This window comes from Glycine soja, chromosome 6 (genome assembly GCF_004193775.1).
Source record: "Glycine soja cultivar W05 chromosome 6, ASM419377v2, whole genome shotgun sequence".
NCBI classification, from domain to species: domain Eukaryota; kingdom Viridiplantae; phylum Streptophyta; class Magnoliopsida; order Fabales; family Fabaceae; genus Glycine; species Glycine soja.
The window spans coordinates 30,706,443-30,778,531 of NC_041007.1; the positions used below are offsets into that span (position 1 = coordinate 30,706,443).

General features: G+C 38.3%; 2 protein-coding genes and 1 non-coding gene across 3 annotated transcripts in view; 2 read left to right on the forward strand and 1 right to left on the reverse strand.

The window, feature by feature from the left end:
• The window catches only part of LOC114416772, a 2,608-nt gene extending 1,569 nt beyond the window's left edge, over nt 1-1,039 (forward strand). Inside the window, exons 2-4 of the mRNA XM_028381775.1 lie at nt 1-176; nt 246-763; nt 865-1,039. The exon at nt 1-176 is cut by the window's left edge and continues 416 nt beyond it. Of these exons, the coding sequence (XP_028237576.1) occupies nt 1-176; nt 246-763; nt 865-963 (793 nt within the window). The 3' untranslated portion in view covers nt 964-1,039. The remainder of the gene's footprint in view (nt 177-245; nt 764-864) is intronic.
• Nucleotides 1,040-36,208: 35,169 nt separating this feature from the next.
• Nucleotides 36,209-36,315, reverse strand: LOC114417558. The gene has a single exon (XR_003667820.1). It is a non-coding gene; the product is annotated as a small nucleolar RNA R71 (small nucleolar RNA).
• A 26,501-nt stretch (nt 36,316-62,816) lies between these two features.
• LOC114414125 (heme-binding protein 2-like) lies at nt 62,817-63,977 on the forward strand. Its single transcript, XM_028378470.1, has 2 exons — nt 62,817-63,052; nt 63,558-63,977. Exons 1-2 carry the CDS (start codon nt 62,817-62,819, stop codon nt 63,934-63,936), a joined length of 615 nt encoding a protein of 204 aa, XP_028234271.1. The 3' UTR covers nt 63,937-63,977.
• The last annotated feature ends 8,112 nt before the right edge of the window (nt 63,978-72,089 follow it).

The window sequence follows — 72,089 nt, forward strand, 5'->3', positions numbered from 1 at the left end:
ATTATGTCCAGTGCAGTATAAAAGACTAGAAAAAGAATTCCATTTTGCTAATCAATGGACTCCCATTTGGTGTGGTGATAACATGGGCCTGAGATATGAGGTCCACATGTGGGGGAATAAGGTTGAGGTCAATTTAGGTGAATGGACATGCACTTGTGGAGTATGGCAACTAACAGGTTGTGTTTTTTATAGTTTTTTTTTCATTCCTAACCTACATGTGTGCTGATTTTACAACTTTGATGTAGGGATGCCATGCCGACATGCCATTGCAACAATAACTCACAAAGGAGGGAAGCCTGAGGACATGTGTCATGAGTGGCTGTCAATAGAAGCTTATAATAAGACATACCAGCATTTTATTGAACCAGTCCAAGGACCACAATATTGGGCCCAGACACAGTATACACACCCTGTTCCACCACATAAAAAGGTCCAAAGAGGAAGGCCAAAGAAAAATAGAAGGAGATCTGTAGATGAGGACAATGTCACAGGACATAAGCTAAAGAGGAAATTGGCTGAGTTTACATGTGGAAGGTGTGGCCAAACCAATCATAACATTAGAAGCTGTAAAAATATTGGAGTTCCTGTTAGGCCAAAGAAATATGTTGCACCATCAACTTCAAATGAGGATGACCACCTATTATCTCAAGATGAACAAGCTTTGAATGAGGCTGAAGAAGCTGCTGCTCATGTTCAACAAGATCCGGTGGAGATTAATTTATCTCAGCCTCATTTGTCACAAGATAGTGACATGGAGTTTATGGTAAATATTTGTCACAACAAAGTAGTTTTATCTCAACCTAATTTGTTGCAGCACTCCATTTTTATATATTACAATTATTCATGTTTGGCATTTACATGTAGGTCCCTGCAACTATTGTTCCACCAATAGCAAGGAATAAGCTAGCCATAACAAGAGCCAAAAAAAGGAAGGTTGCTGATAAAGATGATGCAGAAAACTGAAGAAGCATTTTTTGTTGCATTTTGAAGGTTGCTGAAGGTTGCTGAAGACCCATTTTTTGTTGCGCATTTTGAAGGTTGCTGATGAAGAAAACTGAAGAAGCATTTTTTGTTGCATTTTGATATTAGGATGTGTAGTTGTATATTTTGAAAGCTTCACTGGCATGTGAAATGATGTAAACATTATGGCCTACTGAACAATTGCTTCTAACTACCATGCTTTGGGATGTCAAATATTATGTGAAATTGATCTAAAGTCATGTTTCTTCTCTTTCTTTTATAAATTATACACTGTGTTGGATTTGGAGTTGGAGTAGTACAATCCATCCCAACATACATTATAAGTTGCTTCTTATTATCTAATTCTCTTTCTTTTATTAAATTATGTAGATGCAAATGCCTTTGGTGTTTTGATGATGATCATGATGAAGAAAAGCAAATGATGCAAATGATTCAAGAATACAAGCCACAACATCAAGATGATCACTAGTACATTAGGAAGGAAATTCCTAATTGATATAGCAAAAGGTTTGGCCAAGTAATGCATGTTAAAAAGTGTTTTTCAAGAGATTTACTCTCTGGTAATCGATTACCAGAGGATGTAATCGATTACCAGTGGCCAAAAATGCTTTACAACAGCTACTAAATATTTGAATTCAAATTTTAGACTGTGTAATCGATTACACCATATTGGTAATCGATTACCAGCAGTTAATAAACGTTTTAATTCAAATATTAAAGCCTGTAATCGATTACACAACTATTGTAATCGATTACCAGAGGAGATTTTCAGAAAATAACTTTCAAGAGTCACATCTATTCAAATGGTTTATGAATGGCCATCAAAGGTCTATTTATATGTGACTTGGAAACACGAATAAGAAGTGAGAGTTTTTGATTGCCCAAAATGTCTTATCCTCTCAAAGATTCCTTGGTCAAACACTTGCATATTCAAATAAGGAATTGTGATTGATCTTCATTGTACAATCTGTCTCTTTCAAGAGAGATTTCTTCTTCTTTTCTTTTACTTCTGAAAAGGGGTTAAGAGACCAAGGGTCTCTTGTTGTAAAGGATTCCTGAACACAAGGGAAGGGTTGTCCCTGTGTGATTCAGACTTTGTAAAAGGATTTTACAAAGAGAGTGGAAAATCTCAAGTGGGTTGCTTGAGTACTGGACGTAGGCACAGGAAGTGACCGAACCAGTATAAATCAAGTTTGCATTTCTCTCTTCCCTTAAACTTCTTTTATTTATTGCTATTTATCTTTTTCCTTTAAAGAAGTTTATTCTGAATTATCTTTTGAGTAATTCATGTTAAAGATGCATTGTTAATCTAAAGAGAGAGAGCAAGATTTAAATTGGGGAATAGTTCTTGTTATCTTAATTCAACCCCCCCTTCTTAAGATATCTGAGGCCACAAGGTCCAACAAGTGGTATCAGAGCGGGATTCTTGTATAAAGTTTAAAAAACTTCAAGAATAGATATGGCCTCATCCAACGTTCCATTTCTTGAGGGAAATTCTATTAATAGGCCTTTTATGTTCAATGGCGAGGGTTATCACTATTGGAAAACCCGAATGCAGATTCTTATTGAAGCCATAGATTTAAATATATGGGATGCCATTGAAGTTGGTCCTTTTATTCCTACAAAGGTAGTGGGAAATGTAATTATAGAAAAACCAAGAGAAGAATGGAATGATGATGAAAGAAGAAAGGTTCAATACAATTTAAAGGCCAAAAATATAATCACTTCTGCATTAGGCATGGATGAATTTTTTAGAGTCTCAAATTGTAAAAATGCAAAAGAAATGTGGGATACTTTGCAAGTAACCTATGAAGGCACAACCGATGTCAAGAGATCTAGAATAAACACTCTTATACATGAATATGAAATGTTCAGAATGTTTCAATATGAGACCATAGAAGATATGCAGAAGAGATTTACTTGTATAGTTAATCATCTTGCATCTTTGGGAAAAATATTTCCTAATGAAGATCTGATTAACAAAGTGTTGAGATGTTTAAGCAGGCAATGGCAACCAAAAGTAACAGCAATTGCAGAATCAAGAAATCTCACTAATATGTCTCTTGCCACTCTCTTTGGAAAACTTCAACAACATGAAATGGAACTTATGAGACTTCATCACCATGAAGAGAATGATATAAAGAGAAAAGGAATAACACTCAGAACCTCATCATCTTTTATTCAAGAAGAAAGTGACAAAGAGGACTTGACTGAAACAGAAGAAGATGATGATAATTTCAGACTCTTTGTGAAAAGGTTCAATAAATTTCTGAGAAACAAAAGAAATAAAAGAAAATCAAACATCAATACAAAGAAGAAAGAAGAAGACTCTTCCTTAGCCCCATCATGCTATGAAAGTAATCAACCTTGGCACATGAGATCCGATTATCTTGTCTTTGAAAGAAGAATTGAAAAATCCGACAAGAGGAATCTCAAAGAAAAGAAAGAAAAGAAAGCATAGATCACTTGGGAATGGCATACATCAAAGTTTATTCAACAAACAAAGGCCACTTGATCAACAAGCCCAACAAGTGATGATACCAACAGGTCACTTGTCATTGATTGATTACTTTGATGATTTTTGTCTATGATTGTTAAACTTTTGATTGAGTTTTTGATGCTTGTTTACTCCTTAAGTATTTGATTGTCATTAATGTTTTTGTTTGATAGTTATGTTGATTGTTGTCTTTGATTATGTTTTGATGATTGCTTTTGTTTGATTGTGTTTAATTGTAAGTATTTAATTATATTTGATTGGTGTGTGTTAATTGTTTGATTAATACTTGTTTGAATGAATTAAATACATATTAGTGATGATGATTGATAGTGTTAGATGTATTTAGCATAAACATAGGTTATTTTAGAGGAACTAGTCTAGTTTATGGTCTGGTAATCGATTACCATATAGTGTAATCGATTACACAAGAACAGGCAGCCTGTAATCGATTACAACATCCTGTAATCGATTACCAGAAGGCTTATTACTCTTGTAATCGATTACCAAGCCTTGTAATCGATTACAACGCGTCCTCACCTATAAATATCACATTTTCCAGAAATCCTTGCGCAGCCCCTTTTCTCTCACGACGTTCTTCCATTCCCAAACCTCCAAATCTTCATATCTCACTCATTTCTCCATCAAATCAACTCCCGTAAATTGCGATCTTCTTCTTTTTCGTTTCTCTTTTGCTTTCACCGATTAAAATCTGCAAACACTCCTTCAAATGGCAGAATCGTCAAAGAAACGAAAGGGTTCTTCCGTCTCTGCTTCGGCTTCAAGAGCTCATCGTTCCGGAGCCACTAGCGCATCCACAGCACCAATTCCACCATCATTGTCCTCTTCCCCAGTGTTTTCTTCCGATGAACAGCAGAAACGGTACTCCAATCTTTTCTCATCTCGTTCCATTATCGACCCTAAGTTTATTGATATGGAATTCTTTTCTGCTGAAACCTTTGATTGCATTCAAGCCTTTCAGAATTTAGGTCTTCTACCTTTTATGTCATTACAATTGCCTATTTATCCTGAATTGGTTAAAGCTTTTTATTGTAATCTTGAAATTCAGGACAGCACTCTAATTTCTGAAATTTTTGGGATAAAAATGGTCATTGACCAGTCCCTTTTCTATGACTTAACCAAAATACCCAGTGACGGTGTACCATTTGAAGGAACACTGAATGACGACTGGAAATTTGATTTCTCTGCCCATGATGCCCGCCAGTTGGTTTGCACCAACAATGCGGACATGACCGGACGTCTTCTTGCCGGGTCATTGGCTTTTGAAAGCCGCATCCTTCACTATTTAATTGTGCGTATTTTGCTTCCACGGTCTTCCAACCTTGCCCAGGTTTCTGAGGAAGATCTAATTATCATGTGGGCCTTTCATACAGGGCGTCAACTTGACTGGGCACACTTAGTCAGATATCGCATGCATAAGGCATTGCGATTAAATGCTCCACTACCATATCCACAGCTTGTCACTCTCTTTTTCCACCATTTTCAAATTCCTCTTGATTCTGAACCTTACGTTCCAATCAAGAGATCCTTTTTAATTGGTGCTGCTGTGATTGCTTCTTTTGGTTACCGCAAAGAGCTTGATGGCTCTTGGGTCAAAAAGGGTGCTCCACCCGCTGATGATGAAGGCAACCAACCAGTTGAAGATAATTCCTCTCTTCTTCGAAAGCTTTTAGAAAAGTTCGATGGTCTTCAAACTTTTGTTGGTGACAAGTTTGATAATATGGAATTGCAAGTCGACATGCGGTTTGATGCCATGGAATCAAGGATCGCCAAAGTTGAAGAAGATGTCTCCTTCATCCGTACTTGCTTTGATCCACCACCACCGCCTCCATCATCCTCTTAGCTTATAAGTTATTATTAAGACTAAGTCTTATTAGTCATTAAGTATTATTAGTACTCTATTTTAACGCCGTGTATTTGGCTTTTTATTGATCTAGTTATCATAGTCTTCCACTATAATTATATTTCTAGACATTGCTTTAGTTGATTATGCAAATGTATGGTTTTATTTTGGCTTCATGAATGGCGTTGTTTGGATATTTATTATGTTTGGTTTTTGATTGTGTTGTATAGTTCTTTTTGATGTTGCCAAAGGGGGAGAGAACTTGAGAGAACTTGGGTAAGAAATCAATTAACTACTCATTAAGGCTAGGCATAGGCATACATGCCAAAAGATAGGGGGAGTAATGGCTGTTTGAACATGCTATCATCTTGTATATGGTTTGTCTTGATTTCAGGGATTGTCATCATCAAAAAGGGGGAGATTGTAGAAGATCTTTGGTGTTTTGATGATGATCAAAGAGCTTAGAAATCAAGTGATAAAAGTGATCATAAATTCCGAAATATAGGGGGAGTAAACGCACATTTTATCTATACACAATTGGTTGTTGCTTGCTTGAATCTTGATCTCAGGTATTGTATTGTCATCATCAAAAAGGGGGAGATTGTAGATGCAAATGCCTTTGGTGTTTTGATGATGATCATGATGAAGAAAAGCAAATGATGCAAATGATTCAAGAATACAAGCCACAACATCAAGATGATCACTAGTACATTAGGAAGGAAATTCCTAATTGATATAGCAAAAGGTTTGGCCAAGTAATGCATGTTAAAAAGTGTTTTTCAAGAGATTTACTCTCTGGTAATCGATTACCAGAGGATGTAATCGATTACCAGTGGCCAAAAATGCTTTACAACAGCTACTAAATATTTGAATTCAAATTTTAGACTGTGTAATCGATTACACCATATTGGTAATCGATTACCAGCAGTTAATAAACGTTTTAATTCAAATATTAAAGCCTGTAATCGATTACACAACTATTGTAATCGATTACCAGAGGAGATTTTCAGAAAATAACTTTCAAGAGTCACATCTATTCAAATGGTTTATGAATGGCCATCAAAGGTCTATTTATATGTGACTTGGAAACACGAATAAGAAGTGAGAGTTTTTGATTGCCCAAAATGTCTTATCCTCTCAAAGATTCCTTGGTCAAACACTTGCATATTCAAATAAGGAATTGTGATTGATCTTCATTGTACAATCTGTCTCTTTCAAGAGAGATTTCTTCTTCTTTTCTTTTACTTCTGAAAAGGGGTTAAGAGACCAAGGGTCTCTTGTTGTAAAGGATTCCTGAACACAAGGGAAGGGTTGTCCCTGTGTGATTCAGACTTTGTAAAAGGATTTTACAAAGAGAGTGGAAAATCTCAAGTGGGTTGCTTGAGTACTGGACGTAGGCACAGGAAGTGACCGAACCAGTATAAATCAAGTTTGCATTTCTCTCTTCCCTTAAACTTCTTTTATTTATTGCTATTTATCTTTTTCCTTTAAAGAAGTTTATTCTGAATTATCTTTTGAGTAATTCATGTTAAAGATGCATTGTTAATCTAAAGAGAGAGAGCAAGATTTAAATTGGGGAATAGTTCTTGTTATCTTAATTCAACCCCCCCTTCTTAAGATATCTGAGGCCACAAGGTCCAACAAATTATATTTAATAAACTGCAAATTTCAGCAACAAATTTCACCAACAAATTATATTTAATTGAAATGGATAATTGACAGTACCAACAAAAGCTGCTATTACACTACAAAAGCTACTTCCTATTACAAATTCTTCAGCAAAACAACAATTGACAGTAGCAACAAAAGCTGCTATTACACTACAAAAGCTACTTCCTACTACAAATTCTTCAGCAAAACAACAATTACAATATCAAAAGCTGTTATTACACATTTTACCTAAAGTACATTCCCCCTAAAACTAACATTACAATTAAAAATGAAAAACCTAACAACACAATGTTTGTTAAATTTCTCATTTTCTTCTGCAAAGCTTCAATTTGTAGCCTCAAATCAGCCACTACCATTGTTTCTCTTGAGACAGAAGACGAATTAGAAAGTTGGTTTTCTTCTTCAACCCATTGAAAAAATTGACAGTTATCTGGGTCTGTTTGGGGTAATGCACAAGTATAGAATAACCTTCCTGGGTTTCTCCTTGTTCTTGCAGTTCGAATAGCTGCACGTCTTCCATGGTGGCATTGCCGAATGAAACTACCAGAAAATGCACAACAACTGCCACTTGCAGACATGGACAAATCAAGTGAACAAGCAGCAGGGACTGAGCCTCAGAGTAGAAGAAGAAGAAGCAACTCAGCGTGGGAAGAAGAAGAAGAAGAAGAAGCAACCAGCAGTTCGTAAACCCTAATTATTTTGGGGAAGAAGAAGCAACCTTGCATGTGAGAGAGATTTTATAGATGCAGACCTCAGTGCCACGTTGGACAATCTACGTGGCACTGAATTGCCACCTATACACCTCACTAACGCCGTCACCTGAGAAATTAACGACAGGGACTATTTTGCAAAACTTATGTAAAGTTAGGGACTATTATGAATTAAAATTTAAGTCAGGGACTAATATGCAAAGTGGTTACAATCTCAGGGACTAAATTGCCTATTCACTCGGCGTCTCCTCTCTCTCTTCCTTCTCCATTCCGTTGCCATTCATCTTCCATGAAGCAAAGGAATCCATTGATGAAGAAGATCCTAGGCCTACAAGCTCAAATGGAGCTTACATCATGTGGTATCAAGAGCATCTTCATCTAGGTGATGTTCTTTTGCTTCCTCTATCTTTTTGTTCGGTGAATTCTCTTTAATTCCTTGTTCTTCATCTTATTCTCCATGTATATCCTTCATTGTCTTGTGGTTTGGTGCTGTTTAGAGTAGATTCAAAAAAAAATAAACCGATTAAATCTTAGATCTACACTTGTTCTTGCATTTCTATGGTTCAAATTTTGTAGATCTACTCTTGAATCTTATTTTTGTGTTGATTTTAGGTTCTATCACTTTTCATTCATAATATTCTTGTGCTGAACCTTAGATCTAAATTTTCTTCCAAAATATTGATTAGAAAAAAAAACACAAAAATCTAAGTGTAAATCACTTAATCCATGTTGTCTTAGAGTCATGTTTAGTCATAGTAATTGACACATTATGTTCTAAGTTTGTGTTGAATTTTAATTTTGTTTATTGAATTCTAGATACATTTGATTATGTATTCTTGTCATTCTTAGCCTATCTTTTGAATTTTGAGTCTAATTCATGCATGTTATTTAGTTCATAACATGTTCTAAATCAATTCCTAGAAGTAGTCTTGTTGAACTCTTTTTTGTTTTCTAAGATTCCTACATGATGCCTATGATGAAGTTGAGTTGTGGTGCTGAGTTGTGGCTGGATTTGTGAATCAAATAAGTCTTAAGCTCTCCTGAATTGTGTTATTCAAGATAATTGAGCATAAGCAAACACAAATTGTAACTATCCAAGCCTTAAGCAACATAAACACTACTCTTGATTTCTAGGTTGAAATCGCTGGTGCTGGCAGCTTGAAAATACAAACTTGTATAAATTACTGGGAATTGGTCACTACGTTTTTTGAGCTGAAAGTTTTACTGAATTTTCTATACATGTGTACCAAAATTATAAAAAAAGAACCAAGCGATTTGGATTAAAGGAAAAAATAATAAAAATCTCACAAGTTGGAAGAAAAATCAGTGTCCAGGAAAAAAAAAGTGAAAGGAAAATGTGCTTGTTGTTTTGGCTCAAAATTTGTTCAATAATTGGTACCTATTTTATACCAATCCTAGTTCTGAAATTTCAATTGAAAATTATTGTGAAAACAAGTGCCAAAACTAGAGGTTTCTTGAGTCTTTTTTTTTTAGTTTTTCTACTCTACTCTAGAGTCATTCTAGGTTTCTCTGAGTCCTAGCTTACTTTTTTTTGCTTTTCATTGCTTTAATTGTTGAATAATCCTTGTAAATTTGTCTTGTTAAAACTCTATTGGTTTAACTTTCATTTCATTTTTTTGGTCTTTGGTTATTGCTTGTCTCTTTGTTTCCTTGCTTGTGAGTTGCCATATAGGGAATTGGAAAGGAGGATTGGTGTCATATCTTGAAGAATTTGAGTCAAGAAGCAATGAGCCAACAACCTTATGAGCTATTGGAATAAGAAGCACTCCAAATTGAGTGAAACACTAAAGAGAGAATAGCCACCACAATTGAGGACTTTTTTTCTTTGTAATTCTGTAATTGGCAATTTGCTTTGCTTTCAAATTTTGTAACAAAAAGGCCTTTCATTGGAAGTAAGTTGGGAGCCTCCGCTAGGTCACCCTACTTCCATTTGTGTGTAATAATTTTAGGCAATTTTCCCTTAGAATAGTGAGTGTTTTGTTGGGAACCTTAAATGAGTTCATCCAAACACTCTTAGGATCCGCCTAGTTTGCATTTCTTGCACTTTAATTTCTTGCTTACTTTCATAACTTATTTCCTTTACCCTCTATTGTCAAACCGCCTAGATAGCTTGCCTTTTACCAATTAGTTTTTACCTTATATTTCACACCTCTTTTAGTGTTTATTTTGGATAGTTTCAACCATAGTTTCTTTTACCTTTTGTTTTTAAACCTCCAACAAGAATGAACCACAACTTAGGAACCAACATGACTCATCATTCATCTAGTGTTAATGGCGAGGGTACTAGTCATAAAGACCCTTTATCTAGAATCTTAGATGAGTTGAGTTCCCTCATGTTATGGAAAGAAAAACAAGAGAGAAAAGAAAAAGGAAAAAAAAGAGTGGAAGAAATAAGTCAAGATGAAAGAAAGAAAATAAGAGAGGAAGAAAGAGGAAAAATAATGAAAGAAATGAAAAGAGAATAACATGCCTCCTATAGTAGTCATGACTCTTGCAAGAGTTTAAGTGAAGAACTTAGCGACAATTATAGAGGGCGTCATAGTTCACATACTAAACATCACTCCCAAAGAAGAGAAAATGATAGAAGGCCTCAAGAGATTAACATTAGCTTCCCATATTTCCATGGAAAAGATAATGTTGAGGCCTACTTAGATTGGGAAATGAAGGTTGAACAACTCTTTGCTTGCCATCATATTAGCAAAGAGAGAAAAGTTCCATTGGCTACCCTTAGCTTTCAAGGGTATGCCCTCTATTTGATGCAATCCTACCCCGCAAAGGCATTGGATAGAAGACTCCAAGAAGATTGGGCTAGAGATGCAAGAGAAGGCCCTAGGATTCTCATGAGCCTTAGGGTAGATTTCAGGCCCATGGGCTAAGTATGAGCCCACTTATCTTAGTACATATTAGATTAAGGTTTCATTATTTTTGGGCCTTGTATTTAGGGCTCCATAATGTAGGTAAGGTACCCTAGAAATGTAGGATTTTTCAGCCCTTGTATTTTAGGGCACCTAGACTAGTTTTTGTATTAGGGGTAGTTTTGTAATTTCACATGCACTAAGTGAATATTTGATGTGTGTAGTTGGAAATAAATTTAATTGAATTTGTTCAAGCCCAATCCAATTAAATTTTAGAGGGGGAGGTGAGCATTTGCTTACTACACCCCATTGCCACATCATATAGTCACATTTTGTGCGTGTCCTTCATGCTTTACATGCCTCATGACACCTAAGCACACTTACTGGAGAATCTTGGAATTGATCTTGGATTAGTGGGCTGAACCATAACTAAAATTCACTAATCATAATTAGTGAAATTTTGGCTCCAAAGTTTGGCTCCACAAATTCAATTTCAAATTCAAGTGAAATTTGAAATTAAATTCAAATTTCCCTCCAATTTTGTGTGACACTTAGGCTATAAATAGAGGTCATGTGTGTGCATTTTTTTTAAAAACTTTGATCATTTGAATATTAACTTCAGATTTTAGAGCTCTTTTAGAGCACAAAATTTCGTGCTCTTCTCTCCCTCTCCCTTCATTCATCTCCTTCTTCCTCCAAGCTCTTATCCATGGCCTCCTATGGTGGTGAGCTTCTTCTAGACTCATGTTCTCTTTGAAGTGGCATCTCCTCTCTCTCTTCCTTCTCCATTCCGCTGCCATTTATCTTCCAAGAAGCAAAGGAATCCATTGATGAAGAAGATCGTAGGCCTACAAGCTCCAATGTAGCTTACATCACTATTGGTGGACTTCCCTTGTTAGGGAACGAAGGATTCATGGGGATCCTCAAGTAGAGTATTGGAATGATCTTAAGAGTGCCCTTAGGAAGAGGCACATTCCCTCCTACTATGAAAGGGAGCTTATGGACAAGCTCCAAAGGCTTAGACAAGTGAGTATTAGTGTTGAAGAATATAGACAACAAATGGAACTACTCCTTTTAAGAGCTGGAGTTAGGGAGGAGGAAAGAACAAGCATAGCTAGGTTCCTTAGTGGGCTTAATATGGAAGTGAGGGACAAGGTTGAACTCCTTCCATATAGGGACCTAGATGAGCTAGTCCAACTTTGTATAAGAGTGGAGCAACAACTTAAAAGAAAGCCTTCTTCAAAATCTTATGGCTCTCACTCTTATCCAAGGAAGGACCAAGCCCATGGAATTTTAGGGGTTGCACCTTCAAAACCCAAGGAAGATAAGGGTAAGACCATAGAGAAATACACCCCTAAGACTAGTTCTCAAGAAAGGACTAGCAACATTAAATGCTTCAAATGTCTTGGGAGAGGTCACATTGCTTCTCAATGCCCCACAAAGAAAACCATGATCATGAGGGGTCAAGACATTTATAGTAGTCAAGAGGAGACTACTTCTTGCCCTTCCTCTAGTGGAAGTGAAGATGAAGTAAGGGGTGAAAAGTCTAGTGAGGAAGTCTACCCCCATGAAGAAGATGACCTCTTAATGGTTAGAAGGCTCCTTGGAGGTCAATCTTGTGATCTATCTCAATCCCAAAGAGAGAACATCTTTCATACAAGATGCAAAATTTTAGATAAAACTTGTTCTCTCATTGTGGATAGTGGATCTTGTTGCAATTGTTGTAGCATAAGATTAGTTTCCAAGTTGAACCTCACTATCATTCCTCACCCAAAACCTTATAAACTTCAATGGCTCAATGAGGGAAAATGATAGTTAACCAACAAGTGAAGGTACCTTTCTCCATTGGGACATATAAGGATGAAGTTAATTGTGATATATTTCCCATGGAGGTAGGACATATTCTTTTAGGAAGGCCGTGGCAATTTTATAGGAAGATCATTTATAATGGTCTAACTAATGAGATTACCCTCACCCATTTTGGCACTAAATTTGTGTTGCATCCTCAAACACCTTCACAGGTGGCCAAAGATCAACTAACTATGAAAGATAAGATGGATGAGGAAGAAAAATTAGAAAAACAAAAGAAAAAGAAGGATAGTAAGGCCTTGTCTTCAAAGGCCAGGGGGAAGGAAAAAGAGGGAAAGGATTCCTCCAGGAAGATTGTTAAGTAGGAAAATCATTTTGCAACAAAAGATGATATGAAAAGAGTACTCCTTCTTAAACAATCTTTCTACCTTCTCCTATCAAGGAAAACATCCATTAGCACTGCCACAATTCCTACATTTGAGACCTTATCCCCAAAGGTCCAAGAACTCTTACATGAATTTGGTGATATATTTCCCAAAGAGATGCCCACTGGGCTACCTCCTTTATGGGGAATAGAACACCAAATAGATTTAGTCCCAGGAGCAAGCCTTCCTAATAGGCCAGCCTATAGGACTAACCCTCAGGAGACTAAGGAGATAGAGTCTCAGGTTAAAGAATTTTTGGAGAAGGGCTGGGTCCAAGAGAGCCTAGCCTAAGCCCATGTGTTGTGCCAGTGTTGTTGGTGCCCAAAAAGGATGATATGTGGAGAATGTGTACAGATTGCAGGGCCATCAACAACATCACTGTAAAGTATAGGCACCCCATTCCTAGACTTGATGATTTGCTTGATGAGTTGCATGGTGCTAATATCTTTTCAAAAATTGATCTTAAAAGTGGTTATCACCAAATCAGGATGAAAAAGGGTGATGAGTGGAAAACTGCTTTCAAGACCAAGTTTGGTTTGTATGAATGGCTAGTGATGCCTTTTGGGCTCACTAATGCACCAAGCACCTTTATGAGGCTTATGCATCATGTCTTAAGGGATTTCATAGATAGATTTGTAGTTGTTTATTTTGATGATATTTTAGTGTATAGTAGGAGCCTAGATGATCACTTAGGACATCTCAGACAAGTTCTTTCAATCCTTAGGAAAAACACCCTATATGCAAATATAGAGAAGTGTACCTTTTGTGTAGATAATATAGTTTTCTTAGGTTTTGTAGTTAGTAGAAATGGGGTCCAAGTGGACCCTGATTAAATCAAGGCCGTCCAAGAATGGCCCACCCCAAAAAATGTGGGAGATATTATGAGCTTCCATGGGTTAGCAAGCTTCTATAGAAGGTTCGTTGCTAATTTCTCTACAATTGCATCACCTTTCAATGAGCTGGTGAAGAAGAATGTGGCATTTACCTGGGGTGAAAAACAAGAGCAAGCCTTTGCTTTGCTCAAAGAAAAGCTTACTAAGGCACCTGTTCTAGCTCTTCCTGACTTTTCTAAAACTTTTGAGCTAGAATGTGATGCCTCTGGAGTGGGAGTTGGAGTTGTATTGTTACAAGGTGGGCACCCTATTGCTTATTTTAGTGAAAAAGAATTCATAGTGCCACTCTCAACTACCCCACCTATGATAAAGAGCTTTATGTCATAATAAGAGCCCTCCAAACTTGGGAACATTACCTTGTTTCCAAGGAATTTGTCATTCATAGTGATCATCAATCACTTAAGTACATTAGAGGGCAAAGCAAGTTAAACAACAGGCATGCAAAATGGGTATAGTACCTAGAGCAATTTCTATCTGTTATCAAATACAAAAAGGGAAAAACAAATGTGGTAGTTGATGCCCTCTCTAGGAGATACACATTGTTTTGCTCCCTATGAGCTCAAATTTTAGGATTTGATAATATTAGGGACTTGTGTGCTTTAGATGAACATTTCTCTCCCATTTACGAGAGTTATGGGAAAAAGGCCCAAGATGGATTCTATTTGGCTGAGGGGTATTTGTTCAAAGAGGGAAAGCTTTGCATACCCCAAGGATCCATTAGGAAATTACTTGTGAAAGAGAGCCATGAGGGTGGGCTCATAGAAAAGTTTTATTGGCCCCATATGAAGAAAGATGTCCATAAGCATTGCACTAGGTGTGTGGCTTGTTTACAAGCCAAGTCTAGGGTGATGCCTCATGGGCTATACACACCCTTACCCATCCCATCTGCACCTTGGGTAGACATTAGTATGGACTTTGTCCTTGGGCTTCCTAGAACCCAAAGAGGTGTAGACTCTATCTTTGTGGTGGTGGATAGGTTTAGCAAGATGGCACACTTTATACCATGCCACAAGGTGGATGATGCTTCCCATATCTCAAAACTCTTTTTCAGGGAAGTTGTGAGACTCCATGGTTTGCCTAGGACCATTGTGTCAGATAGAGATGCTAAGTTCCTTAGCCAATTTTGGAAAACCCTATGGGCTAAGCTAGGAACTAAACTTCTTTTCTCTACCACTTGTCATCCACAAACTGATAGGCAAACAGAGGTAGTGAATAGTTCTTTATCCACCCTTTTAAGGGTTCTTCTGAAAGGCAACCATAAGTCTTGGGATGAGTATCTTCCTTATGTAGAATTTGCCTACAACAGGGGGGTTCATAGAACCACTAAGCAGTCCCCTTTTGAGGTTGTCTATGGGTTCAATCCTCTAACACCGTTAAACCTCATTCCCCTCCCACTAGACACTTCTTTTATACATAAAGAAGGGGAATCTAGGTCAGAGTTTGTAAAGAAGTTGCATGAGAGGGTTAAGAACCAAATAGAGAACCAAACAAAGGTGTATTCAACTAAAGGCAATAGAGGAAGAAAAGAGCTAGTTCTTAATAAGGGTGACTGGGTTTGGCTCCATCTTAGGAAGGATAGATTCCCTACAAAAAGGAAATCCAAGCTTAGCCCTAGAGGGGATGGACCTTTTCAGGTTTTGGAGAGGATCAATAACAATGCCCATAGGTTGGACCTCCCAGAAGAGTATGGAGTCAGTACCACTTTTAACATTTCTGATTTAATTCCTTTTGCAGGTGGAGCTCATATTGAGGAGGAGGAACTAACAGATTTGAGGTCAAATCCTCTTCAAGGGGAAGGGGATGATGCAATCCTCCCTAGGAAGGGACCAGTCACAAGAGCCATGAGCAAGAGGCCCCAAGAGGTTTGGGCTAGAGCTGCTAAAGAAGGCCCTAGGGTTCTCATGAACCTCAGGGTAGATTTCTGAGCCCATGGGCCAAGTTTGGGTCCAATTCTCATTGTACATATTAGACTAGGATGTCATTATATTTGGTCCTTTTATTTAGGGCTCCATATTGTAGGTAGGGTACCCTAGAAATATAGGATTTTTCAGCCTTAGTATTTTAGGGCACCTAGACTAGTTTTTGTATTAGGGGTAGTTTTGTAATTTCACATGCACTAAGTGAATATTTGATGTGTGTGGTTGGAAATAAATTTAATTGAATTGGTAGAAGCCCAATCCAATTAAATTTTAGAGGGGGAGGTGAGCATTTGCTTACTACACCCCATTGCCACATCATATAGTTGCACTTTGTGCATGTCTTTCATGCTCATGACACCTAAGTACACATAGTGGAGAATCTTGGAATTGATCTTGGATTAGTGGGCTGAACCATAACTAAAATTCACTAATCACAATTAGTGAAATTTCGGCTCCAAAGTTCTTCTAGACTCATCTTCTCCTTGAAGTGGCGTCTCCTCTCTCTCTTCCTTCTCCATTCCGCTGCCATTCATCTTCCAAGAAGCAAAGGAATCCATTGATGAAGAAGATCCTAGGCCTACAAGCTCAAATGGAACTTACAGCATATTGTAAGTCCTTTGGGAGGACCTTTAAATCTACTTTTGCTTTCTCTGTAGGGAGGTTTTTTTTAGCTCTTCAAATGGACCTTCCTCAGATGGAGTTACTTTCAAACCATCCAAATCCTCCAGACAATTTCTCAGATCTTTCTCTTCCTCCTTCGTGAGACAATCAACAACATTTATCAGTGCTTTCTCCAGTGGAGAGTGAGACGTCATACTTTGAACCACCATAGCAACTTCTTGCTCAACTGCTTCCACTTTGAAACAAGCCTTGTGATCATTCAGATGTTTGATTGCGTTGAATAAATTAAAGGTAACCTTTTGATCATCAACACTCATTTCCAAGTTACCATTGCCCATATCAACTACACATTTAGCTGTCAACATGAAAGGACGGCCTAAAATCAGTGGAATATCTGCATCCTCTTCAATGTCCATTATAACAAAATCTACAGGAAATGTAAATTGGCGAACTTTGACTAGCACATCTTCAACCACGCCATAAGGTTGTGTGATAGAGCGATCTGCAAGCTAAAGTGTCATTCTTGTGGGTGCAATTTCTAAATTTCCGATTCTTCTGCACATTGAAAGTTGCATCAAATTGATGCTAGCTCCCAAGTCAATTAGTGCTTTTCACATTGACACAACCCCTATTGAACATGGAATGGTTACACTTCATGGATCCTTGAATTTTGGTGGTAGAATTCTTTGAATAACAACACTGTAATTTCCTTCCACCACTATATTCTCATTGTTGATATATTTTCCTTTTTCGATTAAGAGATCCTTCAAGAACTTGGTATAAAGTGGCATTTGTTGCAAGGCCTCTCCAAAAGGAATTGTAATCTCCAGCTTCTTAAAAATATCAAGGAAGCGAGCAAAATATCGCTCCTTGTCCTTCTTTGATGGCACCAAAGGGTGTGGAGCCTCCTTAACTAGGTAGGGTAATGCCTCTTTTTTTTTTCTCTGGCCAACTCACCTTTAGTCCTCCTCTCTCCAGTCTCTTTCCTCTCTACTCCTTCAATCTCTTTCTTTTTATTTTTCTCCTTATTTTCTATCTCCTCATTCTCACTTATTTCTCTTTCTTTCATCTGCTCTCCTTCTTCCTCCTATTTTTCCTCTTCTTCTAGCTCTCCCTCACTATTTTTACTCTCCTTTCCCCCTTGACTTCTAGTGATCACAGCCTTACACTCCTCCTTTGGGTTTTTCTCTATGTTTGCTCCAAAATTTCCAGAGTAATTTTTTGCTTATTTTTTAGCCAACTGTCCAACTTGAATCTCTAGATTTTTTATCACTTACTCTGTGCTCTTATGATTGGACATAGAAACCTGCATAAATTGAGTCAGTGTGTTTTCTAATTTGGTGGTCCACTCATACAGATTAGGCCCTTAGATGGATGGTTGATTAGATGGACCTCCTTGGTCTTTACTAAACTGATTTCCAGGGTGTGACCTCCATCCTTGACCTTGGTTATGAGAAAAATTTCCCCCTTGCTGATATCCTGCATAGTCACCTGGATGAAATCCTTGCCTATTCAAATTTTCCATATAGTTAACCTCCTTAGATGTATCATCTTCAGTCATACATGCACTAGACTCACGAGCTCCTCCGCATATACAGCAACCTCCAACTTGCATGACCGCTGAATGAGTGGATTGGACCGCCTGCAAATGTGTTGGCAATTTACTTAAAGTCTTAGTGAGTGATTCAAGCTTTTTGGCCAATAGCTTATTCTGTGCCAACAAAGCATCTTGTGATGTGAGCTCCAACAAACTTCTCTTTGTAGGAATGTGAGTTCTATCACGCAATATGGCATGGTCGTTGGCTACCATGTTTTCAATTAATTCCATAGCTTCCTTAGGAGTCTTCAATTTAATTTTTCCCCCAACTGAAGCATCCAGCAATTGTTTAGATTGGAGGCGCAAACCATCAATGAAAATGTTGAGCTAAATAGGTTCAGTAAACCCAGGAGTTGGAGTCTTTCTAAGCAAACCATGAAAGCACTCCAAGGCTTCACTCAAAGATTCATCGGGAAACTGATGGAATAAGGAAATCTTTGCCTTTCCCTCAGCTGTCTTCGACACTGGAAAATACTTCTTCAAAAATTTATCGACCACCTCTTCCCAAGTTTTCAAGCTATTTCCCTTAAATGAATGTAACCACCTCTTGGCTTCACTGGCTAGTGAAAATGAAAGTAGATTAAGTCTGATGGTATCTTCCGAAATTCTTGTTATCTTTACAGTGTTGCATATTTCAATGTATGTGACCAAATGAGCATAGGGGTCTTCATTTGGTAAACCATCAAAGAGATTTCCTTGAATGAGCTGAATCAAGGAATACAGGTATGAAATGTTTGTTGCTTGAACTTTTGGCCACGCTATGCAAGTGAAAAATTGCGGCATAGTAGAACTAGAATAGTTTTCAAGAGTCACCCTTGGTGGTTTATCTTCTGCCATTATGTTTGCTTCAGATGCACCAACTTCAATTTCTCCCAGTTTAGTGGGAAATGATGAAGAAGATTCAGATGAAGTAATTGTCTCATCAATGAGGTCAGTTGTCCTATCCTATAGCTCTCTTCTTTTCTTTGCAGCGTTGTTTCTTCTATAAGTAGCCTCAATCTCAAAATCCAATGGAGCTAAGTCCCCTGCTGGAGTTTTACCTCGCATACAGGAAGCAAGATACTACAGAGCAATTAACCAAGACAAGAGATTAAATCAAATTGAAAAGAAGTAACAATACAAAAATAAACCAATGAATAAAGAATAATTGCTTCCAAACTGTGACATACACACTAAGTAAACAAAAATTCCCTAGCAACGGCGCCAAAAACTTGTTAGAAGATTGGCAAGTGCACCAATTCGTTCAAGAAGTAATTAAAACGGTAAGACCAAGTATCGTATCCACAGGGAATTTCTTATACTTCAATGACGCATATTCAATTTGTAAACAATTTTAATTGCAATTAAGTGAAATGAAATAGCTCATTCATGTTTTCAAGTAACTGTAACAATTTTTCTCAACTTAAGAATCAATATTAGGAATAAATGCAGAGTTGTAAGATGAAACAAATACCGAGGTGAATATGTTGGAGAGTACTCTACTAAACTTTCTCTTGACATGATTAAAGAATTTTTTCTCTATTTAACATTATCCTAGTGTTCTTTTCACCGTTAAATTACTCTAGCTATGATCCCTCACATGAAAGAGCCTAGCCCTCCTAGTTTCATTCTTGATTCCTCAACAAATTCATTCTAAGTGAGCCGCATTATGAATTAGATGCAGTGTTTACTAGATTACTTCACACTATTCCTAGAAATGTAGCCTCTAGCTTCTCTACCAAGTACTAAGGACTAAAAGCATTTTCCAATACATAAATCCTAAAAAAACATATGAATGGGTGATCAAGCCACAAATATGGAAAATAAAATAGATAGAAATAGATAACAATAGCAAATAATCTTAAATAGATAGTTAGAGTTTTTACATCAAGAGTGCTCAGTGGAAAAATTCTCTAACAATGAAGTGTTTAGCCCTCCATTAGCAAGGAGGGCTCAATACAAGGTTGAAACAAGATAGAAATTGAGTGGTGAAGTGAATGTGTGAAGAAAGTAGCTTCCTTCAGCCTTGATGCTCTATTTCTTTTCTCCCAACCTGCCGACACTTTGTTTTCCCTTCCTGTTCTATTTTTAATGACTTTTGGGATTCTCGGATTATGAATGCGCACTCAGCCAGCATGTCTCGCTGAGTGAGAGTTAGTGATTAGGCTCTTAGCGAGCTTTGACACGCTAAGCGCGAGAAGCGACAAAGGCTTCGCTGGGCGGGCTGGTTGCGTGCTTAGCACGTTGCTCTCTGAATTTACATTCTCTTGGGTTTTTCTCTTGTTGAGCGAGCTGGCTTCCTTGCTATGCAGATTAGTCTCGCTTAGCCAATCTGGCTCGCTGAGCAAGCCCTTCAGCAGCATTTCCAAATCTTCTCTTTTTCAACATAAAAATCCAAATAATGGCAAGATTAATCATCCAAATGAAGCTTCCATTGTGTAAACTCACACAAAATCAATTATTTACAAATCTCATACAAGAAACCATGAAAATAGGCACACATTGCTACTTGTTATCCCTTTTTTTAATGCATTTAGTACTCTTGAATAGTGTCGCAACCTACCCTTCGGCTGGGGTGCACAAAGGCTAAAATCAATAGGCCAAAGCGTTTGTATCCAAGGGAATAAGGGTTTTGAGAATAAGGGTTCGGGAGTTGTTTACGCACGGGGAAGGTATTAGCACCCCACGTGCCCGTCACAAGGGACGACAGCCTTTAATTGAGTGTAAAAAACATGACTTCAATATTATTTATTATCCCTTTTTATGTTTCTTATTTTTTTGGGGTCAACAAGGGTGTTTCCCTTGCTCCTACGTATCCTTGGGTGCGATGAGGAATTCAGACCTACGTAGTTCTTTAAGTCTAAAAGTTTGTGTGTTACATTGAATTTATGTTTTTTTCAAAGATTGACTTTAATTGCGAACAAAAGTCGTTCAAGGCGTTGGACCATGAAACGATGTTTTAAACGTTAAAAAGCGAATAAAATCGTTAAGGCGTTGGACCTTGAAACGATCTCAAGCGATATTTGATTAAATGAAGAAGTTTATGAGTTGGTTTTATTTTTGTTTTGTTTATTAACCTTCAAGTTTTTTTAGAGATAACTTGCGGCACTAATGATCAGTTAAAACTCACTTTACAAGAAGAAAATGAGATTAGTGATGATAGAAGAAAGAGATGAAGATGCATAAGACAAGAAAGAGGACCCCAAAGGGTGCATAGATTGCATTCAAATCCTTAAAACAAAAACTAACACGATGACGAATGAAGAACAATGTAGAAGTTGATTACTGTCACAATTTAGTAGCGCCTCGACCTTGTTTTTCTCTTCTTTCTTCTTCTTCTCTCTAATTTCCTTCAATTTCTCTCAATGCTGGACCTTGGAACCCATCACTCAGCCTCCCTCACGCCTATTTATAACAAAAGATGGCATTAGGGGTCATGGCAGCTTGCCCAGGCGAGCTGTTTCTTCAACTTAAAGTAACCTTGCTCACCTTGGCGAGCTGGTTATTTCACCCCCTAAGCTATTTGGGGGCCCAGACGAGCCCGAGGCTAGCCTGGGTGAGCCGGGGTTAAGAAAAAGGCTTAAAATGACCCTTTTGCCCTCCCTTTTGGGTATATTTCACATTCTTGATCAAAACATGGAATGATCATATGTTTCACATTGTAACTGGCATTCAACACCATAAGTTGAATAACAAGGATCAAAAGATCAACAAATGATAGTCCCTGGACGAAATTAGGGTATGAAAGTTTCCCTTCTTTACTTATCTTTTATTAGAAATAAAAGGGAAGTAAAGATAAGGACACTAATTTCGTTCGAGCGATCTTGCTATTTGATCGAGCAACTGGCGAAAACCAAGGAAGTGAAACTGAGAAAACATGAGGAAATTGAAGTTCCATAGAGCAGAAGATATCTAAATTTTTTTTTCAAGGCATTAAAACAGAGAATGTCGAGTCCTATGAAGCACAAAGACAAGGACATTGAGTCCTATAAAAGACAAAAGACGTTGAAGTCTTGTAAAGCATAAAAGATAGAAGACATTGAAGTCTTTTGAAAGCCTAAAATGACTTAAGACATTGAAGTATTTTCAAATGTAAATGAAGACATTGTAGTCTTTTGAAGGCAAAAGACTTTAATTAATCTTGGAAATGTAAAGGCATAAGACATTGAAGTCTTTACAAGGCAACAAACTGTAATAGTCTTTGAAATGTAAAGGGCGGAAGACATTGAAGTCTCTGCAAGACAACAGACTTTGATAGTCTTGGAAATGTAAAGGCAAAAGACATTGAAATCTCTACAAGACAATAGACTTTAATAGTCTTTGAAAAGTAAAGGCAGAAGACATTTATAGTCTTTGAAATGTAAAGGCAGAAGACATTGAAGTCTCTGCAAGACAACAAACTTTAATAGTGTTTGAAATATAAAGGGCAGAAGACATTGAAGTCTCTGCAAGACAATAGACTTTGATAGTCTTGGAAATGTAAAGGACAAAAGACATTGAAGTCTCTACAAGACAAATAGACTTTGATAGTCTTGGAAAAGAAAAGGGCAGAAGACATTGAAGTCTCTGCAAGACAATAGACTTTGATAGTCTTTGAAAGCATAAATGACAAAGGACTTTGAGTCCTATGAAAGATAAAGGCAGAGGACTTTGAATCCTATGAGAGATAAAGGCGATGACTTTGAGTCCTATGAAAGATAAAAGAGAGGACTTTGAGTCCTATGAAAGACAAAAGTGAGGACTTTGAGTCCTGTGAAAGATAAAGCGACGACTTTGACTACTGTGAAAGATAAAGTGAGGACTTTGAGTCCTATGAATGATAAAGTGAGGACTTTGAGTCCCATGAAACAAGCCAATAGGTACTAGTACCAAAGGGCTCAACCTTATGAGAAAGTAAGAGGTTGACTCTTTGAGAGGGCCTCTTATCCTAAACATAAAAGATAGGACATTAGATTTGGGAAATTGGTATATAAAGAGAAATCTACGCACACAACCTTCATCTTGAAATGCTACTAATGCAAAAGGTTTTGAATCATGAAAATTGTGTAATGCTCATGACATTCTTTCCTATTTTTGTGATTTTGATTTGATTTGATTTTTTTCTTTTTTTTTTCCTTTTTGTGGAAAACACAAATTGACTGTCTCTTTCTGAAAGACGTGATAACTCATGAGACCTCATCCTATCTTTTTGCAAATCTCTTCGGGGACTCCCTCAGAGTGTATGTTTGTTTGATTTTGTCACTTGACAATTTTAGAGTGACGACAATGGAGCCGTTTGACCTTTAATCAATCAACCAAAATATATGATGAAGCTACCATTGGATTTTTTTCCCTTTTTTTTTAAAAAAAACTTTGATTATTCTGCACAGCAAGAAAACACAAGGCTTTGGGATCGATTGTGTGCCCCATTGAAGGATGACAATGGATTGTCACACTTTGGTATATGACCACGTGAAACTTTCCTGATTTAAGTTCATAGAGTGATGCCAAGGGTCTATCGATCCCGCTGAAACTTTATGACATGGGCTGATCACGAAAGAATATATACGACGAAGCTACCATTGGATTTGAAAGGAATTCCAAGGAGCCTAACATTAGATGTACCCTACTATCACAATTGTCTTTGGGTATCTTCCATGAGCTCCTGGTCAAATGAGTTTTCTTCTCAAATGCTAGTCCATCTAGTATGTTTCTGTTTTGTGCTATCAACCACATGCTCCCACACATGTATATTTGTATTGCATCGTCACTCATGCATTGCATTTGTCTTGTCATTTTGTCACGAGAAGTCGGAAGGTCTGCATCACCTCTTTAAATGCATACATGGGGCACTATGGTAATGACTACAAATGAACCATGATGCCCAAATGTTTGTGAGTAAGAAGGGATGATCTTTTGGGCTCTTGTGTCTGTAAAATGCATTTGTTTCATGCATAGCATAAGCATTCCTTCATACATTCATCATATTTCCTCCATGATAAGGTGTCGAAGTATTGATCAAACAAAATTTTTCATTCTAGCAAAACATGGGATCGAATCAAGCACCCTTGCTCAAGAAAAGGTTCTATCACATCAAAATTAAAAGCCTAGAGGTTGACAGTTTGCAAGAATTGGGGCAATGAATGGATCAACTCCAATCAATTTCAGTCAAGCTTTCTGCAAGATCTATGGAAAGATCTAGGATCTAGCTATGATAGAAGTCTTTATTGAAGCCCTTGCATCCCTTACTCAGTATTATGATCAACCACTAAGGTGCTTCACGTTTGGGGACTTTCAATTAGTACCAATCGTAGAAGAGTTTGAAGAGATCTTGGAGGAAGAAAGCCTCTATGGCAAGAATAGCCATATCTTTTTTTTGGGTTCTACCCCTCTATGGCAAGAATAGCCAAGGTTGTAAAAATCTCAGCGTAAGAATTGGACCGAGTAAAACAAAATAGAAATGGGGTAGTCGGAATACCGAGGAAGCACTTGGAGGAGCATGAAAAGGCTTTGGCAGATCAAGGTGAATGGGCTTCGTTCATTGATGTCTTGGCGCTATTGGTATTTGGAGTCGTCCTCTTTCCAAATGTGGATGGGCTAATGGATCTAGCAACGATCGACGCCTTCCTTGCTTATCACCATAGCAAAGAAAGTCTGATCATTGTTGTTTTGGCTGATGCCTATGACACATTTGACTGAAGATGCGAGAAGAGCGGTGCAAGGATTGTCTATTTCACGCCCGCTCTTTATGTATGGCTAGTCTCGCACCTCTTTCATCATGAAAGTAGACCCATCTATCCCCTACAAGGTCACCGCATGTGAGGAGTATGGTAGAGGCATCCGTTAATTGGTTCCCCCATTGGAAGGAAGGAAGAGCCGAGGTTTTGTCCTCATGTGAGGAGTTCACAAACGTCCCCTTGATGGGGACGAGGGGCTGTATCAATTATAAGCCCGTCCTTGCCATAAGACAACTTGGCTACCCCATGAGAGGAGCGCCATCGGAAGAAAGTATCATGCCTTTCATCGCACGGGATTTCAGTGACCCCAATGCAAGGATGTTTCAAAGAGTCCAGAAAGCATGGAGCGCGGTGCAAAGAAAGGATAAGGATCTTAGGGGAAGCAACAATGGGATCATTGGTGGCTATCACAAGTGGCTGAAGGCTAGAACGCAAGAGTTAGATTGGCTCCCAAAGCTAAAATTTTCAAGTGAGGAAGAGGTTGAAACCCCTGAGGAGAGTGAGGAGGTGCAAGCCTTGAAGGTGGAACTTGAAAGGATGCAAGTGATCAAGGAAAAGCTCAAGACGACGACCATCAAGGTCCGAAAAGAATGCGACGAACTGAGAGACGTCAATGTGGCCACCGCTGAAGCATTGGAACAGGAAACAAAGAGGGCCTGAAAGGAAGAATGGGGCCGAAACAAGTTCCGAGGGGCGTTGTGGGGCGGCAACAACATGCTTAAGCTTCGAAGGGCTGAGAGAGACCAGTCGAGAGTCGAAGGCATGATATTGGAAGACAAGTTAAAGACTTGTCAAAGGTCAAAGAGGAGTTTGTTTGGAGAATTGAGCAAGACGGAAGGAAACATGTGGGCCATCATTGACCAATACAAAGAGAAGCTAAGTTTAGTTGCAACCCATGAACAAAGGCTAGAGGACGAGTAAGCGAAGGTATCGATTCTGTGAAGGTATCGGTCCTGCAAGCAGAAAAGGAAGCAAGGGAGAGGGTGATAGATTCATTACACAGAGAAGCAATGATGTGGATGGATAGGTTCGCTTTCACCTTGAATGGGAGTCAAGAGCTTCCAAGACTACTAGCTAAAGCCAAGGCAATGGTGGACGTGTACTCAGCCCCCGAGGAAGTTCATGGGCTCTTCGATTATTGTTAGGACATGATCAATTTGATGGCCTACATAATTAGGAACCACTAAGGTATTTGTATTTTCACTTTAATTTTGACAAGATGAACATTTTTGTTCCTTAATAAAAATGAGTTTGGTTCATTCCTATGTCTTTGCTCAAAATTTTGTGCAAGTCCAATACTTCGATAACTTATCTTTAGCATGCATTCATGTTTAGTTCTTTGTCGCATTACTCACTGCATTTATGTTCTTTTAGTAGTAAACATCATAACTAAACACACTTTAAGGCACCCCTATCGAACTTGTTCCAAAACTAGAGTCATAGGTGAAATAGAAGAGGTGCAAGAACAAATGAAGGACGATATAGAGGCCTTGAAGGATCAAATGGCTTCCATGATGGAAGCCATATTAAACATGAAGAGAATGATGGAAAGAAACATGGCCGCAGTTGTCGCCGCCAACACTACCACTTAGGCAAATCCTACCCATCCATCTGCCATAAACCAAGCGAACCAATCCATCCCGGACATGGTGGGACAAGGAAGAAAGGTGTTGGGAAGCACCGACGGTCCACACATGGGGCATAATAGGAATGCTTACCCCTATGGCTTACCCCCCAATTATACGCCACCCACCATGCACATGCCCAACAAGAACATTAATCATGTTGTTCCCGTTACCTTTGAGGGTCAACAACCCTAGCCTGTAGGAGGCGCCCGTGAAGAACCTCGAGAGCACACCCAAGGTGACTTTGACCCATGTCCCACATTCACCACTGAGGAACCAGCATTTAATGCTATGCCTCAACCCAATACCGCAGGAGCTCCTCAACCCCGCCCACTACAACTGCTGCTTTCCTCAGTAGGGGGGCCGCCTTTGACAGTGGAAGGGAGGGAGAAACTAGATCTAATTGAGGAGAGATTAAGGGATGTCGAAGGGTTTGGTGATTACCCTTTTGCTGACATGGAAGAATTGTGTTTGGTACCTGATGTTGTCATCCCCCCAAAGTTTAAGGTACCAAATTTTGATAAATACAAGGGGACCACTTGCCCCAAGAATCACCTAAAAATGTACTGCCGAAAAATGGGGGCATACTCCAGGGTCGAGAAACTGTTAATGCATTTCTTCCAAGAAAGCTTGGTTGGGGCGGTGGTCATCTGGTACACCAATTTAGAGGCTTCTCATATTTGCTCATGGAAGGACTTGATTACTGCCTTCATTAGGCAGTACCAATACAATACTGAGATGGCTCCTAACAGAACCCAACTGCAAAATATGAGCAAGTGAGAGCATGAGTCATTTAAGGAGTATGCCCAACGGTGGAGGGACTTGGCAACACAAGTGGCACCCCTCATGGTAGAAAGAGAGATCATCACTATGATAGTGGACACGCTGCTAGTGTTCTACTACGAAAAGTTGGTGGGTTACATGCCCTCTAGCTTCGCAGATTTAGTATTTGTGGGCGAGAGGATCGAAGTAGGCCTGAAAAGAGGGAAGTTCGATTATGTCGCCCCTGCTAGCATGAGCAATAGGAGATTCAGGGCAAGTGGGGCAAAGAAGAAGGAAGGAAATGCCCACACCATGACTTCAGCTCCTACTTGGCCGAAACCCCAACAAACCCCTCACAACACTTACCAATATGCCCAACATTAACCAAGCTTTTCGGCCCACATCGGAAACCCCTCCAATCCAATGCCCATCCAGCAAAGGGCACCCGCTCAACCACAAAGGGCTCCCACTCAAAACTTGGCTCCTACACAACCTCGCCCCATCGGCAGCTCCAATCAGAGCACAAGCGCCAATCTGGGAAGGAATTTTCTGGTAAAGAAACTTGCGGAATTCGCTCCCATCCCGATGTCGTATGCAAACTTGCTACCATCCTTGGTCGCCAACCAAATGGCGGCGGTGCCTGCCGGGAAGATTTACCAATTTCCTTTTCCTTGATGGTACAACCTCAATGCAACTTGCGCTTATCATGGGGGTGTCCTGGGGCACTCAATAGAACAATGTGTGGCCCTCAAACATAAGGTCCAAAGTTTGATCGACGCAAGTTGGCTGACGTTCCAAGAGGACGGCCCAAACATAAAGACAAACCCTCTTCCCAGTCATGGGAGACCAGTGGTTAATGCGGTGGAGGAGTGCGAACCTCAGATGCCGAAGCAATTGAAAGACGTGGTAACCTCTAGGAGGTTTATATTGAAGGCGTTGTGCGAGGCGGGAATCATTTGCTTTGACGGGGGTGAGGGAGATACCTTCTTAATACACCCGGGGGCAGCACATGATGTAGAGGCTTGCCCTGTGGCAGAGGATTTGCTGCAAGGGGTGATGGACCAAGGCCTGTTTGAAATTGGTGGCGCAAGGAAGGGGGAGCAACATGTGTGCATGCAATCGGCTGACAAAAGCCTGTGCAAGCCCAAACCATTGGTGATCCACTTCACTAGGGAAGCTGCCACACAAAAGCCTCGAGGCTTCCAGCCTATCCCGGGTAAGAAGACTGTCCATTTCCCCTACAAGAGTGACAAGGCAGTCCATGGAGGTATGCCCTTCAAAAGCCCAACGGAAGAAAGAACGAGTCTGTTAGAGATGACCTATCCTCTGCCAAAGTTACTAACATCTCTGGCATGAGCGGTATGACCCATAGCGGGCGTGTCTTCGTGGCACCAAACCCATTGGTACGGTCCAAGGACACGAAGGGAAAGGTGAAGGTGGGCACGGAAGAAAGCGACAAGGCAAACCAGATTCTGGATGATGAGATCTGGGCCGGGAGGTTTGCTAAGGGAGAGGAAGACTTTAGCAGAAAGAAAATATCCGCTGAAGAAGCAAATGAGTTCCTTCAGATCATCCAGCAAAGCGAGTTCAAAGTAATTGAACAACTCAATAAAACCCCAGCTAGGGTCTCCCTGTTGGAACTACTCATGAACTCCGAGCCTCATCAAGCACTTTAGGTCAAAATCTTGAATGAGGCCAATGTAGCCCAAGACATCTCTGTGGAGGGCTTTGGAGGCATCATCCACAATATCACTGCCAACAATTACCTCACATTCGCCGATGAAGAGATACCCGTCGAGGGTCGGGGACATAATAGGGCCTTACATAAATCCATCAAGTGTTTGGACCACATTGTGGCCAAGGTTCTTATCGACAACGGCTCGTCGCTTAATGTCATGCTCAAGAGTACATTGGACAGACCACCTTTCATCGTGTCACACCTGAGGTCGAGCTCCATGGTGGTGCGGGCTTTTGACGGTAGTCGTCAGGACGTAAGAGGGGAGATTGATCTCCTAATTCATATTGGACCCCACGTCTACCAGATCATTTTCCAAGTGATGGATATCAACCCAGCCTATAACTGCCTTCTAGGCCGGTCTTGGATTCACTCAGTCGGGGTAGTCCCTTCAATGCTCCACGAAAGGTTGAAATTTGTGGTGGAAGGGCAGTTAATCATACTCTCGGGGGAGGAAGACATCCTTGTAAGTTGTCCTTCTTCTACGCTATATGTAGAAGTCGCGGAGGAGTGCTTGGAGAAATCCTTTCAAGCTTTGGAAGTGGTAAGCAATGCTTATGTCGGGTCTCCCCCGGTGCAACCCCGCTCATCCGATGTTGTATTAATGGTAGCCCTGTAATGTTGGGACATGGGTACGAGCCCAAAATGGGTTTGGGTCGGAACGACGACGGCGTGGCAAGCTTGGTAGAGTTCAAGGAGAACCGCGAAAGGTTCGGGCTAGGATATAAGCCTACACGTGCCAATGTGAGGAGAAGTGCCTTAGAAAGAAGGGGTAAAAGCATGGGCCAGTAGCAAGGACAACAAGTGAAAGGGATTCCCTTATGTCACATCAGCGGAAGCTTTGTTAGCGCGGCCTGGATATGTGAAGGGTGGGTCACCATGATCCATGATGAAGTCCCTCAAGAGCAATCAAACTGGGTGCGGTCGTGCCCTCCTGAGTTTGAGTTGGGAAACTAGCGAACTGTCGAACAACCCAGAATTTCTGTGGCGAACACAATGTAAATCGTTAGTCCTAACCCTATAGCTAGACCTAGGCTTTAGGGTTTTTCTCCCTGTATGGGAACGTCTCTTGCTATCATATATATATAAATTCAATCTTTCTTCATTTGTTCTTGCACTTTCATCCATTCTCATTCGTCTGCATGTTTATTTTTGTTGCGATTAAACGGTATAGATCCGACAATAAGTCCTGTGAAGGTACTTATACCGAGGACCCAGATTTCAATTTTGAGAAAATAGTAAACCAAGCTGAGGATGAAGAAGATGAAGATTAGGGGCTTCCCCCAGATCTAAAAAGGATGGTCGAACAAGAAGATAAAGAGATGAAGCCACACCAAGAAGAGACGGAAATCGTAAACTTGGGTGTTGGTGAGGAAAAGAAAGAGGTAAAGGTTGGTACGGGCATGACCACATCTATCCAAGATGAATTGGTGGCTCTGCTACGAGACTACCAAGACATCTTCGCTTGGTTGTACCAAGATATGCCCGGCTTAAGCCCCAACATTGTGCAGCATAGGTTGCCTCTGAATCCCAGGTGTTCCCCGGTGGAAAAAAAACTAAGAAGGATGAAGCCCGAGATGTCCTTAAAGATAAAAGAAGAGATGAAAAATAAGTTTGACACTGGCTTTTTGGTTGTGGCTCGATACCTTGAATGGGTTGCCAACATTGTGCTAGTCCCAAAGAAGGATGGGAAAGTGCGAATGTGCATGGACTATTGGGATCTAAACCGAGCCAGTCCAAAGGATAACTTTCCTTTACCGCACATCGATGTCCTTGTAGATAACACAACCAATTTTGCTTTGTTTTCTCTCATGGACCGGTTCTCAGGCTACAACCAAATTAAGATCGCGCCGGAGGACATGGAAAAAATGACCTTCATCACCCTGTGGGGGACGTTCTGCTACAAAGTGATGCCTTTTGGGCTCATGAACACAAGGGCAACCTACCAACGGGCTATGGTAGCATTATTTCACGACATGATGCACAAAGAAATTGAAGTCTATGTGGATGATATGATTGTCTAATCTAAAACCGAGGAGGAACATCTCGTCAACTTATGAAAGTTGTTCAAAAGGCTGTGTAAGTACCGATTAAGATTGAATCCCGCCAAGTGCACTTTCGGGGTCAAGTCGGGAAAATTTCTCGGTTTCATCGTAAGCCAAAAAGGGATAGAGGGGGGGATCCGGACAAGGTAAAGGCCATCCTTGAAATGCCTGAACCACATACCGAGAAGCAACTCTGAGGTTTCTTAGCACGCCTGAATTATATAGCAACGCTCATATCACAGTTAACCATTACTTGTGAGCCTCTCTTCAAGCTATTGCGCAAGAACCAGTCCATCCAATGGAATGATGACTACCAAGTAGTGTTCGGAAGGATCAAGTGATGCTTTATGAATCCTCATGTGCTCGTGCCACCAGTGCCTGGAAGACCCCTTATTATATATATGACTGTGTTGGATAAGTCGATGGGGTGTATACTGGAGCTGCATGACAAGTCCAGGAAGAGGGAACGGGTCATCTATTACTTAAGCAAAAAGTTCACGGCCTATGAAATGAACTACTCTTTGCTTGAAAGGACATGTTGTGCCTTAGTGTGGGTAGCCCATTGCCTAAGGCAGTACATGCTGAGCTACACCACTTGGTTGGTATCCAAGATGGACCCAGTCAAGTACATATTTGAAAAGCTCGCTCTCACCGGACGGATCGCTTGGTGGCAAGTTCTGCTATCAGAATTCAACATAGTTTATGTCAGTCAAAAGCAGATAAAGGGAAGCGCCTTGGCAGATTATCTAGCTCAGTAGCCCTCAATGATTACCAACCTATGCATTCGGAGTTCTCGGACGAGGACATCATGACCTTGTTCGAGGAGGAGGTAGAGGATAAGGATAGGGACAAATGGATAGTGTGGTTCGATGGTGTGTCCAATGCACTAGGGCATGGAGTAGGGGCAGTTTTGCTTACCCCAATGATCAATGCATACCCTTCACAGCTAGGTTGGGCTTTGACTGCACGAACAACATGGCCGAGTATGAGGTGTGTGCCCTTGGGACCCAAGCAGCAATCGACTTCAAAGTCAAATTGCTCAAAGTATATGGAGACTCAGCCTTGGTAATCCACCAGTTGAGAGGAGAATGGGAGACTAGGGATCATAAATTGATACCCTACCAGGCCTACATCAAAAAGCAGACAGAGTTCTTCGATGACGTATCCTTCCACCATATTCCTAGAGAGGAGAATCAAATGGCCAATGCGCTTGCCACTCTAGCATCCATGTTTCAACTGACTCCGCATGGGGACTTGCCAAACACCGAATTCAGATTCGCAGGCTTTCTCGTGCATTGTTGCTTGATAGAAGAAGAACAAGATGGTAAACCCTGGTACTTCGATATGAATGGGCATGTCACATTTCCCTATTTCTCGTTTTTTCATGTCTAAACATGCGCCCACCAAGTGTTCGGTGAAATGTCTCAATGGCATTTGTGTGTGGCTTTGTGGAATTTGGCTTGTGGAACGAATTTGTGCATGTATGGCTGCCATTTTGAGTGTGTGGACAATTTGTAGAAGCTAGAATAAAGCGCCAAAAACATGATTTAGGCCTAAGAATCTAAGTTTTGGTCTTGGGTGTAAAAAATGCATGAATATGAGAACATGTTTGTGAGGTTTTTTTTTACTCGAATTTGAATTTGCTGCATCATGGTGAATACCTTGCACCTAGGTAGCATAAAAAAGTGCCTTTCAAAATATGAATAGGTAGCATAAAAAAAATGTCTTTCAAAATATGAATAGGTAGCATAAAAAATTCCTTCCAAAATGTGAATAGGTAGCATAAAAAAAATGCCTTTCAAAATATGAATAGGTAGCATGAAAATGCCTTTCAAAATATGAACATATCGCGTGAAAATGTTTGTCAATATATATGTGAATGTATAGCATGAAAATGCCTTTCAAGAGATGTGTGTATGTATGTGTCGATATGTAGCATAAAAGGCTTTTCAAAAGAATTGTGCATATATGTGGGTATATGTCGTAAAATGCCTTTCACCAAAAATATACGTATATGCATGTATGTGTATATATATATATATATATACATATATATATATATATATATATATATATATATATATATATATATATTGATGTGTAAGTATTTTTCTAATTACACATTGACATTTGTGTTTGGTAGAAAGAAGTGTGCACCAATTTAGTTTGTTTGGCCTTTATTGTAAAAATTGGCATTTCATGCGGACTAACTTTGCAAATGTGTCTTTGCAGAAAGTGGCTTCGAAGAAGCTTCCAGCAAAGAGGTCCAAGAAAGATGCCACTGGAGAGGGTTCCAGTGCGGCCCCACAAGCAAATGTGGACTTTGATAGACACAGGTTTCAGAGTGAGGAACATCAGCGCCTATTTGAGGCCATTAAAGGTTTGTCGTTCCTCAGGGACAGGCGAGTCCAGCTGAGGAACAAAGAGTATGACAAGTTTCAAGAGAGAGTCAAAGGCAAGCGCTCCTGGGTGAGAGGCCAGTGGATCCCCTTTGATGAGGATGCCATTAACCAGTTTCTGGGGCGTCCACTGGTTTTGGAAGAAGGCTAGTGCTGTGAGTTTAGCCAAAGGAGGAGTCAGGCATCTGGCTTCGAAAAGGAAGTTGTTGTGCGTTCTAGGGCAGGACTTTGCACTACCGTTGCCTCTATAGGAGGTACCATCTCTAGGGTGCATCTCTGATCACTTGCTAATGTTAGAGCTCCAGATGCATAGGTACATGCAACATGTGACTAGCTAGCAGGTAGCTAATCACAGAGGTTAGGTGTAGCTAAACGAGAGCTTCTATCGGTACACCTAGCACCATCAGAGCCAGGACCGCAGTCTTTTCCCATGGCCTACGTTCGGGGCCACAATGGCCTGTGATGTGCCATCATTTTCTTCTATTTTCTAAACCCTTTTTGCACCATTTTAATTACTGATTGGTCTTAATTGTCAATTAATTAGGCAGTTTTATTATTTGGGCTCATTTAGCTAATTTGATGTTTTTAATCTAATTTCAGGAATTAATGAAACATTGGGCTTAATCTGGATTTTGGTTATGGACTTGAAGAAGGCAAATAAAGCAGTGCTTACCTTAGTTAATTTCTAATTAGGAAATTTCGCAATTTTGTTTTATGTTGTTCAGTGTTTATTTCGTTTTGGGCCAGAGTATTGTAATAGGGCCCAGTGACTTTGAGTGACTCTTTTTAAATAGCAGCCTTGGGATTCGTGCAAGGCTATTCTGTCATGCTATTTTATTATTCAGAGCTTTTGTTTTAGGTTTTTACATTTTTCTGTTCTAAGGCTACTGTTTTCGTTCTTAATGCAAATTTCCGTTTTCTGCTTCTAATTACAATTTCGTTCTTGCTTCTTCTTCTACTTTCATTTACGTTTCTGTCTCATTTATGTTTCTGTTTCATTTACATTTCTGTTCATTTACATTTCTGTTCATTTACGTTTCTGCTTCATGTTTCATTTGCGTTTTTTGTTTGAATCTATGGAAGGCTAGTTTTTCTAGTGTTGTTTCCTTTTGAGGACGAAGCCCAACTCTCTTTGAGGTTTCATTTGTAATGTGGTTTCCTGGCAGTTTTCCCTTCACCAGTTATCCCAAATTCGTGAACATTAATCAGTGCACGCTTCGTGTTCGATTAATTGCCTCTGAGCCTAACTTGCGTTCATGCTTAATGGACGAAGGGCTAACTGGTGTATGTGGTGCCTAATCACGTATTGACAACCCTAAGTTGATTTTCACTTAGTAAATTGAAATAGGGTTGGATTAAGTGGTTGACTATTAGGGACGAATTCTCCATAACCCAGGATAAGAGAATGGCTTCTGAATCAGAGGAAACAACCCGTTTTTAATATTAGTAGTTTCATATTCCAGTTTACTTGGTATGCTCTTTAATCACAAAACAAACAACCCCCCCCCCAATCATTACCGTTACTGCGCAAGTATATTATGAACATTTGGTTTGTCATTACTCGTTGGGAAACGACCTAGGATCACTTCCTAGTTACTGCATTTTCATGTTTATTTGATTCGGGTACGGCCTCGATCAAATTTGGCGCCGTTGCCGGGGAGCAGTGTCCAAAGGTTCATAATAGCTAGCTAGTGTTGTGTGTTTAATTCTTTCGTGTTTTGTGTTTAATTGTTAGTATTGTGTTAGTATGTGTGTTGGTGTTGTTTAGTGTCCTGGTATTTTGTTTAGTGTGTGTTCTGTTTCAGTTTTCCCATTAAGCGTTTCCCCTGTTTCAGTCTTGGGTGTTTTGCTGTGAATAGTGTTTTGCGACAGACTTAGCGACCACTTTTGCTTGCGGCAAAACGGAGTAGTAGTAGAAATCAAGTAGAGACGGATTTTAGCGACCACCCATGCTGAATTATTTGAGATTTTTTGTTTTAGTAGCTAGGGTTGTTATTTTTGGCTGAATTTTTTTGTGGTAACTTCTTTTAACCTATATTTTGTGGGAAAAATAGCTAGAGCCTTTAGTTTGGTCAGATTTGAAAGTTCCAAAAAAGTAGCAAATTTTGTGTTTGTCGAAACTTCAAAAGGCCATAACTTTTGCTCCGGTTATCAGAATCGCAATTATTATATATGTATTTGGGTTAGAAAAAAAATTTCTACGCCGTGGCAGCCGACCTATGGCCGGCTAAGGTCTCCATCGTCCAAAAATAGTGATTCTGTCAAAAGTTTTTTATTTTTCAAGTTTTATTCACTTATTTTTCTTAACCTACCATTTTTAGCTTCCATAGTTAGACTTTGAATTTTTGCCTGAAATTTTTTGTGCTATCTTCTCATCATTTTATAAGGTTGCTCACAAAATTTCAAGTCATTTGGATATCATTTGAAGGTAGCTGTAGTTCAAACCTGCACCTTTATTTACATGACAAGGCAACTAGTTGTGCAGGCTGAATGTAGTGTATGACTAGAGGCAATCCATCTGACTTACAACCCTTTGATCCTGAGATAGATAGGAAATTTCATAGATTAGTTAGGCATCATTTTATACCTTTTGATCATCCTGAGCATTCCATTACTGGTGAATCTGTGCATTCTGTTATTGGTGATTTTGAACATCCTGATTTGGAGCATTATAATTTTGAGCATTCTGATTTTGAACATTCTGAGAACATGGCACAACCTCCACCCCGTGAGAGGACTCTAAGGGAAATGGCTACACCTGATTTCACCTACGAAAGCTTGTGCATCCAATACCCTGATGAGGATGTTCCATATGTTCTTAAAACTGGACTGATTCATTTGCTTCCAAAGTTTCATGGCCTTGCAGGTGAAGACCCGCACAAACATTTGAAGGAATTTCATATTGTCTGCTCCACCATGAAACCCCTAGATGTCCAAGAGGATCATATATTTTTGAAGGCTTTTCCTCATTCTTTAGAGGGAGTGGCAAAGGACTGGTTGTATTACTTTGCTCCACGGTCCATCACGAGCTGGGATGACCTTAAGAGAGTATTCTTAGAAAAAAAATTCCTTGCTTCTAAGACCACAACCATCAGGAAGGATATCTCAGGTATTAGACAACTCAGTGGAGAGAGCCTGTATGAGTACTGGGAGAGATTTAAAAAACTATGTGCCAGTTGCCCTCACCATAAGATTTCGGAGCAGCTTCTTCTCCAATATTTTTATGAAGGACTCAGTAATATGGAGAGAAGTATGATAGATGCTGCCAGTGGTAGAGCCCTTGGAGACATGACTCCTGCTGAAGCCAGAAATTTAATTGAGAAGATGGCTTCCAACTCCCAGCAGTTTAGCGCCAGAAATGATGCCATAGTCATTAGAGGAGTGCATGAGGTAGCTACAAACTCAGCTGCATCATCTGAGACTAAGAAGCTTGAAGGCAAACTGGATGCATTGGTTAACTTGGTAACCCAGCTGGCCTTGAATCAAAAATATGTACCTTTCGCAAGGGTTTGTGGTTTGTGCTCCTCTGCTGACCACCATACAGACCTTTGCCCTTCCATGTAGCAACCTGGAGCAATTGAGCAGCCCGGAGCTTATGCTGCAAACATTTACAATAGACCTCCTCAACCTCAGCAGCAAAATCAACCACAGCAGAACAATTATGACCTCTCCAGCAACAGATACAACCCTGGATGGAGGAATCACCCTAATCTCAGATGGTCTAGCCCTCAACAGCAACAACAGCAGCCTACTCCTTCCTTCCAAAATGCTGCTGGCCCAAGTAGACCATACATTCCTCCACCAATCCAACAACAACAACAGCCCCAGAAACAGCCAACAGTTAAGACCCCTCCACAACCTTCCCTCAAAGAACTTGTGAGACAAATGACTATGCAGAACATGCATTTTCAGCAAGAGACCAGAGCCTCCATTCAAAGCTTAACCAATCAGATGGGACAATTGGCTACCCAATTGAATCAACAACAGTCCCAGAATTCTAACAAGCTGCCTTCTGAAGCTGTCCAAAATCCCAAAAATGTCAGTGCCATTTCATTGAGGTCGGGAAAGCAGTGTCAAGGACCTCAAGCCATAGCACCTTCCTCATCTGCAAATGAACCTGCCCAACTTCACTCTAACCCAGAAAAAGGTAATGACAAAGATTTACCTAACAATTTCTGTGCAGGTGAATCTTCCACTGGCAATTCTGATTTGCAGAAGCAGCACATCCCTCCACTTCAATTCCCTCCAAGAGCATTTTCCAACAAAAAAATGGAAGAGGTAAAGAAAGAGATCTTGGAAACATTTAGAAAAGTAGAGGTAAATACACCTCTGCTGGATGCAATTAAGCAAATTCCAAGATATGCTAAATTCTTGAAGGAGCTGTGCACTAATAAGCGGAAGCTTAAAGGAAGTGAACGAATTAGCATTGATTGGTAAATCTGTTCCCCAAATTCCTGAAAAATGTAAAGATCCAGGTACATTCAGCATACCTTGTATTATAGGGAATAATAAGTTCGAGAATGCCATGCTAGATTTAGGAGCTTCTGTTAGTGTTATGCCTCTATCTATTTTTAATTCTCTATCTCTAGGTCCCTTGTAGTCAACTGATGTGGTAATTCATTTAGCTAATAGAAGTGTTGCCTATCCTGTTGGTTTCATAGAAGATGTCTTAGTTAGAGTTGGTGAACTGATTTTCCCTGTTGATTTTTATATTTTGAATATGGAAGATGGATTTTCTCAAGGATCAGTTCCCATCATTCTAGGCAGACCTTTTATGAAAACTACTAGAACTAAGATAGATGTTTACACAGGCACACTATCCATGGAGTTTGGTGATATAACTATTCATTTTAATATTCTGGATGCTATGAAATACCCATCTGAAGATCTTTCTGTATTTCGTGCTGAAATAATTGACCATGTTGTTGATGAATACATGACTGATCTTTATTCTAATCTGCATGCCTCTCACTCTTCATGCATTGAGTCTGAAATTGTACTTGATCATATGTCTGAATTTGATGCTGAGAGTGAATCTAAGAGTGATATTGATTGCATGTCTGGTGGTGGTGTTTTACCTCTCGAGATTGATTTTATAGAGTCAGATAGGACTAACCATGTTTCAGGAAGTACACATACCTCTGACTTTCTTTATGAGGTACAGGCTAAGAAACCATCTCCTTCTACCACTATCCAGCCGACCACACTAGAATTGAAGCCTCTGCCATCAAATTTAAAATACGCTTACTTGGATGATAGCAAAAGTTTTCCAGTAATTATATCTGCCTCCCTTGCTGATGAGCAAGAGGAGAAGTTGTTGTCTGTTCTCAAGAAGCATAAGAAGGCTATAGGCTGGACCCTGGCGGACATTCCTGGTATTAGCCTATCCACTTGTATGCATCGAATAAATTTAGAGGATGGAGCTAAACCAGTAAGACAGCCACAGAGAAGACTCAACCCGATGATTCTTGATGTAGTGAAGAAGGAGATAACCAAGCTTTTGCAAGCTGGAATCATCTATCCTATCTCCGACAGTCAATGGGTGAGTCCCGTCCAGGGAGTCCCGAAGAAGACCGACCTCACAGTGATAAAAAATGAGAAAGAGGAGCTGATTCCTACTTGGGTGCAGAACAGTTGGAGAGTCTGCATTGACTATAGGAGGCTGAACCAAGTTACCAAAAAGGACCATTTTCCCCTGCCATTCATTGACCAGATGCTTGAGCGCCTGGCAGGTAAATCTCACTACTGTTTCCTTGATGGTCTTTTTGGTTATATGCAAATTACTATTGCTCCTGAGGATCAGGAAAAGACCACATTCACCTGCCCCTTCGGCACTTTTGCCTATATGAGGATGCCTTTCAGCCTGTGCAATGCCCCTGGTACCTTCCAGCGGTGTATGCTTAGTATTTTCAGTGATTTCTTAGAAAATTGCATAGAGGTGTTCATGGATGATTTCACTGTGTATGGATCCTCTTTTGATGGTTGTTTGGATAGTTTGGAAAAAGTTTTGAATAGATGCATTGAAACTAACCTTGTTCTAAATTTTGAAAAATGTCATTTTATGGTTGAGCAAGGTATAGTTTTAGGCCACATTATTTCCAATAAGGGTATTGAAGTAGATCCTGCAAAAATTTCAGTTATTGCACAATTGCCTTACCCCTCTTGTGTGCGAGAGGTGCGATCTTTTCTTGGTCATGCAGGATTCTACAGGCGCTTTATAAGGGATTTTAGCAAAGTAGCCCTTCCACTGTCCCACTTGTTGCAAAAGGAGGTGGAGTTTGACTTTAATGACAGATGCAAAGAGGCTTTTGATTGCCTCAAAAGAGCGCTGACTACCACCCCCATCATCCAGGCACCCGACTGGACAGCCCCTTTTGAGCTTATGTGTGATGCATCAAAATTATGCATTGGGGGCTGTCCTTGCTCAGAAAATTGATAAATTGCCCAGTGTGATATACTATGCTTCTAGGACTTTAGATGCTGCCCAAGCGAATTATACTACTACTGAGAAAGAGCTTCTAGCCATAGTTTTTGCTCTTGAAAAATTTCGATCTTATTTGCTTGGTACCCGCATTATTGTTTATACTGACCATGCAGCTCTAAAGTACTTGTTGAAGAAGGCTGATTCTAAGCCTAGGTTGATCTGATGGATGCTCTGGCTCCAAGAGTTTGACTTGGAGATCCGTGATAGGAGCGGAGCACAAAATCTAGTTGTTGATCATTTGAGTCGGATCGAACGTGTATCAGATGCGGATTCACCCATTCGGGATGATTTCCCGGATGATCATTTGTATATACTGTATAGTATTTCTAACTCTCTTTCTACTCCCTGGTTTGCTAACATTGTCAATTATTTAGTTGCTTCTGTTTTTCCTCCCTTAGCATCTAAGGCCCAAAAAGATAAAATTAAAAGTGATGCTAAGCATTTTATTTGGGATGACCCCTACTTGTGGAAATTGTGCAGTGATCAGGTAATTAGACGATGCATCCCAGATCATGAGACTGACTCAGTCCTGCAGTTCTGTCATTCTTCCGCACCGGGAGGTCATCTGGGTGTTCAAAGGACAGCTCACAAAGTGCTTGATTGTGGTTTTTATTGGCCCACCATCTTTAAAGATGCGTGGAAGATCTGCAGCACTTGTGAGTAGTGTCAGAGAGCAGGAAATACATTTACATGGCGACAACAAATGCCTCAGCAACCTATGCTATTTTGTGGGGTGCTTGATGTCTGGGGTATAGATTTCATGGACCCTTTTCCTGTCTCTTTTGGTTATGTTTACATTCTTCTTGCAGTTGACTATGTTTCAAAATGGGTGGAAGCCAAGCCCACTAGAACTAATGATGCTAAAGTTGTTGCAGACTTTGTCAGGTCTAATCTGTTTTGCTGGTTTGGAGTACCTAAAGCAATTGTTAGTGATCAAGGAACCCATTTTTGCAACAGAACAATGCATGCCCTGCTTAAAAAGTATGGGGTGGTACACAGGGTATCCACACCATACCACCCCCAAACCAATGGACATGCAGAAATTTCTAACCGGGAAATCAAGAGAATTTTAGGGAAGATTGTGTAGCCAAGCAGGAAAGATTGGAGTACCAGACTTGATGATGCTCTCTGGGCACATCGGAATGCCTACAAAGCACCTATAGGAATGTCTCCTTATCGGGTTGTCTTTGGAAAGGCATGTCATCTTCCAGTGGAAATTGAGCACAAAGCTTACTGGGCAGTGAAGACTTGCAACTTCTCTATGGATCAAGCTGGTGAGGAAAGAAAGTTGCAACTAAGTGAGTTAGATGAAATCCGCCTAGAAGCCTACGAGAATGCCAAGTTCTACAAAGAAAAGACCAAGAAGTTCCATGATAGCATGATAGTTAAGAAGGACTTCATGGTTGGGCAAAAAGTGTTATTGTATAATTCTAGGCTTGGACTCATGGATTGGTCCTTTTGTTGTTACTAATGTTTTTCCTTATGGTACAGTTGAGATCAAAAGCGACTCCACAAACAAGAGCTTCAAGGTCAACGGACATCGACTTAAGCCATTCCTCACGAACCCTTCTTTAGTGGACGTAGTGGTGGAAGAAACTTCCTTACTCCACCCTACTCTTCCTCCACCATGACTTAGGGAGTTTTTCTTTTCCTATCTCCTTCTTTGCTTTTATTACACTTGTCCGATTCTATTTGATGATTTAATTGTTTTTAATCTTTTAATTGTGCTACATTGAGGACAATGTGTTGTTTAAGTATAGGGGGGGAGTGTTCTTTGGTTTTGCAAGTTTTGTTGGTTTTGTTAAGTTGTTAGTTGTGTTAATTTGTTAATGTTGTTAGTTTCGTCGGATTTTTAGTTTAATATTTTGGGTCAATTTTGTGTGCATGTACGACTTTGCATGTTTTTCTTTGAATTATAGGATATGTTCAAGAAATGGGTAATTGTTTTGAAAATAAAAGTTTTTGACATTTTGTGACTTGAAATCCTTGATTCTCCTCTACATGTCATGATAGTTTTGAAAGCTCAATTTGGAAGTGATGAGTTTACCTTTGTGAGAATTTGAGCCATCCATCATCATAATCATTTGGTGTGTTTTGCCCCATTGATTGCTTGCACAATAGCCTTGGCTTGATTCTTGTTGATGCTTCCTAATTCACATGCATATTTGGAAATGATTGAGGCAATTTTGTTCTTATAAGCTTCTAGCCAAATGGACTTACCTTGAATTAATTCCTTTGATAGCCCTTTTGAGCCTTGTTTCCCTTTCCTTGTTTTGAAGCTCACTACAAGCCTTAAATGAAAAACCATGATATCACCATATCCTTAAGGAATTTTGGAGCTTTGGAATTGTTTTGGGAATAAGTGTGGGGTTTTTTTTTTGTTTCATTGGATAACTTGTTTTGTTGGCTATGCTTCATGATGTATTTTGGGCCATACTTGATGTACATTGTATATTGGTTAAATGTTGGACATGCTGAATGAAATGTTGTTTCTCAAAGGCTATAGAGTAAAAAAAAATCGAAAAAAAAAATCAAAAAAAGAAAAAGAAAAGCAATAAAGTTGAATAAGATCTTAAATGGCACAAGAATGATGAAACTCTTGGTTCTACTATTTATGTTTAAATTTTATCTTTACTTCTTTTTATTTTCTTATTTTTTTTCTTAATATGCACTTATTCCCCATTGCTCCTCTATTCCTTTGGGATTTAGCCACTTATTCCATATTTTTCCATACCTTGTCCTTGGCCCCATTACAACCTTAAAAGACCTTTTGATCCTCATGTGCTTGTGTTTATGGGTTGATTGTCAATTTTAGAATCTTGCCAAGTTTATGTGGTGTTTGTTTTCATGGGTGCTTTGAGGGTAAATAGTAGCCTAGACACTTGAGAGATAGAGTGTATATCTTGTGAGGCTTTATCACTTTTCATTCTTGAGCTGATTAACTATTTTGCCATGATTGGGTTGCTTGGATGATTTTCATGAATGTCTTGACTTTTTGGATCTCCTTATGTTAGATGTTACCCATTCCTTTCATTCCTTGATGTTCATTGAGAAATATGTGAATGTTTTTGTTTGTCTCTCTTTGATATCCATGGATTTTGTTCTTTGTTTCATTTTGCCCAGGAGTGCAAAAGGCTAAGTATGGGGGGTGTTGATGTGCCATCATTTTCTTCTATTTTCTAAACCCTTTTTGCACCATTTTAATTACTGATTGGTCTTAATTGTCAATTAATCAGGCAGTTTTATTATTTGGGCTTTAAATTCTGATACCAATGACAGATGTCGTACCGGATGTCACGACATCACACTTCAGAACATGCAGATTATATTGGACCGTATGAACAGATTAAACAAGTAAAGAACACAAGAGAATTGTTAACCCAGTTCGGTGCAACCTCACCTACATCTGGGGGCTACCAAGCCAGGGAGGAAATCCACTAAAATAGTGTTAGTTCGAAGATCTAACAGCCACTGTTTACAACCTTCTCACCTAACCACTACCCGTGCAACCTCTACCTAAGAGCCACTCTTAGATATGAGAACCCCTCTCACTCCCTCTCAATCACACTCCCGTGTTTACAAATAAATCAAAGACACACCAGAGATTGCTCTCTGAACAATAGAGATCAACTCTACACAAACTATAGAGATCAACTCTACACACTCAGGTCCAACACTTGATGTTAGGGTAACATCAAGGTGGCTCACAAAACACTCAAGTCCCAAAACTCACAAAATAACTCTTCAATCTCGGACTTGGTAGAAAACTCGTGCAGCCTTCACGTTTATATAGCTGTGTGCGTATCTGGGCTGCAACAACTTGTGCTGGATGAGATCTATCATTCTCCTGAAAAATCTGCACTTAAAGATCTAAAAGATACAGTTTGATCTTTTAGTTTTTATCTTTAATCTTTAATCCCTGAACGAACTCTTCTAGTTTGTAATTCGAACTTTAATTATCTTTTAATTCGTTCCTAAAGATAGATCGTCTAATCTGTTGCTAACTGCACAATAATCTGTTAAAGATATAACAGATTTATGTGTCCAGTATTTTCGGGCAAGATGTCCTGGACATCGTATCCGACATCGTGGATCCTGCAGCTTCAATTCTTCATTTGACTTTTATCTTGCCTTGTGCATTGTGCAGCAACTCCAGTATTTTCGGGCAGGATGTCCTGGACATTGTATCCGACATCGTGGATCCTGCAGCTTCAATTCTTCATTTGACATTTTATCTTGCCTTGTGCATTGTGCAGCCCGATCTTATTCCTTGACATAACGTTGGACATCATGTGCAGCAACTCCAGCTTTCCTTCATTGTCTAAGTGCTTATGTTTTAACAAAATCTTAGCCAATCTTTTAAAACTCAGTAGAGCTAAGCACTAACAGGGCTCATTTAGCTAATTTGATGTTTTTAATCTAATTTCAGGAATTAATGAAACATTGGGCTTAATCTGGATTTTGGTTATGGACTTGAAGAGGGCAAATAAAGCATTGCTTACCTTAGTTAATTTCTAATTAGGAAATTTCGCAATTTTATTTTATGTTGTTCAGTGTTTATTTCGTTTTGGGCCAGAGTATTGTAATAGGGCCCAGTGACTTTGAGTGACTCTTTTTAAATAGTAGCCTTGGGATTCGTGCAAGGCTATTCTGTCATGCTATTTTATTATTCTGAGCTTTTGTTTTAGGTTTTTACGTTTTTCTGTTCTAAGGCTATTGTTTTCGTTCTTAATGCAAATTTCTGTTTTCTGCTTCTAATTACAATTACGTTCTTACTTCTTCTTCTACTTTCATTTACGTTTCTGTCTCATTTACGTTTCTGTTTCATTTACATTTCTGTTTCATTTACGTTTCTGTTCATTTACGTTTCTGCTTCATGTTTCATTTGCGTTTTTTGTTTGAATCTATGGAAGGCTAGTTTTTCTAGTGTTGTTTCCTTTTGAGGACGAAGCCCAACTCTCTTTGAGGTTTCGTTTGTAATGTGGTTTCCTGGCAGTTTTCCCTTCACCAGTTATCCCAAATTCGTGAACATTAATCAGTGCACGCTTCGTGTTCGATTAATTGCCTCTGAGCCTAACTTGCGTTCATGCTTAATGGACGAAGGGCTAACTGGTGTATGTGGTGCCTAATCACGTATTGACAACCCTAAGTTGATTTTCGCTTAGTAAATTGAAATAGGGTTGGATTAAGTGGTTGACTGTTAGGGACAAATTCTCCATAACCCAGGATAAGAGAATGGCTTCTGAATCAGAGGAAACAACCCATTTTTAATATTAGTAGTTTCATATTCCAGTTTACTTGTTCTGCTCTTTAATCACAAAACAAACAACCCCCCCCAATCGTTACTGTTACTGCGCAAGTATATTATGAACATTTGGTTTGTCATTGCTCATTGGGAAATGACCTAGGATCACTTCCTAGTTACTGCATTTTCATGTTTATTTGATTCGGGTACGGCCTCGATCAGCCTGGCCTGGAGATGAGGTCGATTTTGAGACAAGGTCAGGACCTGCAGGGGCCCTTGGGGACAATAGAGGAGTTTAAGAGGATGACGATATGGCCGATATGCTGGATTTCTTCACTTGAGGAGGCAGAGTGCACGGTCGAGGTCGCCAAAAGTAGTGATTTCGTCTTTATTTGATGTTATTGCTTTTAGTTGTTATTTGTTATCTCATTCGGATAAAACGGAATTTTATGTTATGGCTTTCAGTTATTGGTTGTCTCATTGCGATAAAACTAAACTTTATGTTATTGCTTTCAGTTATTTGTTATCTCATTTTGATTAAGTTTACCGCTTCTAGCATATTTTGTATGTACTTTGCGATGGTTTGTATGAAACGCCAAAAAATAGGGGGTCTTGTGCGTCAAATAGAGTGTTTTTGTTGGGAACCTTAAATGTGGTCATCCAAACACTCTTAGGATCTGCCTAGTTTACATTTCTTGCACTTTAATTTCTTGCTTATTTTCATTACTAGTCATGCCTAGTTTATCTTGTTATTACATAATACTTTCTTCTTACTTATCACGCTTATCTTGAGTTCTTTTGAACCCTAGCTTTTACCTTTTACAAAACCCCAACAAGAAAGAACCACAACTTAGGAACCAACATGAGTCATCATTCAGCTAGTGTTAATGGTGAGGGTACTAGTCATAAGGACCCTCTATCTAGACTCTTAGATGAGTTGCGTTTCCTCAAGTTATGGAAGGAAAAACTAGAAATAAAATAAAAAGGAAAAAAGAGGGTAGAAATAAATCAAGATGAGAGGTGTCACAACCTACTATTCGGTGGAGGTGCAAAAAGACCAAAATTGATAGGCCAAGGCGTTTGTCTCAAAGGGAGAAAATGAGCAGAGTCGCCACCATCGTTTATTTGAGGAAAACACTAGAAAAACTAAAAAGACAAGGTCTGCGCAGTTTTGAGAATAAGGGTTCAGGAGTTATTTACGCACGAGGAAGGTATTAGCATCCTACCTGCCTGTCACAAGGGACGAAAGCCTTTAATCGAATGTGCAAAACATGACTTCAATATTATTTATTTTCCCTTTTTATGTTTCTTATTTTTTTGGGTTAACAGGGTGTTTCCCTTGCTCCTACGTATCCTCGGGTGGGCTGAGGAATTCAGACCTACATAGTTCTTTAAGTCTAAAACATACTTAGACACTTCCTGAGCAGGTACGAGCAGTTATGCAAGTGGGATCAGCAACTTTCATTATCAGAGTAATCAAGCACAGCGGTATCTGTAGTGGTAACAAGTGACATCAGCTTTCTGCTCCCCCTGTCTCCATGCTCTTACTGCAGCATCTTCTATCAGCTACTAGTCTTTTCCAGGATGTCAAGACATCTCATGTGACATCAGCTTTCTGCTCCCCCTGTCTCCATGCACTTACTGCAGCATCTTCTATCAGCTACTAGTAGTTACAGTAGCTTACATCAGTCATCATCAGCAGCAGCAGTCTCCCCCTCAAAATCATATACATACAACTCCCCCTCAAAATTATGAATCATGCATTCATCGTATCCTACTTCTCAAAATCATAAATCATGCATAATACTACTATTGCATACATAGTATCCTACTAAACATGCATAGTATCCTACTAAACATGCATATACCATTACTCCCCCTTTTTAGACAGAATTTGACAAAAGTAGAATGCATGAACTTAAAGTGCAAATATTACAGACCAATAGTAATCAATTGTTCAAAGGGACATGCCCCTACAGCTAGTAAGAGTAAAAAGCAAAAATAAAGGTCTGATGGTCATGGGGTGGCCTCAGAATCTGATTCTGTATCCTCTGCTGCATCTTCTTCTTCCTCAGCTGCTTCTTCTTCCTCAGCTTCTTCTTCTTCCTCAGCTTCTTCTTCTTCCTCAGCTGCTTCTCCATCATCAATGCCACTTTCTGAGAGTCTTTTGATCAGGCGTTCCAGCTCCATTTTCTTCTCTGTGGTGGCTTTGATGGTTGCTTCCAGCACCTTGCATGTGTCCTTGAGTTCAGCAATCAAAGCATCCTTGGACACAGCACCTGAAGCAGCAGCTTTCCCTGATGTCGAGACAATGTCTGGGACATGTGTCCCCTCAAACAGTTTGTAATGCAGGGATAGAGGAGATTCTCTCTTCATCACAGAGTCAATGTTGTTTAAGATATTGGGATGTTGACTCAACATAATGCCACACAATACAGTTGGGAAGGCAATGGGTAATTTGACAGCAAAAGATTCTGAATGCTTAACAGTTTGATCAAAAATATAGTTTCCAAAATTAAATTTGGACTTGGTTCCAATAGCATACAGAAATTTACCCAAACCTGTGGCAACAGTGGAAGTATGATTGGTGGGTACCCAGTTTGCAGCGCCAATCCTGTGCAGGATTGCATACTTCACACTTAGCTTCCCTGCAGAAAGCTTCCCTTTCTTTGGCCAATGCTGGACTTGTTTGGCAGTGATTTCCTTGGCAATTTGATGCTCAGAAACAGCAAGATCCACCACTCCTTCAGTTGGTCTGCCCAGGTATTTGTTGATCACAGCAGGGGAGAATCTAACACATTTTCCTCTGACAAACACTTTCTGATAATCATCACTTTTTCTGTTTGTTATGTCAGAGGGAATGTTGACAATGAATTCCCTGACTAGGCTTTCATAACAGTCTCCCAACTTGGTGACTGTCTTCAGTAGTCCAGCAGCCTTGATGAGGTCCATGATCTCCTTGCAAGCCAAGGCATCTCTTCCCAGTTCTCTTTCAACAGCAAGTCTGCGTTGATATACATATTTCCACCTTTCAACATTGCCAATGGAGTGGAATGAAATGTTGTCCAATGGAGCATCAGGGACATTTCCAGGCACCTTTTTCCCTGATGTCTTGGCCCTCTTGATGTCGGGAACATCTAGTTCGACATCATCATCAGAATCAGATGAGGAAATTTCTTTCCTCTTCTTGGAAGGGATTGCAACTTTGCTCCGTCTGGATGTGGTAGGAGTGATTGGAGTGCTCTTCTTCTGTGCCATAGTTTTGATTCGTCCAGACCTCTTAATGGGGGTTTTTCCCTTTCGGCTTTGTAATCTTTCTGCAATGCCAGGTGCCAACTTGTTGGCAATGGGTTCCTCATCAGATTCTACTTCTTCTAGGTCAATGAGGTCACCTGGAGAAGGTTCTGGTGCCCGTGGTGCAGGGGTCTCCTCTGTGGCTTGATCATCTTCCTCTGTTGATCTCTCTTTGCTGGATGAAGAGTGGACTTCAGCATTTGGGGTGGAAGATGTTGGAACATCTTTGTCAGCATCAGGGACAGAAACATTCGGGGTGGAGGATGTTGGAACATCTTCATCAGCATCAGGGACAGACGCATTTTTCAGAATGCTACTCACAATACTGCGGATCTTCTTGTCCATCTCCGTGTCTACTTCCCTAGGACTTGTTGCAAGGCTAGGGTTTTCAGAAGTCTTCACTCCCTGTTGTCGTTTGGGAACCAGTTTCTCAGGAACAGGGGCTTGACCAGGAATCATTTGTATGGGTTGGATATGGAATTCAGGTTGTTCCTGGTTTGATGGTGCTTTGGTGGATGATGGAGATGATGGTACAGAAGGCGAACCAGGTGATGAAGTATCTTTTGGTGAGGTAGCCATGGAGAAGCAGAGCTTTTGAAATGGTTTCGTGAAATTCCGAGAGGTGTTGGGGAATGCTGATGAAAACAAGAATGCCACGAAAATATAAATTTGAATGAAGAATGTAGAGGGGCGTGTGAAGCAACGGTCGAATCTGTTTTGGCCCAGTAATGAATGTGCTATTAACGTTTGAGCACATTCAAATAGAAGTAATTGCTATAAGTCTTCTAGCAGACAAATGCCCAGCTTGCCCCTCAGTTTTTCAAACTGATTTGCATCCAATGCCTTTGTGAAAATATCTGCTATTTGTTCCTCAGTGTCAACATGCTTCAGTGTGATCACTTTATCATCAACAAGATCTCTAATATAGTGATGTCTAATGTCAATGTGCTTGGTTCTGCTGTGTTGAACAGGATTTTTAGAAATATTAATAGCACTCATGTTGTCACAGTATAATGTCATGACATCTTGTTCGACATTGTACTCCTTCAGCATCTGCTTCATCCAAACTAGTTGTGAACAGCTGCTTCCTGCTGCAATATACTCTGCTTCTGCAGTAGATAGGGACACACAGTTCTGCTTCTTGCTGAACCATGAAATAAGATTGTTGCCCAGATAGAAGCATCCACCAGAAGTGCTTTTTCTGTCATCTGCACTTCCAGCCCAATCAGCATCACAGTACCCAACCAGCATTGAATCTGAACAATGACAGTACATAATCCCATAGTCACTGGTGCCATTTACATATTTCAGAATTCTCTTCACTTGATTCAAGTGACTTATCTTAGGGTTGGCTTGATACCTTGCACAAACACCTACTGCATAGGTGATGTCAGGTCTGCTAGCTGTTAAATATAGTAAGCTTCCAATCATGCTTCTGTACAGGCTTTGATCAACACTGGTGCCAGCTTCATCTTTTGACAGCTTCAAGTGAGTAGGTGCAGGTGTTCTTTTATGGCTGGCATTTCCCATCCCAAACTTCTTGACAATGTTCTTTGCATACTTGCTTTGTGAGAGGAATATGGAGTCTTCCATCTGCTTCACTTGGAGTCCCAGAAAATAAGTCATCTCTCCAACAAGACTCATCTCAAATTCAGATTGCATCTGTTGGACAAAATGTCGAAGCATCTCATTCGACATCCCTCCAAACACAATGTCATCAACATATATCTGTGCTATCATCAAGTTTTCAGCATCTTGTTTGACAAAGAGAGTCTTGTCAATTCCTCCCTTCCTATACCCTTGCTGAGTAAGGAACTCTGTTAGCCTTTCATACCAAGCTCTTGGAGCTTGCTTCAATCCATAGAGAGCCTTCTTGAGCCTGTATACATGATCTGGATGAGTTGGATCTACAAATCCCTTTGGCTGCTCCACATAGGCTTCTTCATTCAGGTATCCATTCAGAAACGCGCTCTTCACATCCATCTGGTACAGCTTGAATTTGAGGATGCAAGCTACGCCAAGTAACAATCTGATGGACTCAAGTCTAGCAACAGGGGCGAAAGTTTCATCAAAGTCTACACCTTCAATCTAAGTGTAGCCTTGAGCAACAAGTCTGGCCTTGTTTCTGGTTATAACACCTTCTTCATTGGTTTTGTTCTTGAAGATCCACTTGGTGCCAATCACATTAGTTCCCTCGGGTCTAGGAACTAGCTCCCAAACTTCATTCCTTTTGAATTGCTCCAATTCTTCTTGCATAGCATTGATCCAGAACTCATCAGTCAGTGCCTCTTTCACATTCTTGGGCTCAATTTTGGAGACAAAGCATGAATTGGCGACAATCTCAATCTCCCTTGATCTTGTGGTGACCCCTCTGTTTGGATCTCCTATAATCAGCTCCTTGGGGTGCATCTTCTGGATTCTAATGGAGGGTCTCTTGTCAGGTTGATTGATGTTTGGTTCATCTGTAGCAGAATCAGAGTTTTCTGCATTCTCTGCACTGTTAGCTGTATCTGCTACATTGTCTCCCGATGTTCTGACATCTTCTTCGACATCCTTCTTTCTTGCTGGAGTTAGATCATCAACAACCACATTGATGGATTCCATCACAGTTCTGGTTCTGGAATTGAATACTCTATATGCTCTGCTGTTTGTAGAGTATCCCAGGAATATTCCTGCATCACTCTTGGGATCCATCTTTCTCCTTTGCTCTCTATCTGCCAAAATGTAACATGGACTTCCAAAGATGTGGAAGTGCTTGACAGTTGGCTTCCTCCCTTTCCAGATTTCATACAGTGTGGTTGGAGTCCCTCTTCTAAGTGTGACTCTGTTGTGGATGTAGCATGCTGTGTTCATGGCTTCAGCCCAGAGATTATAGGGAAGTTCTTTGGCATGAAGCATGACCCTAGCAGCTTCTTGTAAGGTCCTGTTTTTCCTTTCAACTATGCCATTTTGTTGTGGTGTAATGGCTGCAGAGAACTCGTGAGTGATGCCTTCAGATGTGCAGAATTCAGTAAACTTGCTGTTTTCAAACTCTCTGCCATGATCACTCCTAATTCTCTTGATGACACAGTCTTTTTCTCTTTGAAGTCTTAGACTCAACTCTTTGAATACTTCAAAGGTGTCTGATTTCTCTCTGATAAAGTTGACCCAGGTAAATCTGGAGAAATCATCCACAACAACATAGGCATACCTCTTTCCTCCAAGGCTTTCAACTTGCATAGGCCCCATCAAGTCCATGTGAAGTAGTTCCAGCACCCTGGAAGTGGTCTGATGTTGAAGCTTCTGGTGGGACATCTTGACTTGCTTTCCAATCTGACATTCACCACAGATTCTGCCTTCTTCTATTTTCAGATTGGGAATGCCTCTAACAGCACCTTTGTCAATAATTTTCTTCATGCCTCTTAAGTGCAGATGTCCAAATCTTTGATGCCATATTTTGACTTCATCTTCTTTGGAGAATAGACATGTGGAGGAGTAACTGGTTTCTTGAGGTGTCCATAGGTAACAGTTGTCCTTTGATCTGCTGCCCTTCATTAGAACTTCATTCTTCTCATTTGTCACCAAGCATTCTGACTTTGTGAAGTTTACATTGAATCCTTCATCACACAACTGACTGATGCTAATCAAGTTTGCAGTCAGTCCCTTCACCAGCAGTACTTTGTTCAGACTAGGAAGTCCATCATGGACTAGCTTTCCCATTCCAGTGATCTTTCCTTTAGAGCCATCTCCAAATGTCACATAGCTAGTGGAGCAAGGTTCAATGTTCACCAGGAATTCTTTAACTCCTGTCATGTGTCTGGAACAGCCGCTATCTAGGTACCAATCTTCCTTAGCTGATGCTCTAAGTGAAGTATGAACAACAAGACTAACAATCTTGTGTTTTGGAACCCACATCATCTTCCTTCCGCTGCTTCTACTTTGAGTTCCATGATGTGGATGACCATGTAGATGATAGCAAAAGGGCTTTATGTGACCATACTTGCCACAGTAGTGACACCTCCACTTCTTTCTTTTGCTCTTTTTCTGCTGCGTTCCATGATGTCGAGGCCGATGTCGTGACATCGTGGCTCCAGTGTTGTTTTTGGCAGGAACAAATTCTGTCATGGTTATTCTGCCAGCAGATTTATGATTAAACCCAAGTCCTCTCTGGTTTCCAACATTCTTCCCAAGCTGTAGCACCTCATCAAGCATATCTGAGCCTTTATTCAGCATCTTTATTGATTTTGTCATGTTTTCCAGTTTAGAGTTCAGAAAACCAACTTCTCCTTTAAGCTCAGAGATCTCCTCTTCATGTGCCTCCTTCTCAGCCTCCAGATTTGCAATAACCTTCTTCAGTTGTGCTTCTTGCTGAAGAACCTTCTCACTTTTGATGCATAGTTCTCTATAGGATATAGCAAGCTCATCAAAAGTGATTTCACTATCAGTATCGCTTGAATCTCCAGCAGACTCAAATCTCCCAGTGAGTGCATTCACATCTCTGTCAGAATCACTTTCTTGTTCACTCTCTGTATCATCAGACCGACATACAGAAAGTCCTTTCCTCTGCTTCTTGAGATGAGTGGGACATTCAGCTTTGATGTGTCCAAAGCCTTCACACCCACGGCATTGAATTCCTTTGCTGTGACTGGGCTTTTCATCTGACCTTTTCTGGTATTCACTACCTTTCCTGATGTCGAAAGGGATGTTCCGGACATGTGGTTTCTGCCTCCTGTCCATTCTGTTCAGCACTTTGTTGAACTGTTTTCCAAGGAGCAAAACTGCGTTAGTCAGACCTTCATCAGTATCCAGGTCATACTCATCTTCTTCTCCTTCATCATTGGACACGAACGCCAAATTCTTGCTCTTCTTTTCAGTCCTATCCGAGAGTCCTAGCTCAAAGGTTTGAAGGGAACCAATGAGTTCATCTACTCTCATGTTGCAAATGTCTTGGGCCTCCTCTATTGCAGTGACTTTCATGTCAAATCTCTTAGGCAAAGATCTGAGGATCTTTCTCACCAGCTTTTCGTCTGTCATCCTTTCTCCCAAGGCAGTGCAAGCATTGGCAATTTCAAGAATGTTCATGTGGAAGTCATGAATACACTCTTCCTCCTTCATCTTCAGATTTTCGAATTTTGTAGCCAATAGTTGCAATCTGGACATCTTCACTTTGGAGGTTCCTTCATGAGTGGTTCTCAGGATCTCCCATGCATCCTTGGCCACTGTGCATGTGTTGATCAGTCTGAAGATATTCTTGTCAACTCCATTGAATAGAGCATTCAAAGCTTTGGAGTTTCCAAGTGCCAATTCGTCTTCTTCTTTTGTCCAGTCTTCTTCTGGCTTCAATTCATCAGTGGGCTTTCCTTCTGTGTCCAGCATCTTGGGATGTTCCCAGCCTTTGATGACAGCTTTCCAGGTTCTGCTATCCAGCGATTTGAGGAAGGCCACCATCCTTGCTTTCCAGTATTCATAATTGGTTCCATCCAGAATTGGAGGTCTGTTCACTGGTCCTCCTTCTTTCTCCATGTTCATCAGAATTTATCTCCCTAGATCTCACTCAGTGATTTCGAGTGCCTGCTCTGATACCAATTGAAATTCTGATACCAATGACAGATGTCGTACCGGATGTCACGACATCACACTTCAGAACATGCAGATTATATTGGACCGTATGAACAGATTAAACAAGTAAAGAACACAAGAGAATTGTTAACCCAGTTCGGTGCAACCTCACCTACATCTGGGGGCTACCAAGCCAGGGAGGAAATCCACTAAAATAGTGTTAGTTCGAAGATCTAACAGCCACTGTTTACAACCTTCTCACCTAACCACTACCCGTGCAACCTCTACCTAAGAGCCACTCTTAGATATGAGAACCCCTCTCACTCCCTCTCAATCACACTCCCGTGTTTACAAATAAATCAAAGACACACCAGAGATTGCTCTCTGAACAATAGAGATCAACTCTACACAAACTATAGAGATCAACTCTACACACTCAGGTCCAACACTTGATGTTAGGGTAACATCAAGGTGGCTCACAAAACACTCAAGTCCCAAAACTCACAAAATAACTCTTCAATCTCGGACTTGGTAGAAAACTCGTGCAGCCTTCACGTTTATATAGCTGTGTGCGTATCTGGGCTGCAACAACTTGTGCTGGATGAGATCTATCATTCTCCTGAAAAATCTGCACTTAAAGATCTAAAAGATACAGTTTGATCTTTTAGTTTTTATCTTTAATCTTTAATCCCTGAACGAACTCTTCTAGTTTGTAATTCGAACTTTAATTATCTTTTAATTCGTTCCTAAAGATAGATCGTCTAATCTGTTGCTAACTGCACAATAATCTGTTAAAGATATAACAGATTTATGTGTCCAGTATTTTCGGGCAAGATGTCCTGGACATCGTATCCGACATCGTGGATCCTGCAGCTTCAATTCTTCATTTGACTTTTATCTTGCCTTGTGCATTGTGCAGCAACTCCAGTATTTTCGGGCAGGATGTCCTGGACATTGTATCCGACATCGTGGATCCTGCAGCTTCAATTCTTCATTTGACATTTTATCTTGCCTTGTGCATTGTGCAGCCCGATCTTATTCCTTGACATAACGTTGGACATCATGTGCAGCAACTCCAGCTTTCCTTCATTGTCTAAGTGCTTATGTTTTAACAAAATCTTAGCCAATCTTTTAAAACTCAGTAGAGCTAAGCACTAACAGGGCTCATTTAGCTAATTTGATGTTTTTAATCTAATTTCAGGAATTAATGAAACATTGGGCTTAATCTGGATTTTGGTTATGGACTTGAAGAGGGCAAATAAAGCATTGCTTACCTTAGTTAATTTCTAATTAGGAAATTTCGCAATTTTATTTTATGTTGTTCAGTGTTTATTTCGTTTTGGGCCAGAGTATTGTAATAGGGCCCAGTGACTTTGAGTGACTCTTTTTAAATAGTAGCCTTGGGATTCGTGCAAGGCTATTCTGTCATGCTATTTTATTATTCTGAGCTTTTGTTTTAGGTTTTTACGTTTTTCTGTTCTAAGGCTATTGTTTTCGTTCTTAATGCAAATTTCTGTTTTCTGCTTCTAATTACAATTACGTTCTTACTTCTTCTTCTACTTTCATTTACGTTTCTGTCTCATTTACGTTTCTGTTTCATTTACATTTCTGTTTCATTTACGTTTCTGTTCATTTACGTTTCTGCTTCATGTTTCATTTGCGTTTTTTGTTTGAATCTATGGAAGGCTAGTTTTTCTAGTGTTGTTTCCTTTTGAGGACGAAGCCCAACTCTCTTTGAGGTTTCGTTTGTAATGTGGTTTCCTGGCAGTTTTCCCTTCACCAGTTATCCCAAATTCGTGAACATTAATCAGTGCACGCTTCGTGTTCGATTAATTGCCTCTGAGCCTAACTTGCGTTCATGCTTAATGGACGAAGGGCTAACTGGTGTATGTGGTGCCTAATCACGTATTGACAACCCTAAGTTGATTTTCGCTTAGTAAATTGAAATAGGGTTGGATTAAGTGGTTGACTGTTAGGGACAAATTCTCCATAACCCAGGATAAGAGAATGGCTTCTGAATCAGAGGAAACAACCCATTTTTAATATTAGTAGTTTCATATTCCAGTTTACTTGTTCTGCTCTTTAATCACAAAACAAACAACCCCCCCAATCGTTACTGTTACTGCGCAAGTATATTATGAACATTTGGTTTGTCATTGCTCATTGGGAAATGACCTAGGATCACTTCCTAGTTACTGCATTTTCATGTTTATTTGATTCGGGTACGGCCTCGATCAGCCTGGCCTGGAGATGAGGTCGATTTTGAGACAAGGTCAGGACCTGCAGGGGCCCTTGGGGACAATAGAGGAGTTTAAGAGGATGACGATATGGCCGATATGCTGGATTTCTTCACTTGAGGAGGCAGAGTGCACGGTCGAGGTCGCCAAAAGTAGTGATTTCGTCTTTATTTGATGTTATTGCTTTTAGTTGTTATTTGTTATCTCATTCGGATAAAACGGAATTTTATGTTATGGCTTTCAGTTATTGGTTGTCTCATTGCGATAAAACTAAACTTTATGTTATTGCTTTCAGTTATTTGTTATCTCATTTTGATTAAGTTTACCGCTTCTAGCATATTTTGTATGTACTTTGCGATGGTTTGTATGAAACGCCAAAAAATAGGGGGTCTTGTGCGTCAAATAGAGTGTTTTTGTTGGGAACCTTAAATGTGGTCATCCAAACACTCTTAGGATCTGCCTAGTTTACATTTCTTGCACTTTAATTTCTTGCTTATTTTCATTACTAGTCATGCCTAGTTTATCTTGTTATTACATAATACTTTCTTCTTACTTATCACGCTTATCTTGAGTTCTTTTGAACCCTAGCTTTTACCTTTTACAAAACCCCAACAAGAAAGAACCACAACTTAGGAACCAACATGAGTCATCATTCAGCTAGTGTTAATGGTGAGGGTACTAGTCATAAGGACCCTCTATCTAGACTCTTAGATGAGTTGCGTTTCCTCAAGTTATGGAAGGAAAAACTAGAAATAAAATAAAAAGGAAAAAAGAGGGTAGAAATAAATCAAGATGAGAGGTGTCACAACCTACTATTCGGTGGAGGTGCAAAAAGACCAAAATTGATAGGCCAAGGCGTTTGTCTCAAAGGGAGAAAATGAGCAGAGTCGCCACCATCGTTTATTTGAGGAAAACACTAGAAAAACTAAAAAGACAAGGTCTGCGCAGTTTTGAGAATAAGGGTTCAGGAGTTATTTACGCACGAGGAAGGTATTAGCATCCTACCTGCCTGTCACAAGGGACGAAAGCCTTTAATCGAATGTGCAAAACATGACTTCAATATTATTTATTTTCCCTTTTTATGTTTCTTATTTTTTTGGGTTAACAGGGTGTTTCCCTTGCTCCTACGTATCCTCGGGTGGGCTGAGGAATTCAGACCTACATAGTTCTTTAAGTCTGAAAGTTTGTGTGTTACATTGTTTTTATGGTTTTTGAAAGATTGATTTTAATTGCGCAAAAAAGTCGTTTAAGGCGTTGGACCTTGAAACAATGTTTTAAACATTAAAAAGCGGAGAGAATCATTAAGGTGTTGGACATTGAAACGATCTCAAGCGATATTTGATGAAATGAAGAAGTTTATGAGTTGGTTTTATTTTGGTTTTTCTTATTAACCTTCAAGCTTTTTTAGAGATAACTTCTGGCACTAATGATCGGTTAAAACTCCCTTTACAAGAAGAAAATAAGATTACTGATGATAGAAAAAGGAGATGAAGATGCACAAAACAAGAAAGAGGACCCCTAAGGATGCATAGATCGCATTCAACTCCTTAAAACAAAAACTAACCAGATGATGAACGAAGAACGATGTAGCACCTCAGTCTTGTTTTCTTTTCTTTCTTTTTCTTCTCTCTGATTTCTCTCAATTTCTCGCAATGCCTATTTATAGCAAAAGATGGCATTAAGGGCCATGGCAGCTCGCCCAGGCAAGCAGTTGCTTCAACCTGAAGTAACCTTGCTCGCCCAGGAGAAGAATCATACTTCTTGCCATATCCTTAAGATTCCGGTTTGTTCATTCCACAACTCTGTTCATGCTAAGTTTTCCCAACATTGTATAATGCATAACAATTTCATACTTACTAAAGAAAATGTGCAAAAGGCTCTATACTTTGCTCACCTTATTTGTCATACCTATAATGGTATTCACCGCCACAGTCAGATTTGACAACCTTAATTTTCTTTGCTAATTGAAGTTAAAATTCAACTTTTAAAGACTTGAAAACATCTAAGACTATCATAAATTAAATAAAGAGTAAGTGTTTAAGAGCATGATAAAAATACCTTTGTTCATTCGATGAATCCATAGGGAAGGGACCACAAATATCCGTATGTATTAGTTCTAAGACATCCTTAACTCTTTCAACACTTAAATTCCTTTTATTTGTTTGTTTGCCTTTTGACTAAACACAAAACCTTAAAGTCTAACAAATCTAAGGATCCAAGAATTTCCTCTAGCACAAGCCTTTTAATTCTGGTTAGAGATATTGCCAAAGCACTTATGCCATAAACTGGCAGAACTCTAATTTAATTTATGTTTCGTACCATGCAAATCCTTCACAACATTTCATTATAGGAATACTCAATATCAATTAAAGACCAATAACCAAAATCATTTGAATCATAAGAGAGACTAACTTTATTATTTCAAAGTGAACAAGAATAACTAGATTTCTCCAAAATAGAAATTGAATTTCATCTAGTAGACGATGCAACAGATGTCTAAACCAATTCCAAATTACGTCTTTGAAACAACCTAAAAGTTCCTATAACTTCAATTGCAACTTTATTGCCATTGTCTTGTATAGATGATTCTTTCAACATCACTTGACAAATGACTCAACAAGCAACTGATTGAGCATTTGTTGTTTAGTATTTTTCTATTCTTCTTAGCTCAATTGACATCTCTTTGACCCTTATTTTCTCACCTTAACTCAGTTTTGGTTTTAGGCAAATAATTGGGCTTAGTTGATAATTGTTGCTTATTTTTGGATTTTTGTGCTTAGTTGACCTATCTTCCTTGTGTAGGGCCTAGAGGACACTACAGAACTCCAAATAGAGCATGTGAGTAGTCTCTAGAAAGCTAAGAAACTGATGATCTTCAATTTTCTCACAAATAAGCATTGGCCACTTCTACCACTTCGAGGGTCAAATTGGGCTTGGAAGTCAAAACCTTTACACTTGAAAATTGGACTGCGAGTTTGGGCTTTGTTTTATGCAATTAGTTTAATTAGGTGGATTAGTTGGCCTAATCGAGGCCCATCCCTTCCTTCTTAGTAGTAACCGTATATATTAGTGGAAGTTAGTTAGTTAGAGAGTGAGTTACTTCATTTTGTACCAAAAACAAATTCAGTTACTTGTTGTGCAAGCTTTAGGATCAAACTCTTCTCCCTCTTCACTTTTTTCTTCCTTTTTCTTGTACAAATGTCATGGCTCTTTCACTGGTGATGATCATGGAAGGCTAAGCACTCAATCAATCCACGGACTCACTCCAAGCAAGGCTAAATTTGAGTTCTGGTTTAGTATTTCTAATTTTGTGTGAATGTTCATCTTTTTCTTCAATCCTATTTTCGATTTTCATGATTATGAATATGATTAGGATTGAAAATGAATTAGGCTATGGATTCCTTTCCTAATTTCAAACTTAATCACAGATTGCTTGGATGATATTCCAACCTAATTTGCAATCTCAATGAATTTAGGGATTAATTCGATTGAACTAACTCCAATGACATTGATTGAACCTTCATAACTTGATCATTGTTTGCATTGGTTTGGTGAATTGGATTGATGATCTCTAATCTGTTTTACAACAAGTTTGTGTAATTTTGTTTGTGTTCTACAACTATGTTTAAGTTTAGATTTCGCATTTATGTTCTGTGTTTTTGCATTTCTTTCCAGTGCCTATAAACTATTCTTTGAAATTCCCCTTGTTGTTTATAAGTGAATCAAAGTCGAGACCATATTGAATTGTATCTTTGAGTCGACCTAGGTTAATCATGTACTACAGAATTTCATAGTGTTATTTGTTTTAAATTGATTAGACAATTGTTATTAACAACCTTGCAAAAACATACGTATGTGAGTAATAGCACCAAAATCTACTCACTAAATGTCTTTGGGTATGAAAACTAAATTACTTTAGAAAAAACCAAAAATGAGAAATTTACCCTTCTTCGTAAACCAAATATTGTACTCTGGACACTTTTACTTCATATGTCACACCCTTTTACAAAAGTAACTAGTAAATTCTTTATTCTACTATCTTGTTTCATCTCTAATTGAGAACAACTTTGTGCAATATATATCCTCAACTCTCTTCCATTTCTTATTCTAAGAATGACTTAGTTTGATCAGGATCCGATAAAGAACATCCTAGTTTGATCCAGCATCAAGATAAATAAAGCCCTATTAGATTTTTTTATAGTTAATTTGGTCAATTCGTTTAATTCAATGCAATTGAGAAAATTCTCAACTAACTTCTTCCAAACTTTAAAGTTTGTGCCATGCAGCTTTAGGATTCCAAAAAAAATGAGTAGTGAAAATAATAGTGGTAGCAACAACTACTAATGAGAGAACAATAAACATACAATGCAAATGTACCTTCAAATAGGGTTCTCAAAATATTTTGAATCTATTTACAAAAAAAGGCCATATAATATCCCATCGATTTTGGTAAAAAAAAGTGTTTGACACTTATCTTCACCATGCTTATTGAAACTACTTATCTCGAATATGGTATGTTTTTTTGGACATAGAATAATTCACATGAATAATTCTTTGGAACTTCTATGTTAATTCAATCAAATTAACCTACAGTGCAAATGTTACTTTGACAATCTACTATTTTAATTAATTCAACCAAATATACCAAATAATTTAATAGAAAAATGAGAGGTCTCAATTTACACAAGTTTTACACATAAACAAAAAATCCAAAATTATACATTTGTATCACCCCCCAATGATCACATATCACCGATACCGTGTAGCAATCTTTGAGAGAGATATCTCAAACTATTTTCAATTTCACTCGTGATCACAATAACCTTATGACAAATATATTTTATAAGGCTATCAATCACTGATTCCAAAATAAAATATAACTGCCATAAAATATATTTATATACCGATTTCATAATATTTGCATATCAAAAGAGTTATTATCCATAATCCATTTCCAACTATATGACTGACGAGGAGTCATATGCAATTATATGGAAGATAAATACAACTCTACACGCAACATAGAGTGATTTATAAATTTATACACAATTGATTTACCGGGAAAAAATTGATGCCAATTAATGCTGGAAATCATGAAACAAAATTCAAATGGCAAAAACTTTATTATTCTAATCTTAGGTAACAATCTTAAGAATAAAAGGCGTGGCAACAATATCTCTACGGGAAATCAAATGAAAAATATCTAATACTCAAAAAGTGATAAAAACAATATATTAGATATATCTTTATCTTTATTACATGCCAAAAAAAAACAATTTCACATGTCTGTATATATACAGCAATATATACTTACCAAATCCTTAATATTGGAACTGTATATAAAATCCTAATCATCATTCAATTCCCTTTATTTAGTGATTCATAAATCAAGAAAATAAAATCATCGATTCTTTATAATGGCATAATATGCTAATCCATTCCTTTTAACATTTTTTTTAGTCTAGGTCCACAAATTTATTATTTTCCAAAAAGCTAAACAATATTCTTAATTTTCTATTATAATTCGTGAACACTAATTATAATATTAGCCCCTTATAGAAATCAATGAAAAGCGTCCATTAATCCTGGGAAAAGTCATAAGTCATTAACAGAACATTCGAACAAAGTATATCTTTATTTCGAATGCTGAAAGAAAAAAATCTTGATAATCAAGTAATGAGGATTTGCTCTAATACCACTTATTAGAATATCTTGAATTTTTAATTCTTATTCTTTACGAGGAAGTTAAAAATTCACAAGTTTATAATTTAGGATAATTCACCAAAAGTTCATAAGATCTACAACGTGCTTAATTATTAAAGATTAGATAAAATATCTGGATCTGTAGTTGATTCTTGATCAAAATATTGTTTGACAATTTTTTTTATTCAATCACGAACAATCAATGGTCTTATGGTTCTTCCTTAATCGAAGCCATTTTATTCCTCAACAATACCTTCATAATTCTTCGGATGGGAAAAAGAGAAACTATATACAATGCTTCAGTATATTAGGCAATATAGTCTTCTTATAGTGTGTTAACCTAACAGGATTCTCATTATCCCCTAATTGGCCAACACTAATATCTACTTATTTAAGTTCATATCATCTTATTTAGTAAACTAACATGGTCACTTAATTTGACCACATAAAATAAAACTCACTACTGATAAATAGCTAATACAATTGTCTTGTAATGTTAGCTCACGTTAACTATTGGATTATAAAATTTCAACATATTTGTGCAACTTCTATTTAATAAAGGTGAATTAAATGAGTGAATATTAAAAGATTACTCTGTCTATTGTAAAATAAGTCGCCTTTGAAAAAATTATCTTCAAATAAGTATCATGTTGATCTCCTTTTTCCACTAATACTCTAATAATTGTCAATTCAACTTTTCAATGTAATATTACTAAGGTTAGTTTCTTAAAATTAATATTCCATGTCATATATTTATGAACTTTTCTTAATTTGTGTAAACCAACTTGGAACGAGACATATTTTGAGATGAAGGAAGAATTTTCTATGACTATTTTTTTCTTTTATGAAAAAACATGTCTAATTTTATTTCAAATATGTATAACCTTGCATAAATAAAATTATTTATATGAATTGACTTTTGCCTATGAAATAGATATTTATTAAATGAATGCATTGATGTTAATTTCAATTTCATTAATAGATAGTACTACATGTCAAGTTTGGGAAATTCAGACACCCATATAATTCGTTATTCAAATATTTTTGACTTGCTTGAGTCTATCCTTAATTAAATAGAGATTTATTCAATGCATAGATATAAAAAAAAATAATATCTTTTGATAAATCTTTCTCTATATAATTGGCATTTTATTGCTCTACCCTTTTGTTCTATATTGTTCAAAAAGTGTAACAATGGCTCCTAGTTCCACATTCCAATTCTCAATTCTCTTGTGTCTTCTCTTAATTTCATTTCTGGGTGTTGAAGGGGTACTTCCCCCATCATGCAATCGCTATGAGTGCCCCACCTATAATATCAAATATGTAGGCAAAAACTTTGAAATCCGTCGTTACAATTCACCTGTGTGGATTTCAAATCTGGCTGTTCAAGACCCTTCTTTGGTTGGAGCTACAAGATCTGGCTTCAAAAGGTGATTTCCCTTCTTTTGTATTAAGCAAATTTATATCAAATTTTGATTTTTTTTTATCATGTTTTGAGTAATGCATTAATAAATCTGGGTATTTTAAGGATTGTATTAAAACTAATAGCATGTGTCTTCTAAATTTACAATGTATGTTACATTATACGCTTATATAATGGGATGTCAAAGTTTTATCAATTCACACGAAATTGAATTAACAAAATGAAAAGAAACTCTATTGTAATCGATTGAAGAAAGAGGAGGAGAAACAATAATAAAAGGTTGTATACTTACACCTTTTCTTCACCCATAAAATTTTAGAATTCCTCAAGTAGATGAGCATAATCTTAAGTTATAATTTTAAATATCAACTTTAATATTTATCACTGCATTTTTTAATTTATCTTTTCTCTTCTTTTTATTAAACTTCATTACATTATTTATCATATATTTTTTTTCATTCCTTAACTAAGTTTACACACTAACAAAGTGTTATATTATTTTTGTTTTTCAGACTATTTAGTTATATTTATGGTAACAACAACTATAAGAAGGAAATGAACATGACAACGCCTGTGATCAGTGAAGTATCAATTAATGGTGGAAATTCCTCAATTGTTGTGAGCTTCTATGTGCCGAAAGTGAACCAAGCAGACCCACCTTTGGCAAATGGTCTCTATGTTCAGAGATGGAAAACTATAGATGTAGCAGTAAGACAATTTGGTGGATTTGTCAAAGATTCTAATATTGGGTTGCAAGTGTCGGCCTTGAACGATAGTCTTACCGGCACTACATGGTCCGCTATTGTTAAGAATAAGTACATTGTGGCACAGTACAATTCCCCTTTTGAATTGTACAATAGAGTGAATGAGATATGGTTTTTTTATGAATGATAATGATATGCAAGTGGAATATGCTAGACAAGATTGACTCATCTTGTTATCAACTTAAATCGGTGAATTATATCATATATAAATGAACAAATTGTTGCAATAATTCATTACTATATATACTTATATGAATATGGTGTGATGATAATTCAATAGAAAACTTCTACATCCATTGAAATTATTATTAAAATTGAATTAAAAAATTAGCTCAAGAAAAATCAAATTTTATTTTCCATAGTTTAAACGGAGTTTAATCAATATATGATTAACATTGTAACAAGTATCCCGAGAACTTTGTAATTACATTTTGAAGGAAAGGCAAATATTAGCATGACAATGTTTTACATTGAAGTTGTGATTGTGATTAACTGAACTACAAGGAATCACACACATATGCGGTTGATACAACAATTTATATATAATTGTGGCTAACATGACATTGTTTTACAAAGAATCGCACATATATATGTGTGGTCAACACCAATGTTATTAAACTCGTTTTGAACTGCCGGTTCGACTAGTTGAATCAGAAATCGATCACCTGACAATCTTGACAATCTAAGCCTGTAATTGGATCAATTATTCATTTAAACCTGTGAAAATCAGTCGAATGGTTTTTAACAAAATCGATAACCCATAGGTTATTTGTGAATTGGTTCTTTATGTTTTTTTGTACTGGCATTGTTGCCACACACTTCCTTGTACTTGCTTTTTGTACTGATGTTACTGCAACATGCTTGCCCATACATATTTTCTGCATTATTGCTAGCTAGTAGTTATTGTCATGCCTACTGCAATATTAATTAAAAATATAATACTACTATAATAATAGTCATACATAATAAATAATAAAATACAGTGAAAAGACAAATAACAAAAACACGTAGAATCGTTTAAAGCTAAAGCTCAGATGTATACATATAACATGATATATGTATTTCAATAAAAAAAATGTATATGTTTAATATTCTTCAATGAAGATTATATATTCATAACAATTATATCAAATAATATATATATATATATATATATAATCTATTATTAAATGCACTTTTATTTTATAACAATTATATTTATAATATATAACAATATATATTAAACATACTTTATGACAATTATATTAATATATATATTGGGTCGAGTTAGTCAATTAGTGACTCACTAGTTCAACCCCAGGCTCAGTGACCCGATAGCGGGATCGAGTCGATGACTAGTCCAAGTCCAATAACATTGGTCAACATAATTGTTAGGGGTATTTTGGAAAGTGCACCAGTCGAACAAATAATACAATGGATAAGTCCAATATAAGTTAGGTTGTGAACTTCTAACTTAGGCTTAAAAAGTTGTACCTGGGAGAACTAAAATAATAAACTTCAAGTGGATTTGTGAAGTAACAAAAAGATAAAGTGATAAAACAAGAAAGTAGATTTTTTAAGTGGTTTTAAAACAAGAAAGCGCAATTGATAGAGGACTATCCAAGGAGGAAGAGTTTGACTTGGGTAGGCTCAATATGGATGAACCAATTACTTGAGCAAGGAGTATAAGATTTCAAGAAGAGTCTGGCAAGAGACTAAATTCTCTCGAGAAAAGAAAAAATGAAGAGAAACTCATAAATTTTAGCCAACTTTTAGAATATGATTTATTTTCGTTTTTAATTGTATTTTGCGCTTATTTTTTAACTTGTAATGGGCTGCCACAACCTTTTATTGTTATTTTAAAGTCTTTTATTTATTAGATTAATTATTGGGCCTTGGGCCTAATATAAGGTTAATAGTACGAGTTATAAATAAACTATTAAACACTTTGTTGACAGTTTTTGATGAAATTTTAGATTTGAAATAGTTAAGAACTCTTGCTTCTTGTGTGAAACCTTAGATTTTTATGAAAGACCTCTGTTTTTTGTGACGAATCATCCTCAACTTATCAATCTTTCAAGATTGTGGCGTTGTTATTTCCATCTCCTTTTCTAACTTTGTTTTTTTTTTCTTTCCCCAATCTTAGAGAGTCACAAATAGGTTCCCCAGTTTGTTGATGCTAAAAATTGGATCTGCAAATTAGGCTTCCATCAATTGGTACCAGAGCTTTGATTCTTGAAATTAGATGTTATCTATCCTGTGTGTTTTCTTTCTTCTTGTGTGTTTCTTCCTTTGTTCGTTCTTTCCCTTTTGTTTTACTCTATATTGTTATTTCTATCTTCCTTTGTTTTATTTCTTTGAGTCATCTTTCTTTTCTAAACTCTATCTAATATCAATATTTTTTATCTTCTTTTTTATATATAATATCAAAATTTGGGCAAAAAAAGGAAAGAAAGAAGTAAAAAAAAAAATAAAGAAATTCAGTTTTCAAATTTGGAGCCAAAATTTTGTAACAGTCTAGATTTGGATCTGTCCAATCACATATATGCATTCACATTTGAATTTTGCGCCAAAAAAAGTGCAAAGATAAAAAAGGAAAGAAAAAAAGGCTAAACAAAAGCAAAAAAAAACACCACAAAAAAAAGTTTTGCATAGAGTCCTTCTAGTTTTTACATACCTATATTTCAAAAAAGAAATTGTGTCTTGTTGGTTATTTACATCTAGTATAGCTCAATTTTTGGACAATTATTTTTCTTGATTCTGGAGCCTTCTAGTTTGTTGTCTTCCTTGACATTCCTTTTGAGTATTCCTTTCATTATTGTTGCCTTTCTTTAAATTCCTTAATTTTGTCTTAGAGTATTTCTATTCTTGGCTTCTTGAGTTGAGTTTTAATTAGTGACATATTTCATATTGAATACTTCTTGATTTTGAGCTTGAAGGTTCTAGCTTAAGAACTGAAGAGGAGCAAGAGTGGTGAAAGGCAAGAGTGGTGAAAGGCAAGAGTGCATATTATAAAAGAAAAAACCTTGAAAGAGTGAACTTGAGTGAAACACTAAGTTTGAGTGGTGAGGTCATATTCTATTTATTACTTGTGCACTAACTTTCCTTTTTGGTATGGCTTCTACAAGTGGAGATACTACTCCACCATCTCCAAAAACCGCAAGGCTCATGGCGGAGATGATTAAACTTGGTGATCAAATAAGAAGAATGAGTTATGAAAATGAAGAAGGATGGACAGAATGAGAAAGGATAATGAGGAGAGTTTGAGAAGAATACACGGGAGTAGTGAAGCTTTAAGTGTGAGGATTGAAAACATAAAGAAAAGAAGAGAGGATAAATCATCTAATTCTTCTCATGGAGAAGATGAGGCATATGAAGAGGATGTGGGAGGAAGGAGGAATGAGAGGTATAGGGAGAGAAGAAATCATAGAAGATATGAAGGTAGGAAAAGAGAGGAATGGATTGACGGAGTGTAGGTGAAGATCCCTACTTTTAAAGGGACTTGAGATCCAAAAATGTATCTTGAGTGAGAGATGAAGGTTGAGCAAGTCTTTGCTTGTTACAACTACAATGAAGAGAAAAAGATCAAATTTGCCTCACTAGAGTTTGAGGGATATGCTTTAGCATGGTGGAACCAAGTGAGGAGTGATGTTGAGAGGATGAGAAGGCCTTCGATTAATACATGGCAAGACATAAAGATAGTTTTGAGAAAGACATTTGTGTCGTCCTATTATGGGAGAGACCTTCACAACAAGCTTCAAAGACTAACTCAGGGAAATAAGAGTATGGATTAGTATTACAAAGAGATGGAGATTTTCTTAATTAGGGCTCAAATTAAGGTGTTTCAAAAGGCCACCATGGCAAGGTTTTTGATTGGTCTTAATAGGGAGATTCAAGGCATGGTAGAGTTACACCACTATGCCTCTTTGGAGGATCTCATTCATCAACCTATCAAGGTGGAGCAACAATTAAAGAGGAAGCAAATATACAAGAAAAAGGTACTACCCTTGGTAAAAATAATGGAAGGATAAGGATAAGGAGACATTCAAGAAAGAGGGAGGAACTTCATTCAAATCTTATGAAAAAGGTACTACCCTTGGTAAAAATAATTCTAACCCTACTCCCACTTCTTCAAAAATGAGTTCTATTAAATGTTTTAAGTGTTTGGGAACATGCCATATTGCCTCCCAATGTTGATGCAACCCTACCCCCGAAGAGCATTGGATAGAAGACTCCAAGAAGATTGGCCAGAGATGTAGGAGAAGACCCTAGGGTTCTCATGAGATAAATTTAATTGAATTGGGAGAAGCCCAATCCAATTAAATTTTGGACCATCTTAAGTGGGAGGTGAGAATTTGCTTGCTACACCTCATTGCACATCATATAATCACACTTTGTGCATGTTCTTCATGCTTTATATGCCTCATAACACCTAAGCACACTTAGTGAAGAATCTTGGACTTGATCTTGGATTAGTGGGCTGAACCATAACTAAAATTCACTAATCATAATTAGTGAAATTTTGGCTCCACCAATTCAAAATCATATTCAAGTGAAATTTGAATAGAAATTCGAATTTCCCTCTAATTTTGTGTGACACTTAGGCTATAAATAGAGGGCTTTTGGTGCATTTTTTCAACCTTGATCATTTGAGAAATTATAGTTCAAATTTCAGACCTCATTTGAGACATAAATTTCGTGCCCCTTCTCTTCCTCTCCCTCCACTCATCTTTTCCCACCTTCAAGCTCTTACCCATGGCTTTTTATGGTGGTGAGCTTGTTCTTGACTCATCTTCTCCTTGAAGTGACACCTCTAATCACCTTTACTCCTTCTACATTCCATTGCCATTGATCTTCAAGAAGCAAAAGATTCCATTGATGAAGAAGATCCAAGGCTTACAAGCTCCACATGGAGCTACATCATGTGGTATCAAGAGCATCTTCATCTAGGTGACGTTCTTTTGCTTCCTCTATCTTTTTGTTTGGTCAATTCACTTTAATTCCTTGTTTTTCATCTTCTTCTCCATGTATTTCCTCCATTGTCTTGTGGTTTGGTGCTGTTTAGAGTATATTTAAAAAATAAACCGATTAAATCTTAGATCTACACTTGTTATTGCATTTCTATGGTTCAAATTTTATAGATATACTCTTGAATCATATTTTTGTGTTGATTTTAGGTTCCATCATTTTTATCATAATCTTCTTGTGCTAAACCTTTAGATCTCAATTTTCTTGCAAAATATTGATTAGAAAAGAAAACACAAAAATCTAAGTGTAAATCATTTCATTCATGTTGTCTTAGAGTAATGTTTAGTCATAATAATTGCCATATTATGTTCTCAGTTTGTGTTGAATTTTAATTTTGTTGATTGAATTCTAGATACATTTGTCCATGTATTCTTTCAATTCTTAGCCTAACATTTCAATTTTGAGTCAAATCTTGCATGTTAATTAGTCCTTAACATGTTCATGCAAAATTCTTAGAGTCTCCGATTGTGAACCTTTTCTTGAACTTTTAAGTTTCCTTATACTTGTGTCTATTGTGAATTTGAGTTTTTGTGATTAAATTGCTAGCTGAAATTTTGATCCTAAGTGAATATTGAAATCCTAAAAGTGTGGTAAACAAGCCTAGTGAGTTCAACATACATAGGAAGGTTGAAAGCAAGCCTAAGGCAATCAATATACCATGCTTAAAAAAGTCGAAGTCTGAAATCGCTGGTGCTGGCAGCTTGAACATACAAACTTGTAAAAATTACTGGGAATTGGTAACTACGAATTCTGAACCTTAGGATAGTAAGTGTTTTGCTGGGAACCTTAAATATGGTCATCCAAACACTCTTAGGATCCGCCTAGTTTACATTTCTTGCACTTTAATTTCTTGCTTACTTTCATAGCTTATTTTCTTTACTAGTCATGCCTAGTTTATCTTGTTATTACATAATACTTTATTCCTACTTATCACGCTTATCTTGAGTTCTTTTGATCCCTAGCGTTTACCTTTTACAAACCCCTAACAAGAAAGAACCACAACTTTGGAACCAACATGAGTCATCACTTAGGTGAGGGTAGAAATAAATCAAGATGAGAGGTGTCGCAACCTACCATTCAGTGGGGGTGGAAAAAGGCCAAAATTGATAAGCCAAAGCGTTTGTCTCAAAGGAAGAAAATGAGCGGAGTCGCTACCAACATTTATTTGAGGAAAACACAAAAAAAACCACAAAGACAAGGTCTGTGCGGTTTTGAGAATAAGGTTTCGGGAGTTGTTTACGCACAGGGAAGGTATTAGCACCCCACGTGCCTGTCACAAGGGACGGAAGCCTTTAATCGAGTGTGAAAAACATGAATTCAATATTATTTATTTCCCTTTTTATGTTTCTTATTTTTTGGGGGTTGACAAGGGTGTTTCCCTTGCTCCTACGTATCCTCGGGTACGATGAGGAATTCAGACCTACATAGTTCTTTAAGTCTGAAAGTTTGTGTGTTACATTGATTTTATGTTTTTTGAAAGATTGATTTTAATTGCGAACAAAAGTCGTTTAAGGCGTTGGACCTTGAAACAATGTTTTAAACATTAAAAAGCGGAGAGAATCGTTAAGGCATTGGACATTGAAACGATCTCAAGCGATATTTGATGAAATGAAGAAGTATATGAATTGGTTTTATTTTGGTTTTGCTTATTAACCTTCATGTTTTTTTAGACATAACTTCTGGCACTAATGATCGGTTAAAACTCACTTTACAAGAAGAAAATAACATTATTGGTGATAGAAGAAGGAGATAAAGATGCATAAAACATGAAAGAGGACCCCTAAGGGTGCATAGATTGCATTCAACTCCTTAAAACAAAAACTAACCGGATGATGAATGAAGAACAATGTAGCACCTCAACCTTGTTTTCTTTTCTTTCTTCTTCTTCTCTTTGATTTTTCTCAATTTCTCTCAATGCTAGACCATGGAATCCATCACTCATCCTCCCTCACACCTATTTATAGCAAAAAATGGCATTAAGGGTCATGGCAGCTCGCCCAGGCGAGCTATTTCTTCAACTTGAAGTAACCTTGCTCGCCCAGGCGAGTTGGTTACTTCACCCCTAAGCTAGTTGGGGGGCCAGGCGAGCCAGAGGCTAGCTTGGGTGAGACAGGGTTCAGAAAAAGGCTTAAAATGATCCTTTTGCCGTCTCTTTTGGGTATATTTCCCATTCTTGATCAAAACATGGAATGATCATCTGTTTCGTACTGTAACTAGCATTCAACGCCATAAGTCGACTAGCAAGGATCAAAAGATCAACAAACGATAGTCCTCGGATGAAATTAGGGTATGACAAATAGCAATTATCAATCGTACCCAAATTGATCATGAAAATGTCCTATGATTATACCCAAATTGTTTAACATTTAAGGCTGTGAAACAAAATTCAATAAACATGAAAATGACCTATGATTGTACCCAAATTTATCCTCACAAGTACTCCCCCAAACTTACTTTCAACCCAACATACAATTGCTTTACTATCGTATGGTTTGGAAGGTAGATTGTTTTTCTTTTAAGCTAATTGGGTTATCAAGAAAGAATGAATTCAATTAAAGCTCAAAGTGGTATGTACAAGGGATACAACACACGTGTTATCTTTTTGGTTCTAAGGTTCACAATAATCAAGAACAAGAATGCCTTAATCATGACTAAAATGGCACACAACATTAATAAAAAGAGAATTACTCAAAGCCAATTATCTAAAGGATGACACTCATCATTCACATTGGCAACACACAACTCAATAATTGTTTTTCTAGTATTCTAAATTTGTCATCAAAGTCATGAAATACTTGAATTTTATCAAAACACAATGCATCCAAGATATACCACTAACTCACATAGGTCTATAATCTAGGACAATTCACCAAAAGGTCCTAGAATACAACATGCTTGATTATTAAGGATTAGATAAAAATACCTAGATCTATAGTTGCTTTCTGATCAAAGCATTCTTCGACATTTGTTGAATCACGAACAACTGATGGTCTTATGGTTCTCCCTCATATGGAGCCTCTTTATTCCTCAAGAGGACCTTCGTAACACTTCAGATGGACATAAGATAAACTACATGCAACAACTCGGTATATTGGGGACCAAAGCCTTCTTATAGCGTGTTAACCTAATAAGATTCCTACTTTGCCCTACTGAGCCAACTCTAACATCTGCTCATTTAAGTCTATATCATCTTACTTAGTAGTCTAACAGGCTCACTTAATTTGACTACATAAAATAAAATCCATTAATCATAAATAGCTAATATAATTGTCT

Bases quoted from the DNA above. Each gene is read 5' to 3' on its own strand.
- LOC114414125 (XM_028378470.1), top strand. From the start codon at position 62,817: ATGGCTCCTAGTTCCACATTCCAATTCTCAATTCTCTTGTGTCTTCTC. The intron at 63,053-63,557 runs GTGATTTCCCTT...TTTGTTTTTCAG, and splicing joins ACAAGATCTGGCTTCAAAAG to ACTATTTAGTTATATTTATG.